Consider the following 72089-nt stretch of genomic DNA (forward strand, 5'->3'; position numbering starts at 1 on the left):
ATGGAAAATGTTTGAAATGGCATGATTTTACTACTATTAAATGACTGATGTGAACTTATGCTTTTTTGGAGGGGGTTTTATTTGTGGTTATTTTAAAGTTATATAAAAAAATAACTGAACACACTGCTTATGTTTGTTAAGGGCAAGCACTTTTTTTTAAATTTTAATTAGCTGGTTGAATTTCACTAGTTTAAGAGCTGAATTGGTATAATCTCTTTCATCTGTAAGAACTGGCATTTAAACTTTTACTTGGTGGAATGTTATTGGAGAGCACTAGAATTAAGTGGCCGAATATGGGACCTTGCGAGAAGGATTGTCCTACAGTGTCCATGAATGCATATGGTCCAGGATAAATCACTCTGACTGTTCTTGCAGCATACACAGTAATTACTAGGCATCTTTTAATTAATAAGTATAAACTCTGCTACTGATTCATTATATATTTTTTATAGATAAAAATGTTTCTCTGCACATTTCTTTCGGAAATGAAGGGGTTACTGAGAAGAGGGGAAGTGAAGATACACAAGCTCCCATTCTAAACAGAATACTTCAGATTGCATTTTATTTTCTTTTTATTTTCAGGTGTGAACAGAAGTGTTTGTTTCTTATTTGTTTCTTATTAAGTTCTTGTATGAGCTGTAGGTCTATACACACTTATTAGTAGGAATTTCTAAGCTTAAAATAGGTGACATAAAGTAAAACGCTAGAAGGAGGTACTTCTAAACTGTAACAAAAAATCAGGGTAATCACGTTTGTGTTGAGTAACATGACAGATAGTTAAGTTTATTTTGTGAAACAGAAACCTTACCTAAGATCTATCATGTGTTCCAAGCTATGGCACAGATTTTGGCCAGTTCCTGGAGGCATATTAGGAGACCTGCCAATATGTGCTACAGTATCCAAAATTCACTCACAGTGGGCTGCAGAAGGCATGGTTATATGTAGGGCATGACATGATATCCAAAACCTCTGCTGAAGTGCTGCAGTCTTTCCCCAAGTCTCACACAGGACTAAAAGTGCTAATGGAGAATGTGAACTAATCTGCTCCAGTAGAGTCTAGAGCAACTCCTCTAAGTATTGTGCCAGGAAAAGGTTCTTCCAAACACAGCTTCGCGCCCACTTCTGAGAATTTTGCAATAAAAATGAAAATGGAACATGGCATCGTGAGAGTAGCAAAACAAATTGCTGAGTACAGTGACACAAATGATCAAGTTATTTTCTTCAGAAACAAAGGAGTAAAAATGGGGCTTTACTGTTCTAAGTTTTGGTTTTAGCTACGTGAGTGCTTAGGCCCTAGCTGATGTCACTTGTGGTAAATATAACGCTTCCTTTTTTTCATAATTTTCCTTCAAATGAAAGCAAACATTATGAGCAGACTGCACATATAACAAGTTCTAGAACAAAAGTGCATGAGAGTAGGAAGCTGAACTGTAGTTAGTTAATAAATCTTTATTTGGTTGATTGCATTTAATAGCAAAATTCATAAACTATTTCAAGCCTGAAGAGTGGTAGATATTTTTATTTCAACTAGATAAAGTATCCAGCAAATGTATGCATCATCATTAAGTTCTTTCTCTTGAAATCAAGGTAATAGTTGTCCTTCATGGATAACACACATTTTCTAGTATTTGGTCAATAGAAAAAGCACTGAAAAATTCTCACCTTTCTGTGTGAAATGACAAAATATTGGCAGTCAGTTTCAATTGCAACTTACAGGAGAAAAAATTTATCACTAGCACAATGCTCAAAGTAGAAAAATTTTCCAAAAAATTGTGACAACCTCTATTATTATGAAATGTAAATCCTTGCTTCTGTAGACAGATGTTGGGGCTTCAGGAGCTCTCCTGTTTTGGTTTTTTTTGTGTTAAAGGAATTTTCCCCGTACGTGTTGCTAGGGGGAAAAAATGGCTGGGTATTTAAAAAAACAAAGAGCTACCCGCTGAGGGTGGGGTGCATCTGGCTACTCTTTTGTTTCACCCGGGTGCGCGTCGATTGGCGTTTGGACAGAGAGAGAGGCTGCTTTCTTGGGCTGCCTTTACCATCTGCTGGAGAAAACCCAGGATCCCCAGGCTGCCTTCCCTGCCCTGCTGGGAGCTGGGCCATGGCTGCCCTGCCCCTGCTGTTGCTTTGAGCCTTCGCTACGTTGTAGCCCTGCTTGCTCTGCCTGCCCAGACCTCTCGGGGGGTCCCTGTTTGGGTACATCTCCTTTGCCATACCGGGATTTGTGCTCGTCCCTGCCATTCCAGCCTGCTGTTCCAGCCTACTGTTCCCAAGGGTCCAGCTGGACGCCGGGATCGGCTGCCCAGGGGTTTGTGAAGCCTTTGTCCCATCCCTTCCCGGGATCCCAGGGCACCAGAGCCGCGTGCTCCCCGAGCTCGCTCCGGAGCGCCCCCTGCAGCCGCGGGGGAACCATCGCACCTGCCCTGCTCACCGGGAGCCGCCAGCGCCCCTGCCGGCTGCGAGCGGAACTGCACCCGAGGGGAAAGGGCCTGACAGCCGAGAAGGCTGGGACTGGGTTTGTGATTGCTGTTACTGCCGTAGTTATTGTTGTTTGTTTGACTGGTTATACACATATAGATATATAATAGTAAAGAACTGTTACTCCTATTTCCCACATCTTTGCCTAAAAGCCCCTTGATTTCAAAATTATAATAACTTGGAGGGAAGGGGGGGTCGCATCTGCCCTTCCAAGGGAGGCTCCTGCCTTCCTTAGCAGACACCTGCCTTTCAAACCAAGACAACATAGTCTGACCCTTTTGTGCTATCACATAAAAACACTCAAAATATAATGGCTGATGATGATCTTAATAGGTATTTAATGTCATAAAATGAAGTACTGATAAAGATTAAAAAAGTTACCAAACTTGCTACTAGCACGTCACTATTGACATCTATCCCTAATGAGCAGTGATGACAGGGAGAATCTGCTGCTTCATGTTAGGAACAAATTTGCAACAGAAAGATAAATTTTTTATGTACTTTGCAACCCATTTGATTCTTACACACAACGAGATTTTAAAAGTTAAAGCAGATGTTATATCGATGTTTAATATTTAATTATTTCTAGGAATCTAATAACATCAATGGAGGAAGGAAAGAAGGAAAGTTAGAGACAGTTTCTCAGCTATAAAGCTTTTGGTAAAACTTTGTACTTAAAAAAGATAAATACCTCAAAGAAATTTTTTTAGGGGTGGAAGACTTAGTGTATTCCAATTTCTGGTTGATAACATCTACATGAATCTGGGCATCAATACATTTTTTTTTGTCTGGAGATTTAGATTCTGTGCCTCTGAGGCAAGCTGGGATGTTAAAACAGGGGTATTAAATCCGATTTACCATTCAGAGTTGTTGTGCTGGTCTTCTCTGTCTATGAAATACTTACAGATTCACAGCCAAATAGTCCTTTATAAGTTTGTAATTATTACTGTCATTATCAATATGAAATGCCATGTTAGGAAAAAAAGTACTTTGGGGATTTAGTATAACTTGAAAAGAACAAAGCTCACTCTGAAGTTAAGCTGAAAAGATACTGTCTGCTTTGGCTTTATGCTGTTTCTCTGTAGGTGTATTGGATAAAGACAGCTGCTTACAGTAGGTTAGTAGCCCCCCCTGAGGTGGTTGTCAGGAGATCTGAAGGACAAAGGTGACACCAGTTGAGGATTTAGGAGAGAAGGGTGGGAAAAACTACCTCTACTAAGCAGGGCAGATAAACAGTATGAAGGAGAGAGGATGCAACTAATGATCTGGGATCAAATTCTAAAACCAAGTTATGTTATAGCAAGGTGTTGTGGACCCTAATTCATAGTACAGCAGAGACAGAAGGTAGAAAATGTCCAAGAGAGGACAATAGGATTTGTGAATAGGCCCTGAGGCTATAAATCATGCTGTTAGTAGATATACCAAGTTGGCTGAAAGCAAGCATAAAATGTGGCATGACAAATTTGGCATTACTGAACATTAGGTGCTCTGCAAGAGGTAGAGGCTGCAATAGGAAAGACTTACTGCCGTCATAGAACTGACAAAGGAGTGGAGAATAAATGTGGAAAAATATTCCAGGGTTTTTCAAACCATATTGTTCATGAAGAATGTCTTAGAAGATGAGATTTGGTGGCTATAAAGAGAGGAGAGGGTTTAACTGTTAACTTTTCTTTGATACAGGATGTGTACATTTAGTTAAGAAGATGAGAAAACACTGACAAATTTAGGATCATTATGTTCCAAACCAGTAAAAGTACACGGGATGCGGAAAAAGGCAGCACAGCACCACCTGTCTCGGAGCACTGTGTGCCCTGTTGGGGATATCACAAGAGTACAACATCAAATACCAAGAAGCCATGTTGGGAAACTCTACATCCCACAGAAGATGCATTAAGGGATCTCTCTAAAACACTGAGGAAGAGGATTACAGACTAAACTTTCTGATAGGTTTGTCTGCTAATCCTGCTTTGGTTATTTTGGCTTTTCCTGAGAGAGAGCCTGAATGATGGAGGGACTAATAATGATAATAATATTCTACTTATGTTTAAAAGTACAGTTCTGATGCTTGATAGTGTTCTATTAAATTTTACTCTGTGACTATGTTGGAAAGGATAACTTACCAGCATCAGCTATTACCATCAAGCTATAATGAGAGGCAGCATGATTTTCTTATAATGTTAAAAGCAATGATTGCAATATCTCACATATAAGAGTAATGATGATGACTGTTTATTATTTTTCTGCTTATACTTAACAGAAAAAAGGACAAGTTTTTACTGAGTCCCTTAATTTTGCAGGCTGAAGTATTGATCTTATGTTCTGTCTGGTTAGATCCCTGAGGCAGTATAAAGCATTCATTGCCTGTGCAGCTCTATTGAGGCATAAGGATTAAATATATCATCCCACAGGTTTGGAGGATTTCTGCTGGATTTCTGTCCTACTGTGTGCTATTCCCACATGACATATGATGGGGAAAATTAATGTGCAAATGAATTTTGAGGGCAAGACAGGGTCTAGATGTTCTTCAAAGTCTCGGATGTTGGCTCAAATCAGGGGCAGAGTCCCAAATAAATAGTATAATGTTGGTACTCTGAGTTAGCTCAGAAAGGATCCACATTTAGATGATATTTTGTATATTTGTCACCCTCACTCATTTATAATTTACCAGACTTGAAATCAGAGGGAATTTTTCCCTTATCTGACAGACAAGAATTCATCCACCAGATTAAATATTTATAGAGTAAAATAGCCACTTCTAAGTAGTGAGTTGATGAGTGATCACATTTCAATGATGACGTTTGATGAATTTTTATTGATCATTATTTGCCTACTTTAAACAGATCATGATCAATAATAAAAATAGCAACTTGTAGTCAACTCTTCTGATTGGTCATAAAACTATTGCTTGTGTTGTCACAACAAGCTTTTTCTCCAGATCAAAATATAACTGTCAGCTGCCAAAGGGCAGCATATACCCTGCAGCATATTTCTTTTATAAAAACTTCCAAATTTCAATCTACTAAAAGATAATGATTTTTGTTGAAATTAATTTCTGATTATTGGGATGGCATAGAGTCTTTTAAATAAACCTTTGTTTTCATTAAGATGATTTTTCCATCAGTGGCAAAAATATGAGACCTCAAAGAGAAACGGGCAGTATATGTCTTGTTGCAGTGTGATTTTTCTTGAGTGGAAAACTTACTGGTTTTCATAAATCTTTTTACTCATTTGAAATCAATTTTTCAAAGTAGAGCTGATAAGCTAGAATAAGCTTAAACTGCAAGTGCTTTTTCACAGTCATTTCCTTCTAAAGCAATTATTTTCTTATTCACTATCCCTAAGCAAATTAATGCTAGAAGAAAGAAAAATTGGATTAAACGTAAAGATTAAGTTCTAATAATTTTTACTTTTCAAGTTATTGTTGGATTACAATGTCCTTTACTATCGTCTCTAAATTATTTAAAGCTAAGCAATCTTAATTCTTCTCCCTACTAAATTATTTAGGCCATAAATGTTTCCTGTTGAATGCTTTTGTGGTCAAATAATGTATCTCAAGCTAAGAGAATGAAATTCATTTTAATGCAATTATACAATGGCAATAGCTAGGAAAAGTAGCTGAAGTGTCTTCCATTATGTATTCACTCACGAAATTTTGAAATTCATCTCAGTAGAATTCATTCCTTATTTTCATTAATAAAGCCCCAAAATACTCATTAATTTCTTGTTACATTTTTCACAGTACACGAGAGTCAAAAGTAGCAAGTTTTCTTATAATGCATGTTTACTTACAGCTGAATTAACCTCTCTTATTTCAAGATCTATCAGATTCTTTTTGTTCACTGTTATGTGTTCACAGGTATAAGAGAAATGAATCACAGAGTGAGTGAACATTTTGGAGGACTTCAAGACACCACATTCTTACTTTAGGAGAGGAATTTATACTATACACAATAAAGCATTACTTACATAATTCTATGTTTCACATCACTTCACCTGTAAAGGGAAGATAGGTTAGACCCAGTTGACCAGGAACTTAAGTCAGTAGAATGGTTCTCATTGATTTGACAGGACCATGGCTGAGGTCAGAAAACTTCAGAATTAAGTATGGAGGTTGGTAAGATGTATGTCTGATGTAGTTTTTTGCTTTAAGTAGAAGGCCAAGATTGTTTTTGCAGCACTGTCTGCATAAACTCTCACCATTCCAAATTAATATAAAATATTTTATTACAGTAGGCTGTAGACACATAAGATAGTCTATCTGTTTGAGGTATCTTTAGAAAGAATACACCAAGAAAATAAAGTTTGAGTGGAAATCAACTCCCAGATGCACTATTTCTTATTGAAAATGCCCAGATTTTTTTCCCACAGAAAATTAATGCCCATTGGTGTGTTAGAAGTGCAAACTACTCCCCAACAGAACAAACCCAAATATGTTTATTAAATAGTGCAATATTAAATAAAATTCATAATCCCTAGTCTTTTAGTGCAAGTGAGAAGCACATTACTCTTAAATAACCCATTACAAAGAAAAAAAAATGTGAGAACAAACACCCTGCTTTATGTCATCCTCACTATTTAGAGTAAGAAATTTTCTTACCCTCTGCTCTCATGGCAGCAAAATTCTCTACGGAGTTAAAGAGAAATCTTATGCTCACATAGTCCACTGGAAAGAGTGCTGAAAGCTACTGGACTGAGAACTCCAAACCATTCTCTTTCTTAAGCTCAGAAAGACTTTTGCAAAGCAAACAGCCTAAGGATTACCTTCCTCTCTGATAATTGCTCTCATATATGTCAATATGCTGAGCTGTCAGGCAGAGACATTTACTTGGACCCTTACTTCGACCTTGTCATGAGGGCCAGAAACAAGAGAAGCAGAGCTTGATGCATTTAGAAATAGAAAATTTCCCATACAAAGATGCAGTTGGATGAGTCTTGTTTGTTATACCAGAGGAGATGGCTGCTAACTCCTTGGAAATAAAGAGGCACTGCTGGTGTAAATCAGAACAGAGCTGCATACCTCATTTTATTTCAGACTGACTTAAAAGCTATATTGTTAGCTGCCTGTTACATCTGTTGTAATAGAAATCATCATATCCCTCAACTGGCTCCTGGGCTTGCCTTAGTAATGTTGTCATTCTTCCACACTTAGTGTTTCTACGATGGCTGTGGAGAGCTGAGCACCCAGACCCAAAACCCTAGGAAAGACTGTAAACAATACAGTAAAAATGACCCTTTTAAAAAAAAAAAAAGTTTTTGTTTTTCATGTAGGCTGTTAGAAGAAAAATATAGCTGGAGAGAAAAAGCTAGTAATTCAGTTGATGTGAGAGGAGAAAAGATATTTTTCTAGTACATTGACAAATATGCAGTGCCTGAAGAATGCTGTATTTGTCAGCATTAGGTGTCCTGTGTCTCCCATAAAAATCCTTGGGGAAAAAAAGTTCTGCAGAACTTGACCTTTTGCTTTCACCATTCTCCTTCTAAAAAAGAAAACTAAGGAGGTTTTGCCTTATCTTTTCTCATTGACATTAAGTGCCTCTGAAGGGTTAGAGCTTTGGCTAGGACAGTCTCTCTCTAGGTTTCTTTCACAGCCCCTGGAGATAAATCAGGAAAGAAACGGGATTTAGTGCATTTGTCCTACTCTGAAGAGAAGTCATTTTCTGGTTGCCTGAATGGGAAGAAAACCAACTTCCAACCCTTCTTCCAGGTCAATGAAGAAACTTCATTTTCAGTGAAACTGAAAATGTTTAACATACTTTGACAAGTCATAGTAATTTGGTCATATGTGGCTTCAGTGGGTGAATGGTGATATGGACCATCTCATCAAGCAGTATGTCTTCTCAGGGGTGCAGACTGTGGAATTACAGTATCACAAATGCACTGGCATTTTCTTCACTAGTGATTTCCCTCAAGGATGAATTTGATTATGCCATCTTGAGTTCAGTATTCACTACAGTGAATGATCTCACTCTCTAGATCCATAGCAAGTTAACAACTAAAAAAAATTGTTTTAATGCATCAGAAGTGATGACATTCTAATCATCAGTATTCTGCTTTATGCTGCCTTTCGTTCTGTATCATACCAGTCTGGTCTGCAATACCAGCCAGAAATAGAAGGCACACGACTGTTAAATAAAAGAAGGGTAATGTATTTTCTTTCTTTTCTTCTTACCCATGCAGTAAAAAAAGTAAGCACATCTGCAAGTCAGAGTTTTATAGCTGAGGTGCTGCTAAGCATTATGAATGGCTTCTGCATAAAATTTAGTCTCTCTCATGTAATGCCAAAGATCCAGGTGCTTCCTCTGAGCCTTAAGGTACAAGCTGTAGGAGCAGTAGGATCATACAAGCACTTTCAAGCCTGCACATTCAATATGTAATAGAATATGTGTAAGCCCCTTAGATTCAAATGTTCAAAAATACAAGTAAGCTCAGCTTGTCCAACTCTTCAGCACCAGCCACCACCTCTAGATATAGCAAGTGGAAGGGAGGTGGAGGAAAGATGGTTGTCTGATGATTCGGGTGAGGAAAATAAGGCATCAGAAAAACAAGTGTTTTCAGACACAGCTTTTTTTGCAAGCCATGTTTTGTGCAGCTGTGGCTATCCTGGTTTACACCACAGCTATGCTGTTACCAAAACACTGAAAGAATACTTGAGTTTTTCATCACAGAGAAATTAAGGAAGGTTATATGGGAAAGAGGGAAGGGAAATGGGGTACCCAACCAGAGTAAGCAACATCTAGTAAAGCCAATCGCACTTCCCTAAACTCCAGCCAGCATAGCTTTACAAAGAATAAGGCAAGAAGCATAAAGCAAGGTGGCTTAACACTTGCTAACACAGTTTAGTCAGGGTGAAATGGCTACCAGGGAAGTGTTTTCTAGCCAACACCAGTCTCAGCAAGGTGCTTTCTACTACCTTTCTACTTCTTGTGCCAGTACAGACTGACAGCAGGAACATGATACAAACGTGCAATGTCAAAATGAGCAGTTGGTGATGGCTCACTAAAGTTATCCTGTTAAAAAATATTCTTTGGAAGTGCATGATTGGTAATGCACTTGAATATATTCAGTATGGAGAGCCCACAGTTCATTGAGACTAATCACTGGCTAATTCTCTTGTGCTTGTGTTGGGGAAATCCACCAAAAATGGCAAAGGTATATACAATACTGGAGTTTTCTGGGCATAGACCTGGGCCTCCCTGGAGAACAGATGTCCTGAAACACTCATGCCAGGCTAGTCATAAAACCACAACAGTTGCTAAGCTGAAAAAGCTGAAATCTCATCCTCAATTTCTTTATATGCAATTTACAAAGCTGTCAGGCATTCTCACTGAATCATTATAAGATCTATTGTCATATATAGAATCATAAAGCTCTGAGATACTGTCATGGTTATGAACATCTACTATGTTAAATGTCTATGAACTTTGTCTAACAACATTAATTTTGTAACAAACAGAAAGCAGTACTAAAGAGAAAGCTGATTCATGGGACTTGCAAGAAATATTTCTGTTCTTCTGTTGCCACATAGAATTCAGGACAGAATTCAGCCCAGGTGACTTTTCAGGGAAGTGCTGTGTGGAAGAGTCTTGGGCTACTCCATATCACAAAATCTTTATTCTCACTGATTTTGAAAGCAGCCCTACTCAATAACCTGAAGTTTAAGCTTCATTTTGCTGTAACTTGAGTGCGTTGTTCAAAGACACATATGATTGCTGATGATCCCATACAGAAAAAGGAAGCGCTCACATAATGTGATAAGTTTTCCAGACTACAAATCTCTCTATAAGGAAACTAGAAAGATGTATTTTAGAGTTCATTATATGGTCGACAATCAAAGATTAAAAAGCTCAAATGCTCAAACCAGAAGTATACAACAAATGGATTTTTATTGACTGTTTTGGATAAATGGATTAATTTAAAAAAAGTCATATTACAAACTGGTGCAGTACCATAAAACTAGTTTGAACAAGTGGAGATGCCCTTTTTAGCCTGCACAGCTCCTGCAGCGCTGTAGCCCATTCTCATTGCAAGCAGTACACTTGAGGGCTTTGAACGAGTCCGTAAAGCAGTTGCGGAACACAGACATCTTGCTCCCATGGCACGCTGAGCACGGCAGGAAACCAAAGCCCCCGCAGGAGGGGCACTCTTGAGGAAGCTGGACTCTCTGCTCAAAGAATGTAAGAAAGACAAAAATGTTACCTCATCAACCACCATGAGGTCTAGGACAATGAGGGCTCCAGGACAGCTAAAAATACACATTCTGGTTCCCATTTTGGGCAAGATCCACCATGCCATCCCATGGAAAACCCCCACGGAAGACCAGTAAGTCTGTCTTTACTTTGGTCAGATCCACATGCAATGTCAGAGAGGCTCACTGCAGGTTCATTGGTCACTTTACACCTCAGTAGCCTGCATTTATACTTGCCAAAATAGCAAGCTAAAGGATAGCTTGTATGCATTACTTGGATGTTGTTTAGGTTTAGATTAAATCTAGGAGATATTGTGATGATTGAATCCAAACTCCAGGCACTTTATGATGATGTTGTGTTTTCTATGCTGTATGTTAAGATACTATGACTTTCAGCATTTGCATGCTCATGCTGAACATATTATACCTATTACAGATAAAGCTGATGATATCAAAAAGCAATTCATAGCTTCTGACAAACAGTACTCAAGGAAATAAATGGTGTATTAAAATTTATGGGTGTAGAATGCTGAAGCTTTAAGTGTAAAGAAGAAAGATCATCGGTGTTCAACATTTATATCCAGAGAAAATTGCTTCAAGCAAGGCTTGAGGCCTCTCAATTGTCCCGATTCCCAAGTAAAACTATAAATTTACTCTATTTTTTATTGGATTAAAGACAGTGGAGAACAGAATATATTTCAAAGACACTTTTAAGTTTCACTTGCTGAAAATGTGGCTAATTTATTTAATGGTTGCCTTGAAGTTCAAACCAGAGAAAGGAAAGGTGTGCCATTTCGGGAACTTAACACATGTTTTAGCATTGCACTGTTGAGTAAAGACTTTACAGGTTTATTCACAAAAAAGAACAAAAATCCATACAATTCCTGCTAGTGTTAATCTGAGGAATTATGTACCACTTAAAATTAGAGACTAATTATTACCAGAGTATACTAAAATACCCACAGAAAATGTAGTACCTGGAGCACCATCAAGAAAAATGAAAAATTTCTGCAAACCCATTAATAACAGTATTAATCTATTGAAAACTCAGGTGAACATGCAAAACAGGCATTTTTTTCTTTTTGTTCTGTAGCTCATATACTTGCTGTTCTTCTTCACAAGGCAAACAGATCCTATTACTATTAGCTCACCCAGGAACAACCTATACAAATATTTAATGTAAAATTAACATTCTTTTTATCTCAGGTGTGCTCCCATCCTTCATAATTTTTGATGATCGTTTACTTCATTGAACATTATTTTAAATAATCTAAAAATTTTAAGAGAATAATATTTATATTCTTTACATTCATTTTTGCTTGTTAAGCTTGTAAATATATAGATACCCCTGGATGTAGTTAAGGGAACTAACAAAAGTTGAGAAAACAAAGCAAAATTGCTTAGCTCAGTTTCTTGAACAATGGCCATTTCCTCCTTGAGCAGATGGCAGTTTATGCAACCACTTTCTGCATCTCCAGTAATGAAGAAACCTGACTGCCCCTTGCAATTGTAGCAAACCCATTTTTGAGAGAAAAAAAAACAAAAGAAAAATAGAAATTATAAAACAAACCTACCAAACACTCCAAAAAAACATCAAAAGGCAGTCAAGCATTGGTTGTATTCAGTGAGCAGTTATCAGTTTCCTGTTGTATGACATTTTTTGTCTTATATATGTACTTTTTCTCGGAAGATTACGACATAAATTAGTCTAGGTAATAACAATATAGGGCTCCCTCCCCAAAACAGAGTGTAAAAAAGAGTAAAACAAAAAAAGCATTTGGGATCATCAGTTTATAGCAGAAGAAAAGAAAATGGTAAAGAAGAAAATATACTCTATTACAAGTAGTAAATGTATATTCCCTATATTTATTTGCAGAAATACAATTACCTCAATTTTGGTTAAGAGATCCTGCAGTTCCCCAGATTCATTCATTAGTAAAATTTTCTCAGCACCCTATCAGGGAAAAAGAAGATGAAAAATGTCAGCCATTTTACCATGAGAAAACCAGAGATGATTAGAAGATTTGGTCTTGAAATTTTAAACAGGTTGAGGACAAGTTTGACTCACATTAATTATATCGCAATTAGGTCAAACTTAGTAAAGCTAGAAGGAGAGGAGAATCTAATCACAGGTCTGATATTAATGCCTGAAGTTTGTCACCAGGTGACACATCACATTGCCTTTTCTCTAAAAGGTGACACACCTTGGAAATTCTGATTGTGTTCCCTTTATTTTACAGGGTATGTTTCCTGACACAATAAGAAATATTTCTAGTTATTATGTAAAAAAATTACAATTATATAAATGTGCAATACACAAGAGAATGTAGCAAAATGAGAAGAGGAGATTGTATTTCAAATATTCTGGCAGCTGAGCACTGAATTAAGACATAATGTGCCTAATGTATAACACAAGGAGAAAAAGAGTATTGAAAATATAATAACAACATTAAAGTCAGACACAACAATAAGTAATAATAACGTAGTCTGACTACATCAGGCCTCTTAGGGTTTCTGTGTCCTGAACCAAGGCTCTAATGAAGTGTTGGGGACTTTTTTCCTCCTGAAAGTAAATGCAAAGAGATTTGCAGGCAAAATTAAAGTGTCAGGGAGGATATGGAACTTTTTGTTTTCTCCTCTTCTAATTAGAGGGCCCTATTTGAATGTCTATACTTCACTTATGTAGCCAAATTCATTGAATACTAAATATTGTGAAACACTTGCAGACACTTTTAATCAGAAACCCACAAAAGGTGAGGAAACTGAGGCACAGATACACAGGTCTTACTTGCTGCCAGGGGCAATTGGCCACATCTTCGCCATGTGGTGAGTTCATGCCGTTGTGCTGCCCCAGTTTGCTGGCCCCTGCATATCCAGATTTCTAAATTTTGTCTTTGAGTTTGCTTCCAGCATTACCTAGAAGATGTGGTGGGGCACTGGCACAGGGCTGAGGTGCAGTGGGATGCTGGCACAGGTCTCAGATGTGCCATTAGTTTGAGCTGCCTGTAATCAGCCCCAGCTCCCCACCAGCACCTCTCCCAGTTTCTGGGAGGGGCAGGAAAAGCTGCTGGTGAGCACAGAGAACATATGTGTGTCTCGAATATTCCTCTAAATGTCAAACCATTCACAGCACCGTGCTGGGGACTACAGAGGCTGCAAGTGTGTAGCCCAAATGGCAATTAAAGGCAACCAAACCTTTCAAAGGTCTTTGTATGACACCCTACTAAGGTTATTTTCCCTGTAGAAAGTCTTTTTGCTCTGGCTTCATACAAAAGAGAAGCACATTTGACTCTTATTTTATGATTTTAATTTTAGTTAAAAAGGAAAATGTAAATATTTTAGTGGATGTGGAAAGCCACTTTTTCAGTGGACACTACTCTTACAGTGTTATACTTTCAAAGAGTTATTTAAAAAAAGAAGTATCACACAAGGTAATTAGTTGTAGTTAATCACAGAATATGACAGGGGACTGATCATCTAACCTTATTGTGCTGATTCTTCTATTGAAATCCATTATAGATCATGGGCAAAGAGCACACCAGCTCCCACACATGCATTAGGCTGTGTTCCCAGCAGAGCAGCTTTTAGCAGTCTGTTGGGCCCTTTCACGCTTGTCTCTCATCTTTCCCTGCTTTCACACAGAGCAGCCAATGGGAGTCATTGGTACAACAGTGAGGGCTGGCCAAGGCAGCACATGGAGTATTGGCTTGGGGCCTAAATACACTGCAGCAGCTTAAGACAAAGCTTGTGCTGGTCATCCAAAGCAGAGACATTAAGGATTTGCAACTTTATTGATGATGGGATTGCAGCACTCCAAATTCCTTAAGCTAGACAAGCCTCAATTTGCCCCCTTCAGGAAAGGATCTCTTCTCTGTTGCCACAGGCAAAAACATTCCTGTGAGTTCTGCCCCATGTTACAGTGATGTTGTGTGATAATGCTAACTGACTTTTACAGCACAGTAGTTAAAAGTTTGACAGGTTTCCCATTATAGATTTATATTTTTAATTATTTATATTTCTGATGACAGTCAGTCAGTCAGCTGTGTTCTTTTCAAGGTAGAAAGCTATGGTTTTTTAATTAAAACCCAAGCATCAGAATGGCTGTCAATGTTTTTAAGTGTTCCAGTCTGTCTTCTCTGATTAGTGGCTGCCCAAGTGAAATATCAATACAATCTGCAGAGGTTAACCTTCCCTTTGGATCTTTGAGTCCTAACACACAGAGTCTATAATTAATAGAATAATTAAAGCAGCTGTTAAGTAAGTCCAATAGCTGCTTTATGACCAGAAAGTGATGCCTTTCTTTTCCTAGGTGGTGCTCAGTCCACAATTACTCACAAAGGTATGTAAAGCATTAAATAACCTGTCCCTCCAGAGAGCAACATAAAGAGCATGAGGGACAGTGGGCATAATCTTTGGAGAATCAGCAGGGAGAAGGGAGTTTTCAGTTTTGTTACCCAGTTAGATTTCAAAGCAGAAGCCTGTGAATCCTTTATCTACTCACTTTGCTGAGTCTTTGCCATGTCAGAGGAGCCCAGGGGTTGCAGTCAGATATTTGCCCTTCTTTTGGCAAGGAAATGCCACACACTTGGCTAAATCATTAGACAATTTTTCCACACAATTTTAATTAATAACATTATTTTCCCAATTATCCCTTGAGAACATTCAGAAATTAACATCATATTTCAGCTATTAAAATCCCATATATAATTCCCTTTAACTGTAGAACTAGGACAAGGTCCACTACTTTTTCTACTTCCCCCATTCTGTCCTGTCAATGAACCTGTCTGCTGCTACCTATCTTGGATATAAACCATTACCATTTCCATGATGTAATTCTTCATCAAGGAATAAACACAGGTATATGGCTCTGCACTTGGCTTTACTAGAATACCTGCTGATTTTGGGAAGCAGCCTCTCTTCCACATCATTCCTTATACCCTGAGAAAAATTAGCAAGGCACTGCAACATCCCTCTTGTGGACACGCTTGCACTGCAGATAAATTGCCTGCCCTATTTCCTGTTTTGCTAAGCACATAAGAAAGGCCTCTTGTTAAGGCAGCAAAAATGCACTCACACCCTTCACCATCATTGGCCCTGCCATGCTCTTCACCATGGCGTGGCAAGGAGTTGGGCTGTGTGCTCCCCTGTCTTTGCCCACAGCTCACACTCCCTTCAGTGTGCAACACCACACCTCTCGCAGCCAGGGGCCCCTTGGCAGCAGATACAGAGAGGGTACAAACAACTGCCTGGAAATCTGCCCACAAACTGAGAAAAGTGACACTGCGGTATAGTACCAGCACCAGAATTCTGGATTTGATATTCAAAGAACAGGAAAGGGTGATGTGTAAAAAGCAATTGAATCCTGCATTTCCTGACATGTTAAAACTGAAAAATGAAGGAAACAAGGGGGAAAATGCTAGGTGACTGAATGCAATAATTACATAATACTTTTACTGTCACAGAGCCATTCACATTCTCCCATCAAGTGAATACCAGAAGAAGGTATTTAACAAAACACAGAGGTTGTAGAGAGCTAAAATACACATGGCCACTGGAAATCAGCTAAAAGGAAACTGTTATTTCCTGTTTCACAAAAAAAATATTTTACACATGTATTTTCCAAAAGTCAGCTACAAAAACAGCCTCATCATTCTTTGGAAATGATTGTAACCAATGTGTCAATACTATAAACCTCATGCTGTTTTGGATTCATTATAGCTGGGAAAACTAAACAGGAGATATTTTCCTCAGAAAAAACAGTCTTAAATTCACATATCTGAAACAAATCTAGTAGTTTTGTATGGCAAGTGAATGCTGGAATTCAATCATGTATTTCAAGTAAAAAAAACAAATACATGTATTTTTAAAAAATTATTCTGTGAGTTAACATTTTTACAAAGAATTACTTCATTTGCCTGTTTTATTTGCATCCCTTTTTCAGGAGAGTGGGTCTTTGCAGAACATCAAACTTTAACAATTCTAAATGTCTTTATAAGAGTAAATGAATGTTCCATTATTTTTTCCTGTGTGGCTCTCTGTTTTCTGGAAGTAATTTTTTATTCTGCATTGGTATCCCAGCAGATGGCATAATTCCATTTCAGATGGAGACAACCTCAGGTGAAAAGAAGGGATTAGATCAGCCTGTTAAGAGCATGCAGCAGAAAAAAACAGCAATTTCCTGACAGACTGATATTTAGACAGCATGTGTCAAGAAATACAATGATTCAATCCTGAAAAAAATGAGAAGATTAAAAGCCCTCCTGTACTGCAGCATGCAGGACTTTGCTTGACAGGGGCTAAATACGATTTTTCTATTGCTTCTGCCCAAGTCATGGATTTGTTACATTGTCCCTGTGCAGGCAATGATAAATTCCACAGCCGTGTGAATATTTATCCCCACAGCCTGCAGTGCTCAAACAACTTCGTCCATGCTTCTGAACAGCTTGGGTACCATATACTCTATCAGGTGCACATATGCTGGGGTTTGGTGCTTTTGTTACTTTTATCTCATTAAGAATGATCTTTCACCTTTCAAAACTGTTCATATTTTAGTTCAGGGTTGGGGTTTTTTCTACTTATGACTCATTAAAAGCTCAATATAGATTCTCGTTTGTATTGCTACATGCAATTTCCTTCAGGGAGGGATTTTTCAGGAAATAAATATTCAAAATTCAAAAAAAAAGAGAGAGAAAAAAGAGGAAAATATCGCATGATTTATTTACTGTCACACTAGGCTTTGGGATTTTGTGTTTCATTTGCATATCAGAAGTTAATTATTATAAAAGACACTATAGAAATATCCACTGTTACCAACGAGACCAAATTCTGTAATTAGTTCTCAATTGCATTTTAATGAAACACAAGCCTAGCACAGGTTCCAGCCAATATTCTGCCTTTGGGATCATGATGCACTGTTTTCTGAAGGTGAATTGACAGAGACGGGGGGTGAATACTTCATTGCCAGACCTTCTCAACGTGCCTAGTGCCCCGCTCCTTATTTCCCTAAATGAATGAGTTTCAAATTCTTGTGAAGCCATATTAAGACAGAGAAAAAACTTCCATAAAATAATGGGGCTTGCCACATTTACCAAACAATGAGTGCACACAGGTCCCTTGCCAGGGCAGGTGACAGGCTCATCCTGGGGCTCTCTATTCCCACCTCCCTGCTAGCCACAGGTGCTCTGTTTGCAGCCACAGTGCGCTGCCCCATTTAGCCCCGCTCACACCAAACTTGGCTTTCTCATCATGGTCCGTCTCAGCTAAAGCACCCCAGAGTGGTGCTGCAGCAAGCAGCAGTGCCTCCCATGGTGATAGTTAGTGGAGAGCAGTGCAGGGCACGAACCTCATGTGGGAGCAGGGGTGAGGCACATGCTGCCATGAGCTCTCTGTGAGCAGAGGAGGCGTCTCATGCACTGTTCCCTGCCTGCAAATCTGCTTTTCCACAAATAATGTCACTTTTACATGGAATAGCTTTAATTCTCTCATGAAACTAAAATTTGTTCCAGTTAACTACAGTGTGCCTCATCAATTTAAAAAAATAAAAAAGAGAAAGGAAAAGAAGCAAGAAAACACACTCCATATCTGGGGCTTTTCCTGGTTTTCAGCAGGCCACGGCTTTTAGTTTTCTTGTGCTAAACAACGTAAGTGCAGTTGCCTTGCTGCAGTAAATGTTTGTAGATCAGAACACCAAATTATTTCATTTTTCATTATCTATAGGAGGTATATTTGTCTCTTCCACAGAAAGCTATCTTCCTAATTCACTTTACTTCTTTTCTATACCCCTCCAAAATATCTCATACAGTACTTAGAGAGTTTTAATGAGAGAAAACAAGTTTCTCACAATCTTTAAAAACAATCAAACAGAAAAAAAACCAACTGGCAGTGACTTAATGGGCCATCCATCATACCAAAATGACTGTATCCAGGCATTTCCCACAGGTAAGCAAATAACATATTTTATCAATTTCAGTATCTTATCTGAATTCTTTTGACAAATTGATCATATGTGGACTGAGATTTTCTTGGAGTCAATCATAACTCACCACTTACACTTTCAACATGATAATTAGATAAGAAAATCTTAGTCTGAACCCTGTTGAATTTTAAGCTGCTGTTGAATGCAGCACTCTACTCCTAGCTGGCTGGAGAACTCTCCAAATCAGAGTTTTTATAGAAGCATATTCTACTATGAAGTAAAAATCACTGCCTGTTAATACTCTGCACACAGGTGGTTTTACAGCTGCTATAGTGGACGGGCAAGGCCTATGACAGCAAACGATCTTGTTTTAGTGCTCAGGGAAGTCTAAATCATTCAGAACACATGGAAAGCTAGGAAGGCATGGGGAAAAGGAGAAGGAAGTGTTCATACAGGCCCAATATTTATTTTCCCTGATTGTTGGTTACACTGCATTTTGTTGCTTAAATGTTTTGTGAAAATGAAAGCCTTAAGTGATGCAAACACAATAACCTCACTGTGTTTAAATATAGTTTTCCTTCACACAGTCTCGCAGTCGGTGCTAATTGCTAGCTTTTTACAACTCCAAACAAATACCTGCTCTGAGCTTTCAGCCTGTTTTCTTTATGCCACTTTCCAGAATCATTTTCTTTTGATTTTTTTTTTCTGTCTATGAGGAATACATTTCAAAAGTACAGATTCAATGAAAAGGTGATTTCAAATATCAATAGTCTTCTAGACCTAGAATACTAGTGTAAAAATGGGGATTAGAGTTTTCCATTTGGAGTTTATGTCTTATAATAGGGCAGAATTGGGCTGGGTTTTTTTCTCTTCTATAGCCAGGCTTTTTTAAAAGTAAGTATTAGCCAATTTTGTATCTAAAATATGTTCAGCTGACTATAGGTCCTGATACAAACTACATCATCCAAAATTCAATGTATATTTAAAGCCTGACACCCCAAGGTGTTAGTCTCGTATTCAACACAGATATTACTAAATGACAGGTTTATGCTATATATATTCTTCCTGAGTCACTCATACATGCAGGTTCTCATGAGGGAAAAAATCCATTCATCTCTATTTTCATGGTTTCAATTACAGAATAAGATATTTTTTAAGAAACAGATGATGTCTTAGATGTATTACTGCCTCTTACACTCCTCCAGATAGTTTCTCCCTGGTTGTCTTTTGCATCTTTAGATAAAATTTATCAGTGAGGATCTGTGCAGTGCATACTACAAAAGGATTTCTGTATTTGATTGTTGCCCTCTCTGCAGCACTGCAGACAATTTTCTAAAACTCCTGCTTCTCGTTCATCAAGACTTTCATCCGCTCTTCCCAACTCTAAGATAAAACATATAAGTTCATGCTTTACTTACCCCGAGATAATGGCCATCAATAAACACAACAGGGAGTGAGGGAACTACGCAGACACTTCTGCATCTTTCATCTAGTTCTTTTCCATAATCACTGTTCAGAGCAATGTTTTTTTCTTCAAATTTAACTCTGTGATTTTGAAATATCTTTCTAACCAGTTCACATCTTTCAAAAGTGGTTCTCACCACACGAAGACTGGTAGTATAAATCACTATGCGGCCAAACTCTGGGACTGTTGAGACCTGAAAAAAAAATAGTTCTCATTACATTGAGAAGTGTCAGTAGCTTCCAAGTATTGAGTAATTTTATTTAAAATATTATTTAAGAAAAACAAAACCAAACAGTATCTTAAAAACACAGTTCAACATTCATCTTTTTTTCAAATGTGAAGATGGAACAGGAGGAATGAAGTTCTTGAAAACACCAACTTAAGGCAATTTAAGTGGTTTAAGTAAGGTGCAACTTGACTTTTTTTGGAAAGCCTTAGAGATGGTGAGTCAACTTCTATATTTTCAACAAACAGATATATTTTAGATCCTGGTGGAATTCCAAATGTGAATAATTTGACACTGTTCTGCTGATGTCTGATTCTGTCAATACAGTCACTTGTGTTTGCACACAGAGAGTCTGGTAGTCCCCATAATAAGACTAAACTTTCTGCCTTAGGTGTTGTTGACAATCTCCTTCAAGACAAGAGCCTGAGCTACGCCTTAGCACATCTATGAGCAAACATTAACTCAGAATACTTTGGGTCTCCATGCTGAACTAGATTATGACTGCAGAAGATACAGATGTATCCCTAATTTTTAACGTAGTTCCACAACAAATTACTCTAACATCCAAACAACAATAAAAAGGTATATTTTGTGTGTATTCAGTGTCCAATCAAAAACCTACTGCAGCTAGATGGAAAAAGTTTCGCTCTACAGATCAGATTTGACATTTTACCCCACTTCTCCTCATGTAAAAGTTTATGCTGCTTCTTTCCTTTCTAGGATGAAAATAATTAGATAGTGTAAATACTACAAGGATTATTTTGCCCAAGAGAGTGATAAATTTTCAAGAAGCCTGAGAATCATTAGTCTAAACAAAGACATTATGTTCAAATATATAACTGAAATGCCAGCTTTTTAAGAAGGTGGTAATGCAATTCCAAGCTTTCCAAATTGTCCATTATATTAAGCAAATTATATTGAATTATTTCATCAGTATTCCAGGTGTCAAAACACAAGTTAGAAAACAAAAAGCAAGAATACCTCTACTATACTGTAACACTGTACAGAAAATGAACTTTGACAGGTGAATAGATAATTTTCTACCCATGTCATGCAATAGCTACAAAAACATAGTTGTTAAATGGGGCAGATGCCATTGCAGATTTTGCGATATAACCAGTCATGATTTATCTTACTATCTAAATACAAAAAAAAAAAGATCCTTGCAAAAAGTATATTCTGCTTAGAGAGGTGTTTACCAGGTTCTTCGTATGGTAAAGAGTTCTTAGGAAAAATATTTGCATTTCACAGATCACTTACAGAGCACTGGAAGTGCAATTGCCAACATATGTAACCATGACTTTCCTCTCCCATTCTGGAAAGGAACCATGTTGTGATAGGTCAATATTTTTTCTCTTTGAATGGATGTCAGAAATTCAATTTTAGGAACAAGTGTTATGAAAACGGGCTGCTTTTCTCCAGCCCGTTTTCTAGGTTGAAAATCTGTTATACTGCTACTGCAGCATTGACTCTTCTCCAGCATATTGTTCACACATTCCAAGTGAGAGAATTAGCTCATTCTCTATGTAAAAGACAAGTACTCTACATAAATACTGCAAAATATTTTAGTAACCACACATGGGTTGCTTGAAGGAAGAGGAGTTCGTTGTTTTCGTAAGTAACCAAAAGAAGTTTCTAAAATATTGCTTAAATAGAAAATTTCACACATTCATCATTTCTTCCTCTTTGGAGTGACAATACGTTTTGAAGAGCAAAACTATTCAACAGGATGAAAGCTCTTGTTCCTCCATAGCTCTAATCTCTAATGCTGTTTGTTCCCAGACACCAGAGGCTGGCAGCATGGGTACAGACAGTCATTATCTAGTGAAGCATCAGAACTGTGGTGTCCCTACAGCATACAAATAAGCAGCTGAAGAGATGGAAAAATGGCAAGTTGTAAAGTGATCTGGAAAGATATCAAGTGGAAGGTGTGTACAAAGAGTCACTTTTATGTTTATTCCTTTATTTTTTCCTAATGTTGCAGTAAAGAAATACCATTTTTTGCCCTGCAAAGAAGTATCAAGGACATGGACTAAATAATTCTTCAGGGAAATTTTGATAAAAACCTTGTTTTCTGTGCTACAAATGTACACAATTTGTCCTTGCAAGGACTTTTATCATGGCACGAAAATCCTTCTTGTCAGTCACCTGTCTGAAAACCACATTGGTAACTAAAAACTGGGGGTTTATAATAAGATTCTATGTTAATTCTTATTTTTCTAAACAATATAGAGGCTGCAAACTGTAATATTTAATTACCAGGATACACTCTTGAAGTAAACCAGTAAACACTGTGTTTTTCCTTTTTAGGTTTTAACTGTGGCAAAAGCATAATTAATAACAAGCAATGTAAACAAATGAAAAGAAAGACACTTTAGAAAATAAACTTTTACAATTTTGCTTTGTAAACTTGAAATTAGAATCACCCCATGTAACTCATAAATACACATAAAACTCCGGGTGAAATTAAAGAGAATTCTCTGGTTAATGGGCATGACAAAACTTTAATAAAGCTGTGGAAGTTAGACAGATGAATGTACCAAAAGATTTGGAGCAACTTACATTAACCACTTATTTGCACTTCTTGTAGGTGGAATTCTCATTGAAGCAAGAAGCTTATGATGCCTAAGCTTTTTATGTATTTTTCATATCTTTGTAGCTTGATAGATTGCAAATGAATGGCTGTAGCTCCAGTATTTTCCTACCCTTTCCCCCTAGATTTTAGAACAACAAGCTAACCTTGTAATACATTCCTCAAATACTGTTTAGTCTTATTGTCAGGAAGAGGACCTACAAGAAAAACGTTTTGTTTTCCAACCAGAATCTGAGAAATCATAGCAAGAAGGGGGACAAAGAAGCCCTTGGACCAGCTCCAAGGGGTTGACCCAGGGCTGGGTTACTGGGGCAACTGAATCTCCTATTGGATGTACCCATTTGATATCCTAATTAATTAACCTTATAAAAATTGTAGAAATCTGGTGCTGGGTGTGCCCATCACCACTGGGACACCTGGAAGCTTCCAAATAAAGGTCTGCTTTTTACTTTACTATTCTAACACTGTTGCAAGGGGTTTTTCTCTCTTGATTGTAGGCAACACTTACAGATCACCGTTTGGCTGAAGGCGGCAACTATTGTGTCAGATTCAGGAAACTCTGTGCACATGGGCCAAGATTGTGGTTCAGAGAAAGAGTCTGAATAGAAAGACTGCCAAGGAAGGGATTTAAGTTTTCAGGGGAAAATAAATTTGCTTTAGTAACAATCCTCTACATCATTTACAGCTCTTAGTTTAACCATCTTTAGTGTTACCATCTCCCCAATAGTCAAAGGGCACATTCTGCTTTACTGCCTCAGCCTGAAGAGCTTGCATTTTTCTTGGGAGCATCAAGCAGCCAGAAACAGCATTAGCATGACCTGCATCATTTCACAGCAGAGCTGCCACTTCCAGTGACTAAGAAACAGCTGCCCCTTTTTTTCTGTCTAGAGAGAAAAAGTAATTGCTTCAATCCTGTTCATGATTGAACAGGAAAAAACCATGTTACTTCCTTTGTGCCTGACTCAGTCTTTTCCTAGACTTCTTCATCAGGTCAATCAGGGCTTTTGCAAATCACAGAGTCATAGAATCATAGAATGGTTTGGGATGTAAGAGACCTTAAGGACCATCTAGTTCCAACACCCTGGCATGAGCATGGACGCCTCCCACTAGACCAGGTTGTTCAAAGCCCTGTCCATCCTGGTCCTGGTGTACAACTGGGGGAAATCGAACCCTCTGCCATCCCACTGCTGTCCATCTGACGTGGTTGCAACTCAATGTAATCCTTAACTGGGCAAATCTTCTGCAAGCAACATGAGGGATTTTCACCCATGAGGCGAAATTTGTGAGCTCATTATCAAGAGGGACCACAAAAGATAGGAAGAAATTGCTGCTGGAAAAGAGAAGGCTTAATAGAGCAAGCAGATAAGCAACAAAATGAAGGGATGCTGGGGACTGAAAAAGGACTGAAAATACAGAACTAACGAAAACCAGATGATAACCTAAAACCTAAAATGTCAGAATACTGACAGAGGAAGAGTAGTAGAGACCAAATGTAGAAATAAAAGCATGAAAAAATAACAAAGAGACAGGCAGTAAAACAAAACAAAGTACATGATAAAACAGGGAGAAGGTCACCAAAATAAGACATCCTGAACCTTTTTTAAACGAAATCCCAGTAGTCAGTGTAACTGTACAACAAATATATTACCGAATATGTGAATTTCCAAGTTCCTTAAAAATTTTGGAATGTCTTTAAAAAAAAAGTTGTGTATTACCGGAGCTTCAGAAATATGAAATATTTGAGAATCACACTCCTAAAACATGTCTTTGAGCATTTACATTTTCTGTATAACAGTTGCCTCGTCAATAATAACAGACGTCTCAGTAGCTCTGAAAAAAGAGTACAACAGTCAGGTGTTTCCATGGTGCTTCTGAAAGCCAGATAAACACCATAAATCTCTCATGAATATCTCTGAGTTCAGTCTTTCCCCACCATCTCTTATCCCTGACTTCTGGGTCCAGCTGCAACTAAAGCAGCAGCAGAAGTGTCCATGTTTTTCTATTGGTTTCATAGTTACCTTGGCCCTGACCAGTCCCACCAGTCTGAGCAGATATTTCTCTCCTGTTTGTGAGGAGAATTTATAAAATTAACTATTGAAAAACAATGCTAAATTAATTCTTCATTGTATTTGCCATTAATCACTCTCTAAACACACTCTATAGATTTTCTTTAATATGTTTTATGACATTTTTGTCTGCCTTGCTGGCTTTGAGTGGCTTTTTATCTTTTCACCAAAACCCTTAACATGGACATTTTTGCAGCACAGTTAATAGCTAACAATGGTCCAAGCCAACGCTTCTCTGCTTGTACTGTAAGGACTACTGCTATACCTTGGGGCATAAAGGGATTTCTCCTAAAACAGTGGTGAAATTTGCTTTTTGAAAACCTTTGTATATGACCATGTCCGCAAACAAGTAAACAGACAAGTCCATCAGTGACAGGAATACTATACTCATGATGCTAACCTCATTTTTATTTGGTTGCAAATGAAAACCATGACAGCAACACTACCAAAGTAGTCATGGGATGTTTTTTAATCCTATCTCTAAGTAGAAAGTATAAGCATGTGTTTTAACCCCATTAGTTGAAAAGAATAGCTATTTACATGCATATTCATGTATCATTAATTTTGATGGAAGCATCATCCACAAATTTACACTCGATTCTTTTGAAGAAGAAAGTTATAAGTGAAAAAAAAAATAAGCTGGTATAGCAGTTTGGCAAAAGCTGAAAAGCTTTATCACATAAGAGATTTCTAAAGGTTTTTACTATGCTCAGGTATAACATTCAACATGTTATTCATGCAGTACTGAATTGCTTGTGTGACCTAAATCAAGGGCTGATATACCCTTCTCTGTCTCAGAATATCATCTTTCAGCATCTCAGAGCATTCTGCTGAATTATGCACCCCATGGCTCTGTAATTAGATACTATCAGACTGGCAGAAGTATCTGCTTCACTAAGTAGGCTGAGGCAGGAATCTAGAGCACATTACAAACCCTGTGCCAGAGATGCTTCAGTGAGTAAATGCAACTCTCATGATCTAACAAAAATGTTGAGCAAATGAAAATGAGTTATGCATATATATATTTTGTATGTATGCTTGCATATCTAAAATTGAATTAAACTGCTCACTTCATAATTGTCATTACATCATTTATAGCTTGAATTTGTATCAATAACTGAGTGGCAAGAAGAATTGTGATCTAACTTTCTGATCACAGTCTGGTTTGGACTTTCTGTTTTTATTTTACACTCAGAAAATGAAGATAAGAAAATAGCTATGACTTTCTTGTTGAAGAAGTTCTGCAGAAAAAAAAAAAATTAAGCATTTCATTTCTGCAAGATTTAAAAGCTTTTACTAGCTTTTGCATTTTAAAAGACTTCCAAAATACATACAAAAATAGTGAATACTTTCTGAAAGATAATTTGAAACTCAAAAGCTATGACCAAAATGTTTCCTTGTTTTTCTATGTGCTACTTCATGAGAAGATACACGTTTTCAAAAATGTATAGCATTTAATGAAAAACATACTTTTCATCAAGTCACTGTTTATGAGAAAATATGCAACATTCTTTGGATGAGATGGCTGAAGATTGAAGACCTGTGTTCTAGCAAAAACTACAATATTTGCTATCATAACCACACAGAACAATGCTAATGGTGTTGTGGACCAGTCCATTCTGTCTATTGGTTGTCTGGTTCAAATTAAAGTTTTAATGCTATCTTCCCAGGAGAATTGATTTGCTGGTCATAAGATCTCTTCCAACACACAGACTTAATGTACCAAAGTAAAATGTTTTTTCTTTGACAAGTAAGATCTGTTTACACCTACTGAAGCTGTTGCAAGCAGTCCCCAGTCGTGGCGTGTACTCTTGGTATGAAATCACATCCCTTACATGTCACTGTTTGAAGTCCAGCCCTTTATGGGCTCTCACACAGAAAAGCACAGTGCACACATAATTTTGAATTTACACTCTGTCTTAAGTGCTTTACTACATTAAGACTGCAGTACTGTTTGCATTGCCTTCAAGGACCCAGCACTACATCAATATTCAGTAAAATTCAGAACTTTATTAAATTCAGGAAACTGTGCATGTTAGAAAAGCTCAATAGAATGAAGACTGATTTCTGCAACACAGCACTCATACACTCAAGTCAAAGCATGTACTGGCCTTGTCTTGAAATAACACTATACTTTTTCTTATGCAGTTTTGGCAATTAAAGGGGGTATAAAATGTAGGACTTGTAATCTGTGACCCCTTAGGGCACTGAAATGATATCATCAGTTGCCATCCTCATAACTATCAGCAAGCTGGGAAGGTCCACCAATACCAATTTACATGTGAGGCTACCAAGAGCTGCACTCCTAAACAAGGTAGCTAGAGAGTCTGGGACACTCCCAAAGAGACGCTAGCTTTGCTTTCTCTAAAAAAGTGGTCAGGTCCCTGTTTTCCTCAGGCTTTAAAACAGCACAAATACTTGTGTGGCTTTTTTCGGGCTGTGCATTGTAACCCACCTCACCCACAAACAGCAGCTCTAAGAATACATCAGTTTCCAAAAGCTGTGTAGGAGCCCAGGCTCCTCTACCTGTCATAACACAGGACATGAGACATGCCTTTTGTCCCTGTTTGCATTTCATAGGGTTGGATAACTCTGAGGAGCTGGGCACAGTTACAGAGAAGGCCTATGATCCAGCAACAGCCTAAATTCTTTGATCTTCTAGCTCCTGGGCAATTCTTGTCTCTCTTATCTACACACACAACATATACTGCTGTTTGTAAAATAGTGCACTTTTACCTCCTGAAGGTTGACATCCTCAAAATTGTTCAACTGTAGAGTAAAATAGATACAGAATGCAATTATACCTCAGATATTGGTATAGCATATTTATATCTGTAATTCATTTGTACTTTTCACTGTGTGTCAATGTTGGGGATGTCAGAGGAAATAACAAAAGTAATAACAATATTACTTGTGATATTTATACTGTTCCTTTTATCCTAAAATCACTTGGCAGTATACTAAAAAATGAAAAACCAAAAGGAAGTCTTTCCATCCTCTGACACCATGTATATGTGTGTTGTCACCATTTCTGTTCCTCAAATAATACCATATAACATCACATCTCTTTTTCTGCCACTTCAGACTCCTCCACATATCTTCTGCACAGAGTGCTGTTCATATATCAGGGATATCAAAGGGCTTTGATTTCGAAGCAGAAGACTACTTATAATACCACAGCAAAGGAGTGCAGGGCATGACCTGGCCTCTCCCTGCTCTTTGTAATGCTTCAGCTATGGTCAGGTTCAGAAGGCACAAAGACTACAGCTGAGCTCACCTCCCAGCGTCCTTGCTGCTGCTCATCCAGCACACACTCATACAACCAGGTTACAGCCTGCTCACAGGTGACCTGAGCTCCGATAAGAGAACAGGTTATCTGCCCAGGGCTCATGGTCTCTGTGAGACCCTGTATCCTCTAGAGTTAAACTGTGTGATACAGGTCTAGCACTGACTCTGGGGTAAAAGCAGCTCCTGTTCAACAGGGCACAGCAATGCTGTGAAGTCAGCTGGGGAAAAATTTATTTAAAATAAATGAGAAATATGTTTAAATTAGTTGAAAGAAGATCTATATCTGTCCACATCTAATTGGATTTTATTTATCAAGTGCTGAAAGTTCTATCAGTATTTTCTTATTAGTGTATTTATGCCATTCAGTGTATGATGGGATAAAATGAAACATTTGAAAATCAGAAGCAAAAGATGATCCTGTGATTAAACCTAACCTAGTCTGCACTTCTCCTGGGAAGAAACACTGTAATGTAATTCTTGTTTCTCTTTTGCTTGCTCAATCCTTATTTCCCTCTCTCCTCATATTTATCAATTTTACATCTCCAAGAAATTCTTCTCAAATAGAAAAATGAGAGAGTCTCTGAGAAGAGTCCTGGAAATGTTACTCTGGTTTGTAAGAAAGGACAAGCATTTCTTTGTTCTGCAAGGACACTCCTCACAAAGATTGAAGGGGAAGAGGCAGGAGCTACTGACAATAGTTTTGTTCTCAGCAGTTTAAGTGAGGCACAAGAAGCCAAAATAAGGAGTGTCCAACAACCTCCTTTCACATTGTGCAGTTCTTTGAGCTGTTCCTGCATTCAGCAGAAGCCAGACAAGATGTACCTAGACTGTCCTGTGACATTTATATGAAGCCGCTTCACGTAGAGACTCCTGTGTGGGGAATAGGCTAAGAGAGGTAATAGCTGAGCTGTTACTATTATTTCAAAACCCCTTAATTGTTGCAGAGATCTGTGTGATTCAATTTGCTAGTGTCCCCTTCCCCTCACATTAGCCTTATAAAGACACCAAGTAAAATACAATATTATGGAGCAAACATCAATACAATATTAGAGCCAGTCACATCATCCCACAGGTAATCTTTTTGCCTGTAAAAAGTTGCACTGCCAATAACTTTGAAATTTCCATTATCAAAGAAAATCATAGGATCATAGAATGGTTTGGGTTGGAAGTAGAACTCGAAGACTACCTAGTTGCACCCCTCATGTTATGGGCAGGGACACATTCCACTTGACCAGGTTGCTCAAAACCCCATCTAGCCTGGCCTTGAACACTTCCAGGGCTTGGGCTTCCACAACTTTTCTGGGCAACCTGTTCCAGTGCCTCACCACCCACAAAGTAAAGAATTTCTTTCTAGTATCTAATCTCAACCTACTCTCATTCTGTTGGAAGTTATTCTCCCTAGTCCTATCACAACATTTTTATGACTTCTTTCACATCAGAAAAATCCAACACAAAATTCAGTGTAGTACAATTTTCTTAACTGCATTAGCCAGAGAAAAATTATTTCAGAAAATTTTCATCAGCCATCACAATCACCATACAAAAATAATATGCAATAATTTTCTTAGGAAAGACAGATTCAGTTCTTTTCCATTTACAGCACGAATCTCCCAGTGCAACATTGAGGCAGCAGTGAGAAAATATCTAAGCCACGGTTCAGCAAGGCATATGATAACTTTCCCCTTCATTTTCAAAGTGTGCTGTGGGATCTCACACCGAAATAGACAATTGAAACCTCATATACAACCTTTCAGACTCATTATGATCTCTCCTACAAAATGTGTCTCTGTAGCCACATACTTCCTGGATTCCTTCAAATTAGGAATTGGGTGTTGTCCCATTGCTTTGATTCCTTTGAGCATATCAATCATTGTAAACCATGGAAAGAATTACTCTAGGATTATTATTTTATATCTATTCATCTGACTAACAATACAGATACATTTCAAGGTCTTTAACCAGTTCTAGCTGATAACCAAGATTCAGCCTTGTAAAAGTAAATGTGACGGAGAGAATGCTCTGTCATTCACAAGGCATTCACTAAATAAAGTGAATGAAACAGCAGTATTTCCTAGGATACACTAGGCAAAGGGAATTTATTTGTCATTGAGAAGGTTGACTGGAGGTATATTCATAAATTTATTTGCCATCTCTTGGAGCACAATTCTTTGAGCATACATTAGTGACTATTCACCTGGATAAAGTTCCATGGGAGCTAGTGTATGCATTTTACCAAATACAGTGTTTTCTTGTCAGGTGACCAAAATGGTCTCAGACCACATGGGAAGTACACTTGCTTTTTCTGACATTGATCTTCATCTTCACTGAGAGCTTGAATGCTTCTCAGCCTTCAGTGGCAGGGCCATGGCACATTCCGGCCTTGTCTTTTCATCTGTTAGTTCAGTAACCGTATTTTGTCATCTCTGAAACAAACTGATTGCGAAAGGAGAGAGTAAAGAAAGTTAATGATTGCTCTGATGCTGTTCATCAAACAGCCTGTTCATATATTACCCTCTTCTTCCCTCATCAATTCATTTAAGAGCAACAAGATTTCCTGTACAAGAGGAAAGGTGCTGGCATCACTTTACTTGTAAACACAGTATTTGCAAAATGGCTCCTTTGGGACAGGAAACAACACTAGACCATAAAACATTTCTTTCCAGCAAAACAAGCTAAGTTTTTCAGTGGGGAAATGCTGCTGTTTCTAATAAGTAGCTTTTTGCTTTTCATAGCTGTTTTATAGTATATTTAATATGAACATTCTTAATACCTACCTTAACCTATGCAGAATACATCATTGCCCAGAGAAGTTGTGAATTCCCCATCCATGGAAGTGTTCAAGGCCTGGCTAGATGGGACTCTGGGCAACCTCATCTAGCAAGTGGCATCCCTCCCCATGGCAGGGGGTTGGAACTGAATCATCTTTAAGGCCACTTCCAAACCAAACCATCCTATGGTTCTGTGGTTCCACACGGTGCAAACTCCAACCGGCACCTATCCTAAAAATGAATTTCCTTTGGCATTGGGTTATGCCATATTTCCCCTCTGTGCCTACTCTGTATTGCAAGGCTCATTGTAGTGTGCTGTAATCTGGCATCCAACCAGGGAAATATTTGTTTTCCACAGGTGCAGTGCTAGTAGGAGATTTATAAGCTAATGTTCCTGATGTTTGATTATCTGCTATGTTTGATGAATGGCTTTCAGCTGAACAATCTGAGTGGCAATATAAACATTTTTTCTTTGTTTGATGTAATCATTGGATCAGGAAATTGAAACCCATACTTCTGCACAATTGTGTTACAGTGTTATAGGTTATATCAGCTCTCTGATTTGCTTCTTGGGTCTTCAACTGCATAAAATAAATGCTGATTAGAAGTGTTTATTAAATTTTATTACTGCTTCTTAAGAAATAGACTGTGCCAGTAAGGTACAGATGAAGAGCTGAATTCGGGAAAATTAAATGGTAAAAACTGCAGAAATTTTGCAAAACTTCAAATTCCCTTGTGGTCAGAACAGTAGTTCTGGTGGAAATGACAATACAGTTTTTTCTTTTAGCTAAAAAAGTTACAAAGAAAATTCACCATAATATGGGGTTAAAATATAGGTATTTTTAAGCTGTAATCAAAAGAACAGACAAAAGGATTTATCTTACTGTTGGTCACCAATAAGTGTGGTTGAAGTACAGTGTTAAAAAACCTCCTACATACTCCCGTTAATCTGTCTTTGCCAAAATTTCTGAATTCAAGCTGTAATTGAAAACACGTTTCCCTCATCCCTTTTTCTTTCTTTACTTCAAAGATCTGACCAGATTGCAGAGTAAGCTTCCCTTTCCCTCCAGAAAGCCTGATTGTTCTTTATCTCTCTTCCCCATCAAATTCATTAATTTTAAAATAAGTTTTAAAATGAATACACAATTTTGCCAGGCCTCCAGGAGTGATTTCATTTCCTCTAATGCTGCCAGCATGTGGAAGCCTTTCTTCTGCTGCTACAGTAAATGTCTGATCTATGTGAAACTAAGGGGACCCAGCTTTTCAATTATCCCAGTGAGGGTTTATGACTTCGTTACATCAGTGAGAAAGGACAAGGAGAGAGCTGAATTTCTTTGGCTATTTTCAGCTGTTTATCTGGAGAAAGTTTACTGAAGACTTTGCTCACAGAACAGCAGCATAACACTTTACACAGTGTGCCTTGGACATGAGTAAGATACAGGCACTTTAAAGTGGCTGGGAAATGCGGAAGTAAAACTAAATGTGAAAGTAAAAATTGTTCACAGTTTATCATTCCTACACATTTTCTGTGTCTACTAACAGATGACACATAGTTAGAGAACAGGCAAATTTGAAGGTCACTGTTATTTCAATGTACCTTGCAAACAGAAACGAATTAATGTAAAAGAGGGAAAATAAGACTACAGCATGTCACCTAAGGAAATGCTGCTATTGGTAAATTAAAAATGTATGGCTTGAGCTGCATAGCATCTGCCTACCTGAAGCTGTGCCTGTAAATAGTGTGGAAGACCAGAGAACTGAAACAATGGATCACAGATGGGTCATGAGAATAATGTTAGTATTAATTACACAATTCTAAACAAATTTCAATCCCCAGAAATCTGAGAATAAGTCTCCGTTCTTAGAAGAAGATTTGTTCTAGATTACATCATTTAATTTCCTGCTGCTTAACAGTTACGAGTTACCACTTGGTGATAACAGTTATATGTGGGAGTATGAAAAATAATTATTATTCAACAGTTGATCAGTGTTTATTTCATTTCTTTTATCGCTAGCAACAGGAATACATAGACTAAGTAAAATGAAAATTGAACTTTGATAAATTGAAAATTTTCTCAAGTTTAAAAAATATTGTTCAATTTTTCCTTTTTTTTTTTCTTCTGGGCCTTTCTGTTTTCTGGGCTCTACTCAAAACGAGAAGGGTTGGAAATAAAAGGAGGGGGCATGTAGGTCCATTTGAAAGTGTTCTGTTTAGCACTTAGTGTTTGGTCACTTGACCAAAAGGGACCTTTAAACACTTCTAGAATTGTTTATATTTGGATGCATGTATGAAATACTTGATAAATGACTAGTTATTTTTCTGGCATAATTATTTTTGATACCACCAATTCACATTTTAAGCTACTTGTGGATTTCTATATTAATAGAATTTTTAAAATATGTTTCATTCTCTTGGAAGGGAACGTTTAATCCTACTACATACTCAGACTTTGGTGGTAATTCTACTGGTTTTTTATGTACCGTTTCCCACGATGACACCCTGACTTGTTAAAAAACAAACACAATGCATTTGCTTGAAACAGCAGTTGTGGAGTTCAAATCCTATTTTCTCTTCTCATGACCAGCTTTTCATTTTGCTTCTTATTTACCACAGTGTTCTAGATGTTTGAACCTATGTTGTCTATCTGGGCACAATCATTGGCCAGCTCATGTCCTCTCTGAGAATATTCTGCAAGTAAGGATGGCTTTAGTCAGGAGTGAACTAGAACAGGACTTGATGAGAATAGACAGATCAAGATGAAAGTGTTTGCTATCTCAGACTATGTGAAAAAGTGAGCTAACAGCATGGCTCTGAGTGAGTCCTTGTTTGTGAACCCTGACCCCATCTGTCTGTAATCACTTCTGCTTCATTCAGTAGAACATTTCATGCTTCAGAGCAACAGGCTTGTGTGATCAGCAGCAAATGGCTGCCATGAAAATTACAATGTCTACTCTGGTCCATTTCTTTTAAACTTGGCAGCAGCTTTGGAATACCCTGTATAGTGTTCTCTGGCAGGCAGATGAAGTTTAAAAAAAAGCAGATTTCTATCCCTTCCCTCTTTCTCTTTGCTCCTCCCTTTCACCAGTTCCCTACTCATTCTTTCTAAAATATTCCCTTGGTGTCTTTAGACTGCTGGAGAGACTGATAAATGCTAATAATAACATAATAATAATACATACATACAGGGATCTCTGACTCATTTTACATTTAAACATTGCCAGGTGCAGTTAACTCATGCAGTGATCCCCTTTATAGTTCCCAAATGTCAGTTAGTTTGGTTAATTAACAGGCATTAGAGGTCTATGAAAACTGTATTCTAGTCTGTTGAGCTTCTTACAAATGCCATTCATCATATTTCTGACTGGAGAATGAAACTGGTGAGATCCTGCTTATGATATTTCATGGCTCTTCCTTCTTTGTCAGCTATGCTTTGTGTGGTAAGTGAACCTGTTTTCCCAACACTTACTTTCAATATACCAGATAGGAAACAGCACAATAGTCCATTACTTATTATATTTGCACCAGTGTTGCAACTGGTGATTCTCCTAGTGCTAGAGAGAATCAGCAAGTAAAACTGGTATTCAGGAAAGCCCTAATCAGTTACACTTAGCTCAATCAAAAATATATTGCATTTTCATTGAAAAGTGTTTCAGACTGTCATGGATTAATTACAGCCTAGAGTCAGTCTGTCATATATAACAGAACTCCTCACTCAAAAAACAACTAAAGACGGTAATAATGTTAATGAAATGTGTCATTCTCAACTGCAATCATCAACAGAGAAAATTGAAAAATTACTATCAATTCTTCACAATTAACCTTCTTAAGCAATAAAATGAGAGGACAGGGTTAAAAAAATTCTGGTTTTGATTTGGGATACATGGAGTTTTTATGTTCAGCAGATAATAAGCTTTCTGTCAAAAGTTATTTTATCTTTTACTGCATTTCTACAAATGGAAGCTGAAATGAGATTCACTAAAATCTTGAAACTCTCAAGGAATGTTGAGCAAATCAGAGAAACCACCACCCTCCCTTAATTTTCAATGCCAAACATCTGACAAACTATGTACTTTTTCTTCCCTGACACCTTATACAACTTGAAGTCTAGCTGAAAATGTTACTCGTGGGTGGAGATAAAAACAGGCTATTCTGTAAAGGTTGGAGTTGTCATTTGCACTACACAGTTAAAGAAAAGGACAACCATTTGTCAGGTGGACACGAAGCATTATCTCACCTGGGGTCACAAAGCACTCAGCAACTGGTAATGAATTCTGCACAGACCTTTGAACGAGGCAAAGATCAAAGTTACAGTGGGATTGGTGCACCAAAGTGCTGATTCAGTCCTCACCTCTCAGAGAGCCCTATCACTCAATTTATGGAAGTGATGCAAAGGAGTATCTTGTAGTTACAGCACTACTTTGTTCTGCATTAGCACTGAGTGATGAAGGACCTTGCTTCCCTGCTATATTACTTAACCTAATTGGAACTATGCTCTCAGCTATCTCATTACTTAATAATACCTAGATATTTGGTACCTTCATCTTCAAACCTTGAGTAGTTAATTATTACTTATATACTCAATATCCATTTTTTAAATTAAAGATCCATCTACATTGCACACTTAAAGAGGTTAATTTCTTTTTTAAGCAATAGATTTTCAAAAAAGGCAGAGAGCTTGAGATTTTTATGCAGATACAACTCCTAGACAGCATACCTAAACCAGCTCTGACCTAGAATAGCCTATACTGTCACAGCTAGCCTTGATGTATGAAAGGGGACAGGTGACTCGTCCACCAGCTCCATGTGAGCAAAATACAAGTTAACTTCATGAAGCAGAATTATAAACTTCATTGCTGGAAAAACACTAAGGCGTAAGCTTCTGTTTTCTTTCAGTTTTTAACCATGTAGGTATAATGTCTGGAAATCAGAATATAGCAGGTTGTATGGTTTATACCAGGTCCTAAACCTGTTGGTCAAAATAGCCACCGAGTTAGTTATTCTGTATATATCACATCTGCAGTTGAACTAATGTTTTAGCAAGGTCAGTGTAAGCAGCTTTACATTCTAGTCTGATTCAGGATTTCGCCCAGAGATGTGTATTTTTTTAAATAAAACAGAAACTCATGTTCATATAATCATACTTTTCATATAATAATGTTCTTACAATGGGGCTATATCATATCATCTATATCATGTCATAGAGTTAAATGTGTTCTGCTCAAGGAGTAAGACTACAAATGAAGAAGCTGAGATTATTAAATCATCTGTCTGCTTTTCTTTTGGAACAACATTTCAATGGCTTCTTTGCATAGATATCATTTAATACCATGTAGCAAGAACAATCAATAACAACATTTATTCTAATTTCATATCATCTTCAAACAATGCTGAAACCTCATACTTGATTGCACTTCTGCCAGCTGAATAGCCTGCCAAAATGAGAATTGAGACAGCATAAAGAACAGGTCAGAAGGTTCACTAGACAGTTCTCCATTTTGGAAACCTCTTGCTGTTATCTGTTGTGTCTTCAAAAGAGAACTGCTGGAGCAGCTGATGATGAAACCACCTGGGTGAAGGAACTACATTATTCAAGTCTGTTCCCACTCACAAACAGCTAAAAAAGCTCCCCATAGTATTAGTTACCTACATTCAGCTGCAAATATTGGCCAGTAAAAGTGTCCTTCCACCCCACAATCTTCCACATGAGGATGCACAAGAACATCACCCACCAAGCAGACCAGTTTGCAAAAGGCTTGACCACCCAGCAAATACAACAATAGCTGTCATGGCAACATTTTGCAGACAGTTAGATGAACAGAATCTATTTCCTGAACAAGTCATTTAGAAACTGAGCCTTTTAAATCCTTATGACAAGTTTAAGTTTGAACTTGGAGGGTCTGAGTAGGTGCTTATATTTTTGAATCATTGTGGGATTTGAAAGAACAACCAGATTTACCCACTGCATGAGTGAATCCGATTGAAACCATCATAGAATCATAGAAGGCATCAGCAGGACACCTTTCACTAGACCAGGTTACTCAGAGACTCATCCAACCTGGCCTTGAACACTTCCAGGGTTGAGGTATTCACAACTTCCCTGGGCAACCTGTTCCAGTGCCTCACCACCCTCACAGTAAGGAATTTTTTCCTAAGATCTAATCTAAACCTACTGTCTTTGAATTTGAACCCATTCCCCCTTGTCTGTCACTACATGCTCTTGTAAAGAGTCTTGCCCCATCTTTCCTCTAAGTTCCCTTTGGACTGGAAGTCCACAATTAGATCACTCCAAAGACTTGTCTTTTCCTGGCTGAACAAACCAAATTCTCTCAGCCTTTCTTCATAAGAGGGGCCTGATCAACTTGGTGGCCTTTCTCTGGACTTGCTCCAACAGGACAATAACCCTCCCGCATTGAAATCCAGAGGTGACACAGCACTTCAGGTGGGGTCTCACCAGAGACCTCATCAGCAAACACCTGGAAAGGGAAGTTCTCAAGGTACGGATTATGACCTGTGACAGGTGGAAAGAAGCAATAATGCTTAAAGCTCTCCTTTTTCACTGTGTCTATCAGTCTGCCTCTTAGGATATCCTCCACTTGAACAACAATGAAATGTTTCATATTTGCCTGTAGGGCTAGGAGGGAGAGTCCTTTGCATTTAGGTATAGCAAACCAATAGCAAGACATGAGCAGCTGGGCAGGAAAATATCACATTTTCTTTAAAAAGCTGTAAGTTCTTTAGAGACTGAGTTCTTTCTGTCTTACAGAATTTGCAAGGAGAAACAGATTTCTCTTAAATAACAGTGTATGACTCCTGACAACTCCCAGTAGTTTTAAAGCTTGTTAGATAATTAGCAATCAGTAATATTCAAAACAAGGGTACTGAGAGTGAATTTCAAAGAAACTATTCTTTGCCTTTGTAGCAGCATTGGCTGATTTGTCAGTGCAGCTCATAACACTGCATGGTGTTATAAATGTGTGCAAATATTGGCCAGTAAGGCTTTTTATATTTCTTTTTGAGAAATGGAGAAAGAATGAGTCTGTGTGTGGTTTTACTGCAGTATAGAAGACATACTTGTCTGACATTGAAGGATGGTGTCTCTTGTTAAAATTCCAAAGCAAAATGGTACTAAGGCTGTTAAAATGCTTTCCACAATTCATACTAGCAATGAGTGAGGTTTTTCTGTCTTCTTTCTTGCCATGCGTGAAATGAGTCTCTGCCTCAGTGAATCCAGCTGCTCATCTGTGACCATTTCTGTTGCTTTCTATGATGGAGGCTATAAAGAGTCGTGCTGTGACAGCTTCTCCACAATATAACTCCTGCATCAAGCAAAACCACAAGATTTCCTGTTTGGATGGGGAGCTGTAACTTTCCAGCTTCTTTTCAAAACCAACATGCTGGGGATGCTGTCCTATTTATTATTCCTCTTGCAAGCTTTGGGAAAATTCACTGAGGTTTGATTTTCATGTTTTGTACTACCTTGCAATGGATGTTGCAGCCATTAGAAAGGTTTTTATGCATGAAAGCTGTACTCTTTTCTCTCTGGTAGCAAATTCCATTCTGAAGAATGTTTTATTATATTTCAGCTACAAAGTTATGGTACCACCAAATGTTGCAGTCACAGGCTAAAGTTCTAGCCAAAAAAAAATATGATGTCTTTGACCATTTCTTTCTTTCAAGCTGTTAATCATGTACCTTGTTTTGGTGCAGTATGTAATAAACTGCCAACCCTAGTAGACAAATATCACAGCAAGGTGTTGACAGAACAGAGCAGTCTAGAAACACAACACCTGTGGCACATATACATTGATATTTCCTAGCTTGTGTAAACCTACACAAATCCTAGTATTTGCAAATCCTAGTTAAGAACTGAAACAGTTTTGAGATCTGCCAACTAAATAATGGGATTTTAATGCACTTAACTTGTTAGAAAATTTTTTTAAGTTTTAATAAAGGAGCTGTTTTTTCATCTTCATTATTACCATATTTTTGCAATTGCACAGCTGTGCACTCTGGTGACAAATTAGCCCAATGTAGCCAAATATTTGCTTCCATGTTTGTAAAGTTTTAAGTAAAAGATACTTCACCTAAGACACTCAAGTGCAATGAGGACCCTTAAATATTTGGCTGCAGAGTAATTTATTTGTACACAAAATTAAGGGTCGATGACCAAGTATGATGATAGGAATTAAGCAAATAGGCAATTTATTTCATCTTTATGTGTTCTACAATATTTGTATTTGCTGTGTCAAAGGCATGCAAAGATTATGGGGCAATGAACTAGCAGGCAGCCTGTTTTACCATGTCAAAGAAAAGTGAATAGCCGCAAATTTTCTTGATAGTCCTAGTTTTAAGAATACTTCAAAAGATATTTTCTCCTTATTTTCCTGCTGAGTTACCAAATTGAGCTTCACAGATGGCAAAAGACAAGAGCTATTGCTACTAATTAATGATTAAGGCTAATCAGTTCATCTTTTTCATCTCTGTTGTAAGAGGCCAATTCAGGGGGAAAAAAAATCTTACTCTTAGAATAAGTAGAAAAAAATTGTGTACTAGCATCCTAAGATTTTTTTGATAGGCTGCTTGCGTAACATGACTCTTTTTCAAGTTAGTTTGAAGCAAGATGAAGCATTTTCCATGGTAATTCAAAGGCTGAGCACCTTATTGAGCAGCCCCCCAAAGGGACATTTTGTAAGAGTCCCAGAGCAGTACATAGGCTCAGACCTACTGCTCATCTGGTATCCCAGGCCATCTACCAGACAGATAATTAAAAGTAAGAGTCTGGAAAGTATATATGGCATTTCCTACTAATACTGTTTCATTTTATGACTATTTTCAGATCAGAGAATTTCCTGAGGCCAATATGACTTAGGAATCCCACTTAGTACAACCAGGAAGCCTTTTTCCATTTGGCATTTGCATTTATTCTTTCAAAAAGAAAGAAAATCTATTTTTAGATTAAAAGAGAGAAGATGAAACAAGGTGGCAGAACATCATAATTTGCAATCTCTCATGTCTTGAATACCTGATTCAGTCTCCTCCCTACCTCTTTTCCCTAACAAGCAAGTCACAGGCTACAAGCTTTTCTAGGATGCTTCTATGCTGGAACAATGTGATCCCTATAGTGCTTAAGAGAAATGGAAGGGAAGGGGAAGGGGAAGGGAAGGGAAGGGAAGGGGAAGGGGAAGGGGAAGGGGAAGGGGAAGGGGAAGGGGAAGGGGAAGGGGAAGGGGAAGGGAAGGGGAAGGGGAAGGGAAGGGAAGGGAAGGGAAGGGAAGGGAAGGGAAGGGAAGGGAAGGGAAGGGAAGGGAAGGGAAGGGAAGGGAAGGGAAGGATGATGCTGAAGAGCACATTAGTATTTGCTATGGCAAGTTGAGAATCAGCAAGCCTGTATTCTACTCCTGCTCCAACAACTTATTCTCACTATCTTGTGACTATTTCTAAGTATATTTCCCACCGCTGCCTCCTGCAGGCACAATTCATAACAAAGCAGCATCTGTTTATGTGTAGTTTGTGTAGGAGCTGAGGCACCAGGCATGCTCATGGAACACCTACTGCATGAAGCCATGCAGGTGGGACAGGCAATGGAACCCTTATTTTACAGATCCCATAGGACACAAGTAGTAAGTAACTGTCAGGTCCTGTCAATCCTGAGATGTTGAGGCATGTGGCCAAGGCAGAGAATTAGTCAAATTTTCATTAAGGAAAGGCTCTTGCCGCCTTTGATGCAAGGGTACACCAAAGAGAGATTTGGAGAATCTTGGTTTTGGAGCTTGATGTCTAAGTCCTTCCTCACAGAGGCCTGTGAGTTTTTTGAATCCATGCCTAAAGTCTTGATTCCCTCTAGTACTACATATTCTGTGTACACATAGTCACTGCAGTAATACCACAGCTTCCTTGCTATGCCCTTTCCCATGCAAGGGACGAGGCGTCTCAAGAACACTGACCTCATTTATGGACACTTCACAAGGATCAAGATCTTGCTCATCACAGCAAGACTAATTTTGAGGCCATGCAGTGCGCTGGAAGGTTGGACAGATGTCCAGTACATGCTGGTCAGACTGCCAGCATAAAAGCCTATAAATTTTTTTCTTCAGTTATTGATTCAGTCTCAAAAGAGTAATACATTTAATCACAGTTTTGTTGGTAAGCTTCCCAGTGTTGAGTGTATTGAGAAGTCAAGACATCCCATATCTACAGTTTTTGAAAATGAGACGGGTAAGTCTCATTTTTAACTCAAAACTTGTATATCACTTCCAGAGGTTTAGATATTTAAAAGTCTATTTACTGATCATTTCAAGTCTATGTCAAATACATTTCAAGTCCAACAGAAGCAAATCCTAAAATGTCCTGAATAGTCTAGTAATAGACCTGTCTGACCTCAGTGCTTTATAGCTGATTTCTACAAGAACATGTGAACAATAAAAAACCAATACCCTAAGTACTGGCCAAATCCAGGTTCCAGTTAAAAGCTCACAGACCTGAACATCTTCCTTTCTAATTCAGTGTGTCTGCTCAGATATCAGCTCCAGAAACCACTTGTTTTAACTGTGACATGATCAATGGCATCAGATGAATCACTGTCCCATGCAGTGTGGTCACAGATCAAAGCCCTTCTGAAGGTACAAAGCAAGTGGTGAAGGGATGCTATGCCCATCCCAGTAGTGATCCAGTTGTCCTTCTAACTCTGAATTTTCTGTAACAAGCGAAATCCTGCTTTTCATAATCACTTCATCCTCCATGTCATTACATTTTTTCCTGTTCTCCAGTGGATTTCAGTGTAACACTGTTCAGTAATTAGTCTTCCAGACTTGCTAATATTAGGAAAATACACTGGATGTTTCTACCTCAGATACCTGCAGCTCACTGGGATTTATCTCTATCAATACAAGGGACATTACTACAACAAATGATCTATGCAAGCAATCCAGTCCATTGTTTTCTCTGGTGGGCTATGTCCATTTGGGAGTCACAGAGTAGTGTGTATGGAGGAGAATATGAAGACAAAGTTCAGGAGAGTTTTTACAATCTTTGTCCAGTCCTAGAAGAGGATGTTGAATTCAAATAGTCCAATGATTTCTGGAGTGCCAGCGTTGATCATCAGCTGATCAGAGAGGAAGAGAGTATCGTGACTTCTCCAGTGAAGGTGCAGATCTCTCTCTCGTCTCCCCAGACTTTTGGGGATTGTAGCGATATATCCTCCAGAGGCTGGAGTGGTATACAGCATGCCATCCACCCTAAAAACCTTTGCTTGTACTATGACACAAGAAACTTTCCTTAACATCACTTTTTAGCCTCTGTCTTCTTTGGAAGATGGTTGGTTTTCCTGCTGTATTTCACTTTATTTTGTCTGTGGTACTAGCTAGCCCTATCAGTTTGTAAGCTCTACATGTCCTGCTGTGTATTGACTTTTCCAGGTCACCTACAAGTAAAGAAATATCAAAGTGCCCTTAACCACCCCAAAATCCCTCCTCTTAACAAACTTCCACATGATTCTTTATTCTTTCCCACCTTTCTAAACATTAATGAGCTCATTCTACATCAGGCTGAATAATGACTTGCACTTCACAATCTTAAAGGTGAGCTCTACCTGAGAAACTGCTTGGAAATATTCTAAAGACTGAGTATATTATGTCTGACTCTTCACCCATATCCTCTCTGACACAATGCTCACAAAGACATTCATCAGGTCTGTTAACCAGGCCTGCCCTTTTGCAATAGATGTCAGCAAGCCCTGCCTGAGAATGAGGTCTGTGGCTAATTTAGCAGAACGTGACCTTTCAGAGGAGGCTGGAAGGCCAGTGGAATGTGTAAGTATGGAAATGGAAGAAAAATACCCATGCTGAAACAGTGGAAAATGAGGAGAGACCTGTGTAAAACCTTTGGCTGAGCTCCATTACATTGCACATTGGGATGGAAACCCGGTTTGGCGTACAATAATCATTGCACTCCCTAGTAATATATTAGACAAACCAAGGATTTTTGCTCTATGTGACTCGGAAGCCATCATAGGAATGTCTTAGTCACAAAAATTGGTTGTGAAGAGAATTGTATTTATTTCAAGGAAAAAAGAACTATTTCTCTACTACTTTTTACATAAAGATGCAGGAAATATTCATACCCATTTGCATTTAAACAGTATTGTGATATTAGAAAACAAAATTTCTGATAGTGTTCTGAAATACAACCACAATTACTTCAGATAAGAAGGGGCTTATGCTTCTGACATAATTGGCAAGTCATGTCCCCAGCTTCAGAGCTGCTGACGCTGTCAGTTTTAGTGTCTCAGCCAGAGAAAATTTATACCAAGGAGATACATGAACGGGGAGACTGGGAGCTCCAGCCCCCTCCTGCTTTTCAGGATTTTCAGTAGTGTGTGTTTCTCACAAATAAAATGTTCCCAGCTGTCTGACGCCTGTATTTCCAGCACTGTGGGAGGCTACCCCCAGGCCCAGGTTAGGTGCTAGTGGAGGCTGGGTGATACATGTGGCTGTCCCTGCCCTCCACCAATGACCACCGGTGACCTCCCTCCCACTTTCCCCACCCAGAGCGGTTGTTATGTCAACACCCATCATCACCCCACCCACCACTGTCTCACCCCGACAGGATGTGGTTGCTATGTCAACAGTCTCCCTGTGGCATCCACCCCAAGGAGGAAAAGGCTGGAGGGGTTGCCATGGAAACCATGCTCTCCTGTAGCATCAATAGAGCTGGCCTCTTCCCCACCTTTCTTCCCCCAGAATGTTCTTCCATGAAGCTGAGACAACCCCTGGATGTGTCCTGCTCTGTCCCACATTCCTGCTCTGTCCCACATTCCATCCCCATGGCTGTGTTAGCCCCAGCTGCCACAGCTGCTCACACTCACCTGGCAGCAGCTTCACCAGCTGTGCAGGGATGACCTGTGGGAGACCTTTCACTGTCACAGCATTGGAGCAGCTCTCCTCTGGGGACACAGACAGTCCTCAGACAGAGTAATGTGAAGGACTCAGCTTCTCAGGGAACAGTGGAAATGAGACGTCATGGATTGAGAGGGTGAGAGAAGCACTCAGTGCGTGACTGTGGGAAGATGTAGCAGGGGACACACATCTACTAGATATACGTTGTCAAACCAGGCTTGTATCATATAGAAACAACAACCAGAAACACCTTTTCTTCTAGAAATACTTCCTGCATTACATCACTCTCTTAAAATTGAAAAAAGCTCCAGAAGGTGTGATTTTTTTCAGATAAGTTTGTGGGAAGAAAGCGTCTGAACCAATTCTGTAGAAAGGCTGTAGTAAGAAAATGTGTAAAAAAAATTCAAAAATCCAAATATTTCCATAGAATATTAAAATACATGAGTGCTTTTAGCACAGGTACTTGAACAGACAAAATCAAAGGTCTTGACTGCACAACATAACGAAGCCCAGTTAATGAATCCATGCTTATCCCTAGAATATCTGAGCAAAGTGATTTGCTTTAAAGGATCTCTCCTCTATCACAGGCAGCCTCTAGGGATTTGGGGAAATAGTATATTAGAAGAGTTTGCCGATATAGTCTGAAGAAGCAGAATGCTGATATTACAGTAAAAAAACACCCCCTAGTTTTAGGGTCACAAGACACTCACACACACTCGGTATTTGGCTTCTTACATACACATTTTAGTGAGGAAGTGATATAGTAAATACTAAATAAGAAGTGTTTGCATACAAGAATTTATCAGTGCCTAGAATACGGGATTGTCAAGAGCTCATATGCATACTCTGAGATTAAAAATACTGACTTTGACACTAACTCTGAGAAATGCACAATGAATTCATCTCATACGAGTTCCTGCTGCTGAAACATCAAAAGGGCAGAGATGGACTCTCCTCAGGGAGGGGCATTCTCCTCTTAGCTATTGTTATACAACTGCTGCTGCTTATCTAAGAGAAACATGTAACTGGAGATGACCTCACATAATCAAGGGGGTAACTTAGAAACTTGCCCAGATAAGGAGATTTTGTGTTTTACCTGCTAATAAAGACATCTTTCTATATTACTAAATCTTTGAAAGAAGAACGCTTGCTGTTCTCTAACTGGTATTACAGCTCAATTAATTGTCTGGAACATGCTTACAGAAAACTAGAAATCATTCTCTAATCTCTTTCTAAAGGCCATTCTTTCATTTGTAATTGGATGGATTTCAATCATATTTCTCATTAGGATAGAGCAGTTTCAAATCCATCTCAAAGCCAACCTTTGTGTTTTGCTCTCCTCTGTGCTCACCATGTGGCATACACAATTGGCTCACAGTATGGCATAAAAGACATGCAAACCGTCATTCTTTTTCACTAGACTTAGAACTTTATCTCTGGGGAAATGGGAAGTTGACTAGAAACCTCAAACCATTATATTCTCTGTATTATTAAATATATGTCTTTGATCCAGTAGGTGCTTAATGTAAGAATATACAGTTATTTTCAGAAATCACTCATCTAGACCTGCCGTGGAAGAAGCTTCTCAGTTCCACATATATTTTCCTCATCCACTTTGAAAATCTGCCTTTTCTTTTGGACTTTACAATGCCTGTAGCAGAGAGTTCTTCATAGTAATGCTGTATGAAAAACTTTGGTTTGTTTTCATCTGATAATTTAATTTTTCCCCTTTCTTCTGCAGTAAAATATTGTCAATTAAAAAAATCCTTACCACCTTTTAAACCACTCATTCTTTTACAGGTTTTAATTAAGGACTTCTGTGGTAGACTTGGATACATGTAATTTTCTGAAGTTATAAGATGGATATGCCTCCTTTCAAGAAAATACTTTCTCCTGGCAAAACACCTCATGGAAACAGCCCTGGTCCTAGCATTAACTCTGCTAGAAATACAAGAAGCTTTGCAATCAAAGTACATTGATTTCAGTCCATGGGCTTTCCTGAAGAACTTCCAATCTAAAACTGGGGACAGAAAAAGCAATATGGCAAGGACACTAATTAAGGTGCATGTGTCTTCAAGCAGATCTGTTTATCTAGCTGATTCAAATTTCTTAGCTTGGTGTTACTGATGTAGTAGAAGACAGCTTTTAGAAGGGAATGAGGTTAGTGGGGTGAAATGGTGTACTCTGCATAATGAAATAGCACAGAACAGTGGCATTGAAGCTAGATAAGAACCCAAACATGCCTCTGTTAATACTTACAAATTCAAATCTACTTAGAAAAAGTGAGTTTGTTACAAATTTTACCAGAGTAAGGAATTAAGGACAAACTCTTCTTTGAGCAGCTTGGAAGAAAGCAAACTACTTGAGTGCTCTGTGATGTGACGTAAAGAACAAAAATTAACAGGCGATTCTTCTCTGAAACTTCAACTTCCACAGGAACATTCATATTGACAAAAAGACTGTTAATTTAGGTACCACATAGAGGATAAATTCATATCCAGAAGCAAGGGAATGTTAATCTATTGCCATTTATTAATGTAATATGAAATTACCTCATTTCAAAGTAATTTCAAAATGCAAAAACACTCGTTATTAATATCAAATTCCCCATGATTTAAAACTGCATAAAAGTTTTAAAATAATGCCCTGAAGCCATCACAGGATAATTTAATTGAAAAGCGTAATTCTGGATTCTAAGAACCTTGAGAAAGAGTCTGGTTGCACACTTGTTGCTATCTGTGTGAAGATTAATGGTTTAAAGGCTTGAATAGCATATATAGATAAATTATACATATGAGATAAATATTTTAGAACTTTTATCTTAATTTTTCTGAAGGCCTGTGTTTCTCTGCCTAAGGCATTAGTGTGGCATATACTGTTTCAAATACAGATATTCTGCTCCTTCTACAAAATAGATAGAAAATAGATAAAAGAGACCTCCGACTAAGATTTCATTCCCCTGAAATTTTCATATGGGAAAACCATCATTGCTGCCACCCTGCATCTAATTTGATCTACTTTGCAGATTAAACAGAATGGAATTTGCAAGTATACATATTTACATGTAGGGACAGTAGATAACATCGTAAACTCATTAGACTTAATACAGCAGGAGTGGAAACATGACACATCCCTGTACAGGAGACCTGTATGGATCTCCAGAAAAGCCCCAGTTAAATCCTCTGTCACATTTCTTTCCTAATCCATGCATGGGAAGCACAACACACATATTTCTACTCAGCAAATATTGGGTCAATTTTGAAGAACAAAGTTCACAGTCAATATGGAGTGCAGAGCTGTTTTGTACTAGAAGGACCAGTGTGCCTCTCTTGTGCAACAACAGCAGGTGGATAGCAATGGGAACGAGACAGAATATTGAGAAATCCGAAATGAGCGCAGTTTGAAGAAAGCAAAGAATAATGTATGGAGTTAAAAGGGACAGAGAGAGGGCTTACAGACAGCAGATCTGCATCACCTACCTGAAATACTTTTGCCAAATTGTCAAAAAGGGTTTGACCAGCGCTGACTTTATGCTTGACTCCCCTGACTGTGCCATTTTTGCTGAGGATGTTGACTCTCTTTGTACCAAATCCTTTCTCTTTAGTGGCTCTGACTAAAATGAGCAAGTCATCCTGCTCATTCTCATTTTCATCACACTCCGACCCTACGTGTCCATTCTGCTGCCCGTCCACTTCACTCAGCCGGCTGGTTTGGTCAGTCTCTGAGCTACTGGCATACTCGGAGTCCAGAGAGTCGGCAGCCTCCCCATCAGCGTACACCTCCTTCAGCACCCGCCCGCTGTGCGAGGATGCCACGCGGAACCGAACCTTCCTGGCCAGCCTCTCGCTGTCCGCCTTCACCTCGCTTTTAAATGTTGCCTCTTTCATTGATATGAGCAGTTTGCATTGTTCCAGCGTGGTGCCCATTGCATTTGCCAGTCTGTCACACTTAACAACAATATCAGCGCTGTTTTCTGTTGACAGGGGTTCTCATATTAAACTGAAGAGGGTTCCCAAGAAGCCACTGTAGTTCTGCAGTTAATAATGGATGCATTTGTGCTATGGTTACCTTTAAACTAACACCTGTAAAGTGATCTCATTAATTAAATATTAAAAAGACATTGTGTTCTTTTTAGCACTGAGGAAGAAAGCAAGAAAGGGAGAAATTATATTCATTGATTAAAATAAAAATTCAAGCTAAGGGAAAAGGAGAGGAGAGGAGAGGAGAGGAGAGGAGAGGAGAGGAGAGGAGAGGAGAGGAGAGGAGAGGAGAGGAGAGGAGAGGAGAGGAGAGGAGAGGAGAGGAGAGGAGAGGAGAGGAGAGGAGAGGAGAGGAGAGGAGAGGAGAGGAGAGGAGAGGAGAGGAGAGGAGAGGAGAGGAGAGGAGAGGAGAGGAGAGGAGAGGAGAGGAGAGGAGAGGAGAGGAGAGGAGAGGAGAGGAGAGGAGAGGAGAGGAGAGGAGAGGAGAGGAGAGGAGAGGAGAGGAGAGGAGAGGAGAGGAGAGGAGAGGAGAGGAGAGGAGAGGAGAGAGGAGAGGAGCACCAAGCCCAACAGAGTTCAAGAAGCATTTGGACAATGCTCTCAGGCGCAAGGACCTCTTGGGGCGTCCTGCGCAGGGCCAGGACTTGGACTTTGATGATCCTCATAGATCCCTTCTAACTCATAATATTCTCTGAGTCTGTGATTCTGCAATAAACTAATCAACAGCACTTACGCAAGTTTATATGAAAGTAGTTTGATTTGCTAAAAAAGGCAAAAAGGAAGAGTTTTTCACAAGATCTACAAAGTCAAAACTGTTTATGTTCATTGCACCTGGGGGGAAAATCAAAACTTCAGCACCTGAATCAATGATGAGCACAGTTCTTTCATCAAAACACTTAACTTCCCTACCAGTCAGACCTCATTCACCAAAGTCTGCTATTTTTGTACAACCTTATGGAGATTCGGCAGGGTGCTTTGACTTGATGGTTTTCAATGCTGACCTTTTCACAGACTGGCAGAGTGGTGGGAAGCAATTAGTCAGAATTTGTTGCACAGAGTAACACAATGTTATTAAATAAAACTGAGCCATAGCTAGGCTAGTACCACACAGCAATCACAGTGTATGTTCTGTTTTGTCAGGGACTGGGCAAAGCAATCTGAACAAGGAGTAGGAGAAAGCTAATTAATTGAGGTGTCAAGGATCAACAGTGAGAAGTAGGGTAGCGTGGATTCATCCATGGGGAATCACATTGCTATATCCTAGCAAATCACAAGTAGCATTTGCCATGGTGTTTAGCACTCAGCTCTAGATGTAAAAATAACCAACCCACACTTGAAGTTTCTGCCTGTGTCTACTCAATATCGTGTAGTAGCACCTTAAACCCCCAAGCTGGTTCTGAGTTTGCATGATGATTCCTACTTACAGTGCTATTTCTGTGTTTTCTCCATTTAAAGAAAAATGCAGCATCAAGAACTCAATCCCCTTCTCACTTTCCTGACAAACATTCCCTAGACACTCTCTACAGCTTCATTTTTTTCTCTAGGTTCATGAATATTGAATTGCTTCCTGAAGCCAGTGACCCCTCAATAGTGTAGGCATGAAATGAGTCCCTAGATCCTCAGCCAACCCAGAATGGTAATGCCTGCAGTCACGTTCAGCTGCAGAGCTTCAAGCATCAGAGACTTTCTGGTCAAGATTTCAGAAATGCAGGCTCAAATCTTTCAACAATTATGTGGGAGTTACTGTGACTTTAGTTCAAACAAGAGTGACGAAAATATTGCTCTTCAGCCCAAATGAAATCACGATTTTTAAGTCTGAAGTCTAAAATTACTTATTTCCGATCCACAAAATGGAAACACAATTATTAGTGGCATTTCATAGCACGAGTGTTTGCCACACTTTCCTAAATAAGATGACTCACCATATTATTAACTACTACAATTAATACAGAAAAAATAGGTAAAAATAATAAGTTACAAGAGTTAAAATACATTGTTACTTATCCTTCAAAGAAAAGAAACATCTTGTATCAAAGTCTGTACTAATATTGAATGCAGTTATAAGATTTTTTGTGAAATTCATTTGAGGAGGAGGATGCTGAATCACATTGATTGTGTCATAGCCACTTGCCCACAGGAGTTTTGACAAGAAATATAGTTCATTATTACTAAAATGTGACTCAGAACAAAGAGCATTCTGTAGCAGAATGAATATTTCAAAGTGTCTTTTACGGAATTATCCAAACAGGGCTGCAAGATACCTGGAGAAATTACTTAGTCTGCTACCTATGCCAAAGTTAACTGTATCGTACTGTTTCCATGATTATATGAGTGGCTTGGAAACCTGGAGTAATTAAATTTGTTAATTAATTTTTATCTAAATAATACAACCCAACTGTTTTTCTATTAATTGCCACACATTAAAAAATCTGAGCTTCTATAATGAAAATATTTTGCACAAAAATTTTATAATATTTTTTTCTTCTACAATTGCACTATATATCCTTTAACAGAAATCATTTTACTGCTGTTGCAGGCAATGAGGAAACTTGTATTGTCTGGAGTGCAAAGAATTTGATGCTACCTGAGTGACTTAAAAAGTTAATGTAGTGTTGAATAAATGCAGAATTAATCAGTTCCCCATTTTAAAAACATTCCAAATACTGTTCGCATCTTGTTCTCTGTTAGTAGGAAATCAGCTTGTTGTTTAGTTTCGTGGCAATTCCATTATTCGCTGGGAAATATTTTTATGTCTGGTTATGACAAATAAGAGACTCTATGCACAATTTTCTCTGCAAAAAAAAAAATTAAGTGAAGTGGAGCGTGCCCCTTGACAGAACCATTTACATGCATAAGATTCCATCCTGATGTTCCAGCTGTGGACCTTCTGTGAGCAAATATGTGACTTGGGGGCTAAGTGCACATATCCAGTAGTAAACAGATTACAGACTCTAAGCAGGTTGTATTTGTGACATAAGACATTTGAGAGTTCAAAAACCTGAGATGCACATATTTGTACCATCTGCCTGGGTGTATGCTCTCAACAGCAGAAAGGATAAAACTTGACTAAGCATGTCTGTCCCTCCTGTAGACTAAAACTGTATTAAATGCTTAAACTAACTCAATTTGTGCTGTTTGATGCTGCACCCTGCCAACTGTTAAATTTCTCTTTATCATTTTTAGCTTCCCTACACACCCTTCTTTTCATTCAAAGGCTTATTTCATTTAGTGAGCAGTATCTATTAAAAACTAACATGGTGGGATTTTGCAGTAATGAGATATTTCTTGTCCATAATTATTACTCTTTCTGAATCATTTGGCTATTGTTAGATTTTGTTTCTGCTTAGTTTGGTTCTAATGTTCTGCCACTGAATAATTTGAGACCAGGGGGTCCAGAAGCCATAAAGTCAAAGCACACAGGAAATAGAGATCTCCCCTGAACAGAGAAGCACTCTGTTAAAAAGAACAGCAAACACTTGTAAATTGCCTCTTATGTGACTTTGTTTCATTTCACAAGGAACTGGACCAAGCCATTACCCTGATGTTGTCATAAATAATATGACTGCAAATAAAATCCGCAGATTTTATCATGTTCAAAATATCACTAAGTTGAAAGGAACAAAGAAGATGATGTTTCTGCTGGCTGTTGGCTTCTGATGCGTCTGCTTGACATAGAACTAAGATACCAGTACTAGATGAAAACTACATGGCAAACTGAAAGACAAATATCTACTCTGAGACTGACACCTGAGAATTCACACTCCATGAAAGAAGGTACCTGCAGAGGCAACTCATCACATCTTTTATCCATGACAAAGTAGAGGAAATCTAGATAATAAACTTAGTCTCAATATTTACCTCTTAAATCACTGATATTAGGTCATATGAGCCAAAGCCTTTAATACTTTTTAAATGAAAAAACGAAGCTGAAGTAGCAATCACATTATGCCAAGTGAGAGCTGTATCAGGAAGGGGGGAAAAAGGAGCAGAAGGGAATAGAAGGAAACTCTAATCTCATTTATAATTCTGATGTAATATCTTTAATATATGGGTAAATCTTGCTGTCAGAGTTCATCATACATAAACATATTTCAATTTTCTGCAGCTTACACAAGTAGACAATCTGTCCTAGGTGTTCCATTTCACTAAGTTTGGAGCACTACCAGATTCACCTCAGGAAAGAACCACAAATCAATAACATTAAACTGCAGCAAAATTTTTTAAAGAGTATCTAGATATGTATTAAGCAGCAAAGATTGTTTGCACTTTGCTGGAGAAGTGTAGAATGTGCTGTTTGAAACGACTATAAAAATGTACCTTGTGACATTCCCATGGATCAGAGAATAAAAGGTATAAAAAAATAACAGAATTTGTAGTATTCAAATAGCAGCAAAATGGAATGTGAATCATGAAATGAGACTTCAGGAGAAAAAATGCCACAAAAAGAAATTATAGGCTGAAATCAACAACTGCCTTCTTCATTTCTGAACACATGATCATTTTAATAGACCAGTCTACCCTGTGATAAAGCATTATATGCTCTGTTTCGATGCACAGTGTGTGCAGGGCCATTTTGTGTGATGTATCTGCAGGATAATAAGTATATATAGCAAATCTGTAGGCTGACTTGATACCATCCACACTGGTGTCATTCATCATTAGACAGATGGTATGAATTCACAGTGACAAGTCTTGTGATACTAGGTGTTTTTTTTCACTCTAAAAAAGACTGTTTGCAACTGTCCCAAGCTCTATTACACTGGTAGTAAGCAGAAGCATATTCTGTAATCTCTAACTCTTAATGCAAAATTAGCAGAGGAATCATCAGGACACAGATATTTAAAAGATCTGGATTTCCCACCTGCTGTTGGAGAGCAGGTGTTTTGGTTTGTAAAAGCATGTGTGGTAAGCTGAGTTTGTTTATTTTGCTACAAGTAAGTAAAGTTTGTGAACAACATGCTCCATGTTTTAGAGATTACAAAAGCAGATGATTTGAACGTGAATGCTATCCAAATCGTTTCTATCTGAGATAGATTTAGTGCATTTCCCACTTGCTCAGAGAAGGAATTTTCCGATTTGCTAAGTTGGCAAAACATCTGTCTACTTTTCTGCAGGTCCTGAAGAACATTTTAACTGTATTAAAGTTCATGAGGACACACAGAGCACATTCAGGTCCCCATCAGGGAACTCTTGCATCTGGCAGTTGTTTGTCAGGTGTAGCAGCTGCTAAATGGAAATAATATGGACAAGAACAAAGCAAGCATACTGTTGCCGTTATAATGCCTAATTATTCATATGACAAGTGCTTTACACTGTAATTTCATTTCATTAGTAGATTTCATTTTATTTCTGTTAAACAGTTAGACAGAATGCCAGCGTTTCTGTTTACATTAGTAAATTGGGTGCATTGTTTGTTCAATTTATATAATGAAGGAATTAAATGAATTAGGAAATCAAGACCTGTGTCTAGGCCATGCACACAAGTGCACAAGGACATAGAGGGATATATGGGTTCTTTCTGCTATCCTTTTTGCCAGGGTAAGCAGAAAGCCTCCATTTCCAAAATCTTTAGGGAGAAATGCTCTACATTGCCTTTGGAAACGCAAACAATTACTATTCCGAACTTGAAATTCACAGCCATTTCAACACTTCATTCATTTATACTTTTCCCACTGTAGGTTTCCATAGGAGTCAAGCTGCTGAGCTAAATACAGAAGCAACAGTATGTGAAAAGCATCTGTCATTATGTGGTACTTCAAGACTCAATTTGTTTATTTACTCTGGACAAAGTAAAAGATCAGCTCTTATATGTGTTACATGTCTGAGTCATGCAAGGCAAAGACCAGTTTTCCTTCAGGAGGTCCTGGAAAACACTTACAGCCTACTGCCTGTAGTAACAAGAATAGTGGCTGGAAATTTGGATCCATGTCAGATAGCTGATAGCAAGCATTATTTTATATTGCTGTTCTTACCTAGCTGGTATCAAAATTCATTGTTTGTAGCTCTTCTTTCTTCAAGTCATGTAAGTGGTCATCATAGGATATGTGTAAATGTTAGCTGTCTCTCCAGAAGCTCTAGCCTGTAGCTAGATGCCAAAGTTTTTGGTGGACACAAATTTTACAGTCTATATTAGGACTGAATTCCTATGCTGAGCTCCATTAAGAGTTCTGTTAAATGTTCTCCTGTGTTCTAGTTGAACAGGAAAAAAAAATGACAGAAAAATATTTCCATTAGAGCAGCAGCTTGTAGAGGAAAGAACAAATTTGTTGTGAAAAAAATTGTTTTATAGACATGATGCATCAAAGAAAAAAATCTTCAGTTCAGCAGAGAATGAAAAAGTATGTTGTAAGATGTAATAGCTCAGCCAGACTGTTTCTTCATGTGATGTACTGGCCAGATATTAAAATAGACATTAAGTTCCACTCACCCAAGTACCACCACCAGTTTGTGGTTCCACAAGACATGTCCTACTTGGGGGTAAGATTAAGAACAGAGTGTGGACCCCTCCACCAATCCACATCCCTATTGACAGGCAAGTCCCAGGGAAGGAGATCTACGTGCCAGAATCTAGCACAGAACACATCTGAGGCTAAACTAAAGGGTTGTTAGGCTGTGGAGCAACCATTAAAAAAAAAAAGACAAAAATGTTGTTTTCTATCTGATGATTCCAGTGGCTCTGTCTGAACTCCTCTGGGCTTGGATTTACTGTCATTTATACTGGAAACTATAGGTAGGCCTGTGTTGTGAAAGAAAACAATTGAGATTAGAAGATAATAGCAGAGCAAAATATTTGTACACAGTCCTTGTAAGTCCTGCTTAAATTTCCTAAATGTGAAAATGTCTTCCCATATTTTTTGGTTAGTTTATGACACTTTTGTTTGAAATCTGACCTAATATCTGATACCACTTCTCTATCGCATGTCCCAATCCAAATACTAGAGCTTTGGAAGAAGAACCTACTACAGGAAGCACTGATTCACTAGAAAAAATATCCCCTGCATTTATCATTGTTTCAATGACTAAGGAACAACCAGGAACTTTAAAAAGAGATATACTCTTTGCTTGTAAAGAAAAATGACTGATGACAGTTTTCAAGGCTCGTTTTCAAGTATTGCAAACAGTCTCTCTTCATTGCAAACAAAGATGAAAAAATCAACATGAAAGCTTCAGAGAGTCATTTCCATTCTCAGAGCTCCACACACAACAGTCTCAGCAGCAGCAGAGATACCTGAATCCTGTCCTGAAATTCCTCATACATCTATTTCTCTTACCTCCCACTAGCGGTATAGGCCGTCTTTCTGTGTTTGGCCTGTTGGAAAATATAAACAAGACAAGTATAAGGAATAAAAGGACCTGGCATTCAATTACATTGGAAAGAACTAACACTCTAGTGAAATTCAGTTTAGTGCTGCTCTTTCTCATGTGATTTATAACCATTTATTAAGTACCACAAGTATGCTTTCCAGGGTAACCATTTTTACGGATAGCATGTCTGGGTAATATCATCTAAATAAAATTTCAAATTCTATCAAACTTCTGTCATTTTTTGGCTCATAAGTACATATATATGTATCAGACACAAAATCCTTATAGCTCTTTTAAGGTAGGTATATTAGGCCTACATGTTGCTTTCAATATTTTGGACAAACACCAAGTACATCATTAAATGCTGCATTGTTAAATTTTGAAGGTGGTGGTCTTCCCCACACACATTCTTCTGTTCTGTTAAACAGCTTCTGAGTCCTATTGCTGAGCTCTAAACTTCATTATTGAGTAGCCTTATTTAAACATATCTCCCAAATGTTCCTTGGAGGCAAGAAAAGTTTAATTATATCGTTTTAATGGAATTACTCAGAGATTCTTATAGAGAAATGAAAAGAACTTATAAGTACTGTGAGTAGGCTTATGTTTTCTTAAATTTTATTCTTAGGTTATAGAAATGTTTTTTAGATTGGTTTATATCCAACCAGATTTTTTGGATGGGCAAAAGTTATTTTGGGGCTCTCACTCTGAGGGAATCAATGCTAACAACATGTAAGTAGCCCTTTTTTTGGTCAGATTTATTCTTCTGTGGTAGTTACTGCTTGCAGACTTGTGAGAGACTGGATTGTTAATGTTTAATGACTCAAACAATCAACCACTTAACAGCTCAGATGCAGTGGGCGTGCACACCTTGGCTGGAGGATCCACAGATTCTCTCTTTTCCTATTTCTTTCTCCCTCTCCCTCTCTACCTCACATTTACTGTTAAATTAAAATCCATACTATTGACTTTGGTATGTGGTCTCGTTTGTACCTTAATTTGGGCAGAGACATCTCTCTAGTAATTTTAATAACCAGATCTTAACAAGACAGAAAATTCTGCTGCTGAGCATGCAAATGTCTACTAGAACCCTTGATCTGACTTGAAGCACATATCTTGCATGCCTCCCTCCACTATGTACTACTTTTCACATTTATTTTGGAGCCAAAATATGACTACTACTTATCTATGGCTTTCACAGGAGAAAAAATATATTCAGGGCTTTCTTCCTATCATTTTTTTCTCCCCAGAAAATCACGTCATTATTGTGATAGTACACAGCAGATACTCTAGTAATTATAATATATAATAATGCAGTTTAGGTCTCATTTCATACCCAGGAATAAAAGTGATGAAAATAAGACAAAGGACTTTCATTTAGTTCCATTGTCACTAACTGATATCACCTCTAGTATTCTTGCTGCAAGTTTCTTTCATTCAAAACTTGATAAATCTCTGTATGTTTGTTCTCCATGTCTTCAGTTTTCTCAGCTGAGACAAGAAAAAATTTTGTGAAGTTGGGTTTTTTCCAAATTCTCTTGTTGAACATGAGATCAGATTGACTCCTGTATAAAGAAGATGATTTGCATACACGGTGATTCCCCATACATGCATCAGCTGATAAGAAATGCCATCCAATCCCTGGATTGCTGTGCTGTTTTTAATTTAAGGTGGATATCAGTTTTTGTGACAGAAATATTTATTTATATACAAATATATTCAAACCTAGATGGCATTTCATACAGCCTTCAGGATATCAGAAACATATCAGCTTTCTCTTGTGAGCCTCTGGGGAGAGTTAATAGCCATGACTTCACAAAGGTAAATGTTTATGACACCTGAGGCAGAAGAACCATTCATGGACACAGAAGAGGTGAGACAGGTTTGACTTTTCCACCTGACAGTAAACCAAAACTGACTCTAGAGGCAGAGAAAGACAGACAGAGGGCAGGGCATTAGGGCATCAGTCTGTTTAATGGCTGAGGTAATTGCAAGAGGGATGAATCATTAAGTCACAGGCTCTGTTATCTCAGCAAACAAATGGGGAATCACCTCACTCAGTCTGATTCAGAGAAACCCTTACTGTGAGCAGGGAAACAATGTCAGCAAATGCATGTCTGGACTGACTGATGAAACCACGCTGAAGCTGGATGAAATCACTGCCTCTTACCAATAGAAATTCAGAGTGTAGTCAGTGCAAATGAGCAGCCGGGGCAGTGATTCACGCCCTGGCGCAGGGATGTCAGGTCCTGTTAGAGCCAGTCTCTGGGTGATGCTGGCACACAGCAGCCCCAGGCAGGTGCAGGGGGGCTGGAGAGGAACCACCAACAGAGGAGGGAGGCCTTTCTTTTCTGTTTGCCAACAAAGAAACAGGTACTTTTTCATCTATAGAGGAAGGACAGATTATGGTTTTTTTCTTCTGTCACTGATTGTTTCAAAACCATTGGGAAAAAATGATGCAGTGATATCCAGCTTTTTCCCTGCACTTCAGTGCACTGTTGCTATCATAAATAGTTATTTACTATTCCAATTGGCAGTCACTTCCCTGGGCCACTCATTTTCTATTTAAAAAAGAGATGCCAAACATCATCCAAAAGGATATGCACATACCATAGTACCAGGGAAAAAATTAAAATATGAAGCCTTCCTCTTTAGCTACTCTTAATCTCTTTAGAGACTGCTCTTTAGAACTGGGAAACACTGACTCACTGAGTACCCAGCACTCTGATATATGAACACTGTTTAATAGCTTGCTTTGTAAATTATAATGAATCATATATCTTCAGTCACATATTGAGTTGTCATTGTTGTTATCATTGCTACTACTATTATTATTATTTCAGTCTTACTACATTCCTCAGGAAACCAAAGGTACCAAGTATTGCTGCCATACACTTCCCTTATCTTGTTTTCATTTCAGCTTGGGTTTTGAGGACTTCAGCTGAGTTAATTCAATTTACAGGCTCATTAACCAGACTGCAAGTGAAAGTGGAAGACAGTGTATCTCCACAGGAATTCTCAATGTCAGAATGGTCTCTGGGTCTTAAAATCTCAGGAGCTTCTGATGCAGCATCAGTCTGATTTCTTATACCTGCAATCCAAAATAGGATCCAATAGTGGCAAAAGAAACTGAAAGGAAAATTGTAACTCTTTTTTCTCCACTATATACTAAGTTGCATGTGAATTTCTCTATAGGCTTCCTGGTAAAATCTTTACAAATAACGACTGACTTGACAAAAGGCTTGTATGCTAAATCTTTTCTTTTTTTTTTCTGATTTACCTTAAAGCTGTTTCAAAACAAAAGAAATAATTTTTCTCTCTCCAAATCTTTGTCTTTCTAGCTCTACCCTGATTTGTCACTGCTGAGAGACAGTGACAGCATTCAGCGCTGTTTCCAGAAGGCATGTCTGAGGGCTGTATCCTGAGCCTGCCTGTACAAGCTTTTTCAATGTAGCCAGCCCCACAGCATTATTACTGATCACAGTGCTATTCCACCTTTTAGTTATGAGATTCCTTCTGTGAGTGTGAGATTCCTTAATTTATAAATGACTTTCTGGTTAGAATACCTTTTGGAGGGGCTTTTTGTTTTGCATTGAATTGTTTTGGTTTCATTGGTTTTACTGTAACTGTTAACTTGTTATTTCTTATTTGTTTGCTCCATGGAGCTGAATTATATCAGTTCCCAAAGGATTCAGCCTTCAGCTGAACACATATATAAACATGACTATTTCTTTTGTGATATGTATTCATCAGAAACATACACTCTAATTTTATTGGGTTTTTACATTTGAAGTAAGTATTCTCAAAGGCACAATTTCAAACCAAATCTTTGGTGAGGTTCTGTGGCAGTCCCAATTCTAAATAAGCTCAGCAGGAACTCAAACTGCCTCATCACCCCCCATCAATGATGTTGAGCTCAAGATATTGACTGAGCTGCAGCATACTTAATTCTAAAGTTTACCCTTAGTCTCCAGTTAACCACAGAGGTCTCAGACAAACCCCATTCACAAGCAGTGGCCTTTATGCCTGGCAGTTAAATGCCTGGTGACTAAATGTCACCTCTTTGAATGCAAAAGCTATTTCATTGTCCAGACCTGTCCCTGGAACACTGAGCAGCATAATGATTCCTGATAAATTAGGCACCTGGGATGTCTGATACTGCAGTGAATTTTCATAGACATGCTCTGTCACTAGAATTCCTTTTATTGTGGTCTCCAAAGGCATGTATTTATTGGATCAAAAATCTCCTTTTGCTGGGACTTCAGTTCCAGGCCAAGTAATTTGTGAGGTCTATCCTCACAAATCTTTCTGTATCTTACATTTTGAGGGAGAGTTTCTCATTTTTCTACAGCAGGCTTTGTTTATTTTCAGCAAAAATAACCCAGATGAAAGCTAAATCAGCTGGTCAGGCAAAGACTCCTTTTAAAAAGTGAAGCATTTTGATGGTGTATCTCTAGCACAGAGATCAGATTTTTTAAGGATGACCCAGTCAGTGACACAAATGAATCTTAGTTATCAATGGCATTTCCTAAATGTTCGGAAGTACTGAGCCAGGTCCCCTAAAATCTTAAGACTGGGTAAATATAGTACAATTTTAAAATGTGCATATTTCTTTTCTCTTTGATCTTGAACTCATTTGTTAATTTCAAACCTTTCCTTGCAACAACACAGAGAACAATCACATTTTTTCAGAGAAGCTAAGATCTCCATGCAATCCTTTCACTTCAGCAGTTATACAATCACCCACGACCACGTCCAGTCAGGTTTTGAGCAATGACATTTTCCAACCTTGTGCTGAAGCTCGCTGGTCACTGTGATACAACAAAATTGCAGGATTGCCAAAACTAGTCTCTTAGGGTGAGTTGCAGCAGGGTGCATACAGCACCTTGCACCTCTCTTGAACCTCTTCCGTATAGTCTGTTGTATCAGGATAGGCTAGCAAAAGATATAGCCATTAACTCACACAGCAAAAGTTATTCAGTGAGATCTCAACACCTGGCATCTGATAATCCATCAGCCACCATTTACTTGTATTTCTACTGTCAAGTTTGCCAGGTCCATATTACCACAGTGGATAAGCACCTAACCTTATTTTAGAATATCTTCACAATGTGATGCAAAACCACTCATCAGCAATCCACATTGCTTAATCAGGGAACAGCTGGGTAGCAAATTGCCACCACTTGCTGTGGGAGGACTCCAGATGTGAAGAGACCTCAGGGTGAATTTATAGATGCTGGATACAGACCCATCTATATTTCACATGACCTTTATTGTCCTACCTGATATTTTAGTGATAGCATTTTGATGTTTAATTACAGCCCGGGTCAACACAGACCTTCCTCAGAGGGACACTCACATTGCCTGCTACAGGGGTGACGTGTGAAGGTTATGTGAACACAGTATGGATGCCAGAAGCTGGTGGAAGAAGCACTCTGACCTTCGAAGTAATCATAGATGCTATGGCATTTCCCAGGTCCCCAGTGATACTCAGGCACTTCAGCCCTCCTGGACAGACCTAAGTCTTATGATAGGAGACAGAATTTTTGAGCGGCTCAAAGACTACACAGCAACTGTGGTACTGTACAGCATTTACCTGAGCTGCCCCACCATTAGCATTTAGATGGCTGGACCAGTCTTTCTTGATGAAAAAGTTGAACCCTAGACCACCTGTCAAATTTTATTTTTGTTGTTTCAGTCCCTCTTTCCTTTAAAAATATCACAAGCACACAGTAAGGCACAAGGCTAAAGCCTCACTGAGTCAAGACAGGGTCAAGTGGTGAAGTGGGGGCTTTTTCTGATGTCTCCCTTCAGCAGCTTGACAGTGGAGGGCAACACAGAGTATTGCAGGGAATCAAGTTATAATTTGCATGAGCAAATGGGATAAAGTTCCTGTCAGAAACACTAAGGGCAGGTATGGGAATTATAAGAGAGAATTAGGTTGTGAGCTGTAAAACCTGCCTGCAGAGGCACATGGCAGAACAAGGGAGCACATGGCAGCACAGAGAGCCTTGTGTCCACTGGGCCCTGGGGGGAGGAGGTGTCACTCAGCAGACCCCTACAAAGTGTGCTGCTGATGTGGCAACACGGGATAGGTCACGCCACATAAGGAAATACTGTGCCTTGGAAAAGTGTATAAAACCAACTCACTCCTTTGAATAAACGATTCATGCTCCCTGATGGTCTGAGTTCGTGATTCAGTTACTGACAGGCAGGGTTCTTTGGTTTTGGAATCTCAGCTACAGCTTTAACAATGTATTTGCCTAAAGACTTTGTTAAAATACTGCTTTTTAAAAAATACTATTTGTCAAATAGGGAGCAGAAATAAAGAAATTCTCACAGAATGCCTTTCCATGCTTTTATGAGCTCTGTATTACCATTATCTGTTCACGTAATACAGATTGATTTCTTTCCTTATAGACAAGAATGTCAATTTTTATACATATTATGTCCACAATTATACAAGGAATACTTAAAGTAAACACTGTATCTGAACACATTAGAAATTTCTACACTTGTGGCTACATATATTTCTGCTTCTTAGGACTTATTACTTATCATTTTATATCGTTCATAGACCTGAACAAATGTGCATTCTGGGACAAAAGCTGGCATATAGTGTGATGATATCACTTACAAGAATACCATGATTGTATTACTGAAAATACATATGTGCTGTAAAATGCTGTTTTATGCTGATAAATAATTGATTTGAATAAACTTGAAGTTTAAATCCCATTTTTGGTTTTCTGTGACTACAACTGGAGTAGAACTACACAGATGCACACTCACTGGAATGAAATGCATGAATGTGTCTTATTTTTCTTTTTGGAAGAAAATTAGGATTGTTTCCTCTCTGTTGGTGCATAGTTGTACCCCTTACTTCATAAGACTACACTAGCCAGCATATGAGATGACAGATTTCAAGAGCTAGTAGGTTTCTTGGTGCACAGTAATTGAATTTGGTGCCATCAGCTGGAGTCAAGAGTCTCACTTTACCTTACAGAAAATTAATAATGCTTATGATCTTTCATTTTTAGCAAACACATATTGATGTATTTCATGTGTATATCACAATTTCTTTGCCATATGTTGTTCAACACAACAAACTATTCGCATGTGTGTTTCAGTGTCACATTTGAAGTCCTTGCACCTCCCTTTCTCTGTCCGAACTTCTCTCAGCTTAAAACATTTTTCTCTAACTTTCAGGCACTATTAACAAGAAAACAAAGCAGAGTGGGAAAGACATTAATTGGTATAAAAATTTCCATTATTCTCATATGCAATGATTTAATTAGGAGCAAATATTTTATTATGGCAAATTGTCTGAAAGCCTTTTAATCAGATTCAAAATTCCTGGCAAATAGAGTATTCAGAGCAGAAACATTGAACAGTTTTCACAGTCCTTTTTTTTCTCTACTGCTCTGAACCACTTGCTCACCTTCTCCTCCTCCACTCAAGCCTTGCTGCTTTACCTGCTTCTTTCTGATCTCTTTTGTTGATCCTTCCTTGGAGGAGCGAATCTCTACACTACTTTTTACAGTAAAACAAAATTATTATTTAGAATGTCTAGATTGTAAGCTTTCAGCAGTATAAGAATTTATTTTCAGTTAGTCATGGTTTATTAGCTATACACAAGAAATGCATAATTCCTCTGACTGGAAAAAGATAGATTACAGCCAAGTCATTTCCCACCAAATTATCAAACTATGCAATTTGCTGTTTCATGATCAATAGATGGTGTAATTCAAGAAGTGATTTCCTACCTCTCTGGCTCCTGTAATAAAATAATTTTATTACACCAGAATTATATGTATTATCCTCAAACTAACTAGAGCTTCATGTGTTATCTTGGGAAACATACATATTCCTAGTAAATTGGCTGATACTTTAACAGTGTTTTTTTTACAGTTTGGCCTGAGAAAGTTATCTATCTTCAGTGCTCCTAGGAACCTATTATTTTAAGGGAAAATTTGTAATATTTCATTTGATCTGAGCATTTCAATTATTGTTTCCTTTTCTGAAATCAAGAACAAAACAAAATTTATGCAGGAATAAGAAATTAAATTACATTTACAAATGTAGCTTGAACTGAGGCAATGATTCCAATGCCCATTTATTAAACTAATTTCATGTTTAAATATTCAAACAATCTGACAAGGCAGAGACTCATTTCGTACTTAAAGTCCAACACTGCAAAGTAAGAGTTGATATTTACATCTTTGTTGGTTTATGTATATTTTCCTCTGGACACTGTTGTCTCATGGGCCTAACTCACACTCCCTAAATTGCAGGCTTAAAATATATAATATTGAAATAATGATTAAGCATTTACTGATTTAGTAATACATTACTAAGAAAGTAATTACCTAATAATATAATTAAATAATAGGCATCTCACTACTTCTGATTTAGCTGCGTAATTTTGGATAATTATTGCATACAATTACAAAGCTATTATCACTCAAGTATTATGAAACACACAAAACTACTACTGAATTAGAGCTCTATCACCCCCTTTCCTCCCACCACCACTCAGCACATGGCTGCAAGTCCACCCATCTTTACCATACCCCACACCAAGTCTTTCAGACATAGACCTGATGGAAAGCTCCGTGGTTGTCTAGGAGAGCTCCCTCCAGCATCCCAGAAGATGGGCCAATATCTCAGCTTACAAGTCAGCTTCACTGTTTGTAGATATCTGTGCTCCTGGCATCAGAAGTTTCACCCCCTCCTGTGTTCCTTACCTGATATCACTCCTTATTCTAATTTATTCTATTTCCAGAACCACCTTTTTGCCACTCTTGCATCTCCTTTCCTTTGACCAAACTCTTCTTTACGAATCAAAGGTGGACCAGACCTTTTTCTTGAAGGCATATCTGGCTCCTCTTCACTTTTGAGTGTAGTGGACCTATCTTGTACTTGTAAGCCCTTAGATAGTGCAGGATCCTTCCTCTTGGTGCTAGAAGTCACCAGCTTCCATACTTTCACTTCTCCAGAGGCAGCACTTACGTTAGGACTAGGTATGGACACTGTGCACCCTTTTATCTCCTCTTACCTCATCCTTATCTGACAGCAGCAGGCACCCTTAAGTTTCTCAGAGGTTTCACGGCCATTCCTCACCAATCCTGGATCTTGTCCCCAGAAGGCCCAGAAGCTCCCTAAGAAGAGCCCACACAAGCTGTCACACCTGTGGCTGCCTCTGTTAGCTGTGCTCATGAGAGTCCCCATAGCACGAACCACTGAAACCTTGCAGAGAAGCTAAAAGAACACAGAATCCCAACAGCATGGACCAGCTCAGAGAAAAGCAAGCCCCATGAAGCTTTGTAGAAGTAAAATATCAGTTAGATAACTGCACATATCTGGAAAAGCCTAAGCAATCTCTGTATAGGTAAGCTCTGAATCTGGAGGGGAAACATTTGCTGTTATGGTTTTCCATGGCTGATTTCCTAGACCAACCACAGAGCAAATCTGAATTTAAACTCTGAGTATATACTAAATATACTAAATTAAAAAGCTGTTTCTTATGGTCATGTGTTGGCAATCCTATGACAGAGGTGGCAGAAGTAGGGCACAAAAGCCCTTGCTCAAAGACTGACCTATTTATTGTACTGACCTGATGCTTCAGGTTATACCCACTGACACTACAGTCAGTCAGAAATTTTGCACTATGGCATGTGTCTTTCTGACACACTATCCCAAAGACTTTTCTTTGTGGCCTTATATTTTGTTGCATCCCTTGATGGCAAAGTTGTAGTTTGGTACTTTCTACACATGCAGACCTGGAGCTCAACTAGTTATCTGCCCCTCAGGTTGTAAAATTGAAGGTTTTGGAGATACCCAATTAAACTGTGATCACTGAAAGATACAAGAAAGCAGTCATGAGATCAGGCACAGATCTACAAACAATATTGTCTGTAAGACTGAGTGGCCTCAAACGTCAATGTCTTTAAGCTTTGTAATGTTTCTGATTCCCAGTGATTGCGTGTACATTGCTATGTGGAGCACCCTACAGGCTTACAGTCCAAATGATGTTCATCTGCATTGCTGCAGCCCAGGATGTCGCATGGTCTGCAAAGTTTTTAGGCTAAAGGGAAATCCTGGGTGTAGACTATTCTTAAAGTGTCTCTTAGAGCTTACTTGCCCTGTGAACAGGATAAAGTATCTTTCTATCTGACATATTCTTGGGATAGACATGACAGACAATACAGAAACTGCATGTATAGTGCAGGTGAAACATTTTGAGTCAAAATGTCCAGCAGCAGAGTTTTCTTCCATGCTTTTTTGTAGTTCATTCATTAGGATATTTGCACAGATGGGAGAAATTTAAACAATATAGTCTAAAGAATGTAAATATGCTCAGGGCAAACACAAACCTGTGGAGACCTATAAAGGGAAATCACTACATTCTCAGCCTCCATTTTATTCATGTTTTGTTTACTATACAAACACGGAGAGGCAGAGGTGATGAGGCATTTGCTCAGGAATTATTCAGCACCATCTGGCATCTTGAGGTAATTAGTCTGCACTGTATCTCCTTTGGAAACCATAGCAACTCCACAATAACTTAATTGTGTTCTCTGATGATGGCATAATAAATAATGTGTCACTGCTAAAATATACTAATTAATGCATTTTCAACTGCCCAGCTGCTGTATACAAATGTACTGTCTATTATGGGTTTCTTGGTAAGAAGTGTTTGCAAAACAGGAACAGAAAAGGACTCAAAAGAGCATAATTTTGCATGACCTCGCTCCTAGATAAATTCAAGGAGGAAATGGTACACGATTTAATTGATTAAGAGTTGTGGGAATCAGTCAGTCAGTCAACATGGTATATGGGAAATACATCATCTTTGTCAAACAAATCTAATTGCATTTCTTAAGAGCATAGGCTTTGATGATTTAAAATAACTAAGCAGATGTAATCCACACAGCTCTATAAGGTATTTGATATACTGCAACATGACAAAATATGACTAAATAGCAGTACTACACATCATCAATAAGGTGCACACTAAAAAGATCAAGAAGGGGATAACAAATGGGCAAGGGGGATGAGGGGGTTTATGTGGAAGCCAAACCTCAAAATCACGGTTCAACTTTGGGAAATGTAGTTTTTTACATCTAGAAAAAAATGAATACAACCTATTCAGCCAAAAAAAAAAATCAGAAAAGTAGTGAATCTGAAAAATATCTTTGAGTAATACTAGATTCAGAAATTCATCGAGATTTTTGGGGAAAGAATACAGGCTAGAGGGTCCAGCAGCTATAAACCCGGTGTTAGAATATGGCTAACAAAGTTCAGGTGCATGCTTATATGCATTGCATGCTTATTTCCAATGCAGACAAGAGTGAAAGAAATTATTCATGATTGGAGAAAATACTCAAACAGAAAACTGTGGCCATGCTGAAGCCCTGGCCACGGCATTGGCCAGTGTTTTTCTGTCAAGCTAGTGGAGGGAAGTCATACAACTGCAGCAGCACAGTGAAAACAGGACCAGCTGAAAGAGCTACTTGCTCCATGTGTCATCTCTTCCTCGATTACTTCCAGAACAGGCTCATACCTCTGCATAAGGCTGCCCTACATAGTGAGCACAGGCCAGCTTGCTCAAAACTATCCCAGGCATCTCTGACAAGGCCCAGCATCATGTTATTTAGACATGACAATTTTGTGTCCAGCTCAATTCAGACACCATGAAATATGAGAAACTGAAGCCAAATGCTTATTAATGTCCTAAAATCAAGTTGGATACTTTTCAGGAACACCCAAGTGACTGGGTTTAGTCCAGGAGATGGTAGTAATATAATGACCTATGATACAAAGAGGATCTGACAAGAAATGATCACATGGCCCCAATCAGTGAGCACTGACCTATGATTTATTAAAAATATACCGTCACCTCATTCCCAGACTGTGTTTACCACCATTACATTGTCACACTGTGAAAAAACAGCAGGATGATCATCCAGTCCTGGAACAATACAAAATTGGGAAATATTGTGTTTTCATTAAGGCTTGATTTCAATAAAATTTAAAATTTGTCAGTAGAAATCAAATACCTTAATAAAGGAAATTTCTAGGGAGAAAAGTGGAATTTTTCCAACTGAATGTTACTTAGAGTTAACTAAGAGTGCCATTGTCATGCATTAAGAATGTCAACATAGACCTCTCCTTAGTGACAGTCATATTCATTTCGTAGTGATAGGACAAGGAGTAATCGGTACAATTTGAAAGAGAGGAAATTTAGGTTAGATATGAGGAAGAAATTCTTAATTGTTAAGATGATGAGGCACTGGAACAGGTTGCCCAGGGAGGCTGCAGATATTCCACCCCTGGCAGTGTTCAAGGACAGGTTGGATAAGCCCTTGAGCAACCTGGTCTAGTGGGAGGTGTCCCTGTCGACGGCAGTCGGGGTTGGGACTGGATGGTCTTTAAGGTCCCATTCAACCCCTTAACATTCAGTGAATTCTATGATTGCATAAAACACCGGCACAAAATATCATGTTTGTTCTCTTATCCCCCCAGGCCTGTTGGTCATGTGAGCTTTGACCCACCTTTGTTCCCTAACACAAACATGACTGTGTTGATTTTCCAGCTCCTTAAGGAGGAATGTACATTGTGAAATCCAATGCAAGTAAATACACTTGTTTTCAAAGTGGTAACTGAAGTATTTTATAATCTTATTATTACAATACTGAGTCCCATGCTATCTTAGGCCAAAACTGTACCTTGATCCCTCACAACAGATCTAGCTTGTTTTATGGCAGTATAAATGGTGAGTTATAAACAGTTGTAGAACATAATATTGAAGATAATATCACATACAGTAAAAACAAAAAAAGTGTGGTTCAAAAGTATAATTACAGGTTAAAATACATTGATACACTAGGAAAAAATATTGCCAAGCATATACACAGGACTTTCAGACAGAGCAAATAATCACAAGACAATCGTGAATTATGCTTCTATTCATCATGACTCATATTTGACTCATGGTAAGTGAAATTAATTTCAGTCACAGGCATAAGCAGAAATACTTTTTCTATGTGAAACTAAGAGTTGTTTTGACCGGTTATTAGTTCTGCCTCAGACGACCATTCCCAAATATCTGGGGAAAACAAAATCCCACAAGGTGAAATGCTGGTGAGTTCATCCCCATTCCAGCTCACAGAAACACGGGAGTGATTGTGCAGTTTCTTCCCCTTTTTTGCCAGATAATCTTTCCTTCAGAGACAGGTCATAACATCTACTGAGGCTGAATTTAGCCACAGTAGAGTGAAACGTGTGTTGAGGCTTGTCAGGCTGCCCTCCCCCGTGCCGTGCCGTGTCCGCAGCCCGCCCCACGCGGGTATGCATCCCAGGGAACGCTCATGCCGCGGGGCCACTCCAGCACTCTCACCTTCCACCACTTCTGTGTCAGCAGGACACACACAGCAACACCACGGCAACACCTCTCAGGCAAAATTAGCTGCTTGTCACTTACAGGATGACAGGCTTGGGCAAAATTCTATAGCTTTACGTCTACTCCTGTGAAAAGCAGATGATTACGCAATATTTCACGCAATCGAGTCAATAGACATTTGTTAATTTATTTCTGTATTTTCCAATACTGAAAAAGCTAAAGGACTGCTATTACCTTCAGTTGAACCAGTTTCAACCCAGAGCTAAAAGGGACATGCTATAGACCCGTGTAACTGAAGCAGAATTCAATAATGTATGTATTATTTTCCTGATTCTATTGTTTGAGCATACTTCATTGTTCATTTTCAGATATACTGGGAGTTAAGCATAAAAATAACAGTAACTGTGTCTCTGTAATGTGTGGAGTGGGAGGAAAAGGGAGACTTTGAAACAATTTCAGAATTAATAATGGTGTGCTATTCTAGGCACACTGCTATTTTATACTAACTTCACAGAAAACTTTGAAATTGTTTAAATGGTTTTTGTTAGATGAGCAATGCTAACTGCACAAATTATCTTATGTTCTTTGCAGAACAAGGGAAGGGGATTGATCCTTTTCCCTTCCTTTCACCTTCTTTCCCATCTCTCTCCTTTTCTTCCTCCATCCCCACATTTCTGCAACTTGTACTTTCACATGACAGTAAATCTTACCTTCACCACCCCAGTAGCACAAAGCTTTTAGGTAGCAATCTAGCAACCACCATCACAGTCAGCTGGGACTCTGTTCTTTCAAGACATTTATGGATACGTGCCAGAGAGTAAAAGTTAGTTCTAGGTGAAACCCAGCCAGAACAAAGGATCACACCCCTACTAATAAGCCTAAGTGAGATACTTCAGCAGCTTGACTTGACAGCCATCATCAATCTCAATGCAGAAAGCAGTTCAGATCATTTACTGCTTAGGCAGGTTGAGATCTTTCTCCATGATTCTAGTTAATCCTCAGAATCACTTAGGTAAACTCAGCGTCATTTCCAAGAATAGATGGATAGATGCTGGTTTTCCTGCCTCAGATGTTTTAACATCAAAAAGGAAAAATGTTCTGGGCTGATTAAGGTAGTGGTGCTCTAACAAACACAACATCTCATCTGGATCTGCAAGGAAAGAGTGCAGTGCCAGGAATTTTCATGGCTTTCACTGTGAGGACTCTCGCACTTCATGAGACAGCCTTGGCTCACCAGCTCTCTCAAAGAACCTGCTACCCTTGCTCTTATCCTCCTGCCTTCCACAAGTTAACATCTGCTAGCATGAGTTAATGCCATTTAGCAATACCTGACATTCTCTAAAGGAGAACTACCTTCCTGAAAGGTTTCAGCCTGACACCCCAGGCAGTCTGCAGAGGTCTGCCTGAGGACAGAGCTGTCACTCACCTGCTCCCATTCTCCCAGATGTCAGTCCTGCATTCTGCTTCCTGAGGTCCTGCCACAGCCTCCCTAGGAACAGAGCATCTGTCACAGGCTACTTGGGCAGCAGCATGTCCTCGCCCCACAGTCCTACAGAGGGGTTGTTCTGAGCTGTGCACCAGCCTGTACAATCTGCTGCATTGCCTTGATGTAGAGCAATGGGTCAGTTCTGCCAGACGACATTGCAGGGCTTCCTTCTCATCTTTGTTTTTCCTAGACTAAAATCTCAAGCAATTTTCAGAGCCCCATTAGGCAAGATATTTCAGAAAACACTGAAAACCTACATAATACGATTATTGTAAATTTGTCTTTCATCGGGGAAGTCTACGAATAATTACTTCTAATTAAGTAGCTGATCGATGCAGTAAACCATTCATCAGTGCTTTAGTCCTGCATTACAGACTGTAATATTTTTTCTGTTCGTGCAAATGCTGAGCAAGAAAGTGTAATCAATGAAAACATTATTAAAATTTTGTGTCACTGCTAGGAAACAAATTGAAATTTTTTTTTCTTGGTTTTGTTTTCCTTATTTGATCTTGCAGTATTAGGCAGTAGTTGTCCATTGGCGAATGACTCATTCTGACTACAGCCCTATTTGAAAAACAGGAGTGAAGCAATAAGTACAACAGGAAGAATAAGGAAAAGAAGAAAGATGGGCTACATACAGAAAGTCATTGACTTTATTAGGAAAACTTAGGAGGAAGTTTTTTCTAGAAAGTGCTGAGCCAAAGATAATAGACACAGAAAACTTATTTTAGAGAGCTTTACATTCTGTGGACTGTCATTACACCTACCACATATAACACAAACTTGCAGATTTATAAAGTTGGCATGTTATGCCTTATTCTGGGATCAGATACTCCTGAACTGTTTAGGGGGTATCTGATGGCAAAATCAGTGTAACAAATATGGTTGTGATTACATGTAGAACAATAATACAAGAAACTATAAATATTGGCATACAATTCATATTAACTCAAAGACTGAATATTCATATAGAAATGGACAAAGTTCTTCTTGGACCCAAGTGCTCACACGCTGCACAAGAAAGGGAACCAGAGCACACAAAGACTTCTGGCAATACTACAGGCATGAAAATAATGCATGGAGAAGCAGTGGCTGGGTCATTATTTGTTTGATAAATGCTGAGCCTTCAGACAATCTGGCTTAAAATTTAGGAGGTAAAATGCTGTTAAAGTTTTTGCCATGGACTTGTGAATTTTCATGTTTTCATGTTCCAAATTTTACTTGGGGTTTTTTTCCCAGAAGCAGAATTATAATCTTATTAATACAAGGAAAGTGTATGTAGAATAAACCCAGGAAGGAAATATTTATTGAGATTCTCCAAATATATGTTGAGATGCCATATAAAGCCATGACAGACAGAAGCTTTTGCAGTATCTTAGATATTAAGAATTCAGTTACAAATCCAGGTCTTAATATGCTTGGGATATGAAATAATAAAAGCAGGTTTTCACTGTTACTTGCACAGTGAGTAAAACAGAGAACATGTAAGTCAGACTATATACTATACTTCTTAGAGAAAAATCATAATTACAAAAGGCAATAGCGGCAAATGTAAGAAGTAATTTTTAAAATGCATCAAGAATATTAAGGATCATTCAAAAGAATTTAAATTCACAAGTTCGTGAAGAAGAAACATGTAGAAATCAACTGTTTGCCCAGAAACAAAAAGCAAAAACAAAAACAAAGTGGTAATGCAACAACAGTAGTTCCTGAAAAAAAATCCTATTTTTTATGAAGTTTCAAATTTTTATCATAACAACAATTATAGTAATTTGAGTAGATGCCTACCAAGAAACCAGAGGGGGAAAAAAGGGGAAGGGAAGCAAAACAAAAAACAAAAATCAAAACCAAACAAACAAAAAACCCAAACCAAAATAAAAACAAGCAAAAAAACCCAAACCAAAACAAAAACAAAAAGATAGAGCAAACTTGTAAAAAAAAGTCTGAGACTTATGACAGTGTTCCTCCAACAGTATATCTGCCTATTCCATACTTTCACAGCATTCCAGTAGCCACTACCATAGGAGATACTGAACAC

General features: G+C 38.4%; 1 protein-coding gene across 1 annotated transcript; it reads right to left on the reverse strand.

Annotated features, from left to right (window-relative positions):
* Positions 1-10459: 10459 nt before the first annotated feature.
* On the reverse strand, positions 10460-47804 carry GRXCR1 (glutaredoxin and cysteine rich domain containing 1). The gene is made up of 4 exons (XM_019287000.1): positions 47358-47804; positions 19997-20236; positions 12552-12617; positions 10460-10639 (listed from the first exon to the last, which is right to left on the reverse strand). Exons 1-4 carry the CDS (start codon positions 47802-47804, stop codon positions 10460-10462), a joined length of 933 nt encoding a protein of 310 aa, XP_019142545.1.
* Positions 47805-72089: the final 24285 nt, after the last annotated feature.

The sequence above is a fragment of the Corvus cornix genome, chromosome 4, assembly GCF_000738735.6.
Source record: "Corvus cornix cornix isolate S_Up_H32 chromosome 4, ASM73873v5, whole genome shotgun sequence".
NCBI lineage: Eukaryota > Metazoa > Chordata > Aves > Passeriformes > Corvidae > Corvus > Corvus cornix.

Excerpts from the sequence above, each read along its gene's own strand:
- GRXCR1 (XM_019287000.1), bottom strand. The coding sequence starts at position 47,804 with ATGGGCACCACGCTGGAACAATGCAAACTGCTCATATCAATGAAAGAG. Across the intron at positions 12,618-19,996 it reads TTGATGGCCATTATCTCGGG|GGTGCTGAGAAAATTTTACT; the intron begins GTAAGTAAAGCA and ends TTTCCCTGATAG. Across the intron at positions 10,640-12,551 it reads ATCTCTTAACCAAAATTGAG|AGAGTCCAGCTTCCTCAAGA; the intron begins GTAATTGTATTT and ends TTCTTTGAGCAG.